The 68445-nt window shown below is 61.7% G+C and overlaps 1 protein-coding gene across 2 annotated transcripts; it reads left to right on the top strand.

The window, feature by feature from the left end:
• Positions 1-29960: 29960 nt before the first annotated feature.
• Positions 29961-49822, top strand: LOC142484984 (uncharacterized). Of its 2 annotated transcripts, none has more exons than XM_075584223.1 (2): positions 29961-30729; positions 48071-49822. In XM_075584223.1, exon 2 carries the CDS (start codon positions 48170-48172, stop codon positions 49754-49756), a length of 1587 nt encoding a protein of 528 aa, XP_075440338.1. In that variant the 5' UTR covers positions 29961-30729; positions 48071-48169; the 3' UTR covers positions 49757-49822. The 2 variants fall into 2 exon arrangements, with proteins under 2 accessions (XP_075440338.1, XP_075440339.1); XM_075584224.1 differs by lacking the exon at positions 29961-30729 and adding an exon at positions 46491-46509.
• The last annotated feature ends 18623 nt before the right edge of the window (positions 49823-68445 follow it).

The following is a 68445-nucleotide window of genomic DNA, read 5'->3' as shown; positions in this document are numbered from 1 at the left end:
GTGTCTGTCACTCAGTCTCTGCCTCCCAGTCTCTGCGTGTGACTGAGATTCAGGTGACAGGGACGTCACAGTCACAGGACGGGGCGGGGTCTGTGGTCTGTCTGTCACTCAGTCTCTGCCTCCCAGTCTCTGCGTGTGACTGAGATTCAGGTGACAGGGACGTCACAGTCACAGGACGGGGCGGGGTCTGCGTGTCTGTCACTCAGTCTCTGCCTCCCAGTCTCTGCGTGTGACTGAGATTCAGGTGACAGGGACGTCACAGTCACAGGACGGGGCGGGGTCTGCGTGTCTGTCACTCAGTCTCTGCCTCCCAGTCTCTGCGTGTGACTGAGATTCAGGTGACAGGGACGTCACAGTCACAGGACGGGGCGGGGTCTGCGTGTCTGTCACTCAGTCTCTGCCTCCCAGTCTCTGCGTGTGACTGAGATTCAGGTGACAGGGACGTCACAGTCACAGGACGGGGCGGGGTCTGCGTGTCTGTCACTCAGTCTCTGCCTCCCAGTCTCTGCGTGTGACTGAGATTCAGGTGACAGGGACGTCACAGTCACAGGACGGGGCGGGGTCTGCGTGTCTGTCACTCAGTCTCTGCCTCCCAGTCTCTGCGTGTGACTGAGATTCAGGTGACAGGGACGTCACAGTCACAGGACGGGGCGGGGTCTGCGTGTCTGTCACTCAGTCTCTGCCTCCCAGTCTCTGCGTGTGACTGAGATTCAGGTGACAGGGACGTCACAGTCACAGGACGGGGCGGGGTCTGCGTGTCTGTCACTCAGTCTCTGCCTCCCAGTCTCTGCGTGTGACTGAGATTCAGGTGACAGGGACGTCACAGTCACAGGACGGGGCGGGGTCTGCGTGTCTGTCACTCAGTCTCTGCCTCCCAGTCTCTGCGTGTGACTGAGATTCAGGTGACAGGGACGTCACAGTCACAGGACGGGGCGGGGTCTGTGTGTCTGTCACTCAGTCTCTGCCTCCCAGTCTCTGCGTGTGACTGAGATTCAGGTGACAGGGACGTCACAGTCACAGGACGGGGCGGGGTCTGTGTGTCTGTCACTCAGTCTCTGCCTCCCAGTCTCTGCGTGTGACTGAGATTCAGGTGACAGGGACGTCACAGTCACAGGACGGGGCGGGGTCTGCGTGTCTGTCACTCAGTCTCTGCCTCCAGTCTCTGCGTGTGACTGAGATTCAGGTGACAGGGACGTCACAGTCACAGGACGGGGCGGGGTCTGCGTGTCTGTCACTCAGTCTCTGCCTCCCAGTCTCTGCGTGTGACTGAGATTCAGGTGACAGGGACGTCACAGTCACAGGACGGGGCGGGGTCTGCGTGTCTGTCACTCAGTCTCTGCCTCCCAGTCTCTGCGTGTGACTGAGATTCAGGTGACAGGACGTCACAGTCACAGGACGGGGCGGGGTCTGCGTGTCTGTCACTCAGTCTCTGCCTCCCAGTCTCTGCGTGTGACTGAGATTCAGGTGACAGGGACGTCACAGTCACAGGACGGGGCGGGGTCTGCGTGTCTGTCACTCAGTCTCTGCCTCCCAGTCTCTGCGTGTGACTGAGATTCAGGTGACAGGGACGTCACAGTCACAGGACGGGGCGGGGTCTGTGTGTCTGTCACTCAGTCTCTGCCTCCCAGTCTCTGCGTGTGACTGAGATTCAGGTGACAGGGACGTCACAGGACGGGGCGGGGTCTGCGTGTCTGTCACTCAGTCTCTGCCTCCCAGTCTCTGCGTGTGACTGAGATTCAGGTGACAGGGACGTCACAGTCACAGGACGGGGCGGGGTCTGTGTGTCTGTCACTCAGTCTCTGCCTCCCAGTCTCTGCGTGTGACTGAGTTCAGGTGACAGGGACGTCACAGTCACAGGACGGGGCGGGGTCTGCGTGTCTGTCACTCAGTCTCTGCCTCCCAGTCTCTGCGTGTGACTGAGATTCAGGTGACAGGGACGTCACAGTCACAGGACGGGGCGGGGTCTGCGTGTCTGTCACTCAGTCTCTGCCTCCCAGTCTCTGCGTGTGACTGAGATTCAGGTGACAGGGACGTCACAGTCACAGGACGGGGCGGGGTCTGTGTGTCTGTCACTCAGTCTCTGCCTCCCAGTCTCTGCGTGTGACTGAGATTCAGGTGACAGGGACGTCACAGTCACAGGACGGGGCGGGGTCTGCGTGTCTGTCACTCAGTCTCTGCCTCCCAGTCTCTGCGTGTGACTGAGATTCAGGTGACAGGGACGTCACAGTCACAGGACGGGGCGGGGTCTGCGTGTCTGTCACTCAGTCTCTGCCTCCCAGTCTCTGCGTGTGACTGAGATTCAGGTGACAGGGACGTCACAGTCACAGGACGGGGCGGGGTCTGTGTGTCTGTCACTCAGTCTCTGCCTCCCAGTCTCTGCGTGTGACTGAGATTCAGGTGACAGGGACGTCACAGTCACAGGACGGGGCGGGGTCTGCGTGTCTGTCACTCAGTCTCTGCCTCCAGTCTCTGCGTGTGACTGAGATTCAGGTGACAGGGACGTCACAGTCACAGGACGGGGCGGGGTCTGCGTGTCTGTCACTCAGTCTCTGCCTCCCAGTCTCTGCGTGTGACTGAGATTCAGGTGACAGGGACGTCACAGTCACAGGACGGGGCGGGGTCTGTGTGTCTGTCACTCAGTCTCTGCCTCCCAGTCTCTGCGTGTGACTGAGATTCAGGTGACAGGGACGTCACAGTCACAGGACGGGGCGGGGTCTGCGTGTCTGTCACTCAGTCTCTGCCTCCCAGTCTCTGCGTGTGACTGAGATTCAGGTGACAGGGACGTCACAGTCACAGGACGGGGCGGGGTCTGCGTGTCTGTCACTCAGTCTCTGCCTCCCAGTCTCTGCGTGTGACTGAGATTCAGGTGACAGGGACGTCACAGTCACAGGACGGGGCGGGGTCTGCGTGTCTGTCACTCAGTCTCTGCCTCCCAGTCTCTGCGTGTGACTGAGATTCAGGTGACAGGGACGTCACAGTCACAGGACGGGGCGGGGTCTGCGTGTCTGTCACTCAGTCTCTGCCTCCCAGTCTCTGCGTGTGACTGAGATTCAGGTGACAGGGACGTCACAGTCACAGGACGGGGCGGGGTCTGCGTGTCTGTCACTCAGTCTCTGCCTCCCAGTCTCTGCGTGTGACTGAGATTCAGGTGACAGGGACGTCACAGTCACAGGACGGGGCGGGGTCTGCGTGTCTGTCACTCAGTCTCTGCCTCCCAGTCTCTGCGTGTGACTGAGATTCAGGTGACAGGGACGTCACAGTCACAGGACGGGGCGGGGTCTGTGTGTCTGTCACTCAGTCTCTGCCTCCCAGTCTCTGCGTGTGACTGAGATTCAGGTGACAGGGACGTCACAGTCACAGGACGGGGCGGGGTCTGCGTGTCTGTCACTCAGTCTCTGCCTCCCAGTCTCTGCGTGTGACTGAGATTCAGGTGACAGGGACGTCACAGTCACAGGACGGGGCGGGGTCTGCGTGTCTGTCACTCAGTCTCTGCCTCCCAGTCTCTGCGTGTGACTGAGATTCAGGTGACAGGGACGTCACAGTCACAGGACGGGGCGGGGTCTGTGTGTCTGTCACTCAGTCTCTGCCTCCCAGTCTCTGCGTGTGACTGAGATTCAGGTGACAGGGACGTCACAGTCACAGGACGGGGCGGGGTCTGCGTGTCTGTCACTCAGTCTCTGCCTCCCAGTCTCTGCGTGTGACTGAGATTCAGGTGACAGGGACGTCACAGGACGGGGCGGGGTCTGCGTGTCTGTCACTCAGTCTCTGCCTCCAGTCTCTGCGTGTGACTGAGATTCAGGTGACAGGGACGTCACAGTCACAGGACGGGGCGGGGTCTGTGTGTCTGTCACTCAGTCTCTGCCTCCCAGTCTCTGCGTGTGACTGAGATTCAGGTGACAGGGACGTCACAGTCACAGGACGGGGCGGGGTCTGCGTGTCTGTCACTCCAGTCTCTGCCTCCCAGTCTCTGCGTGTGACTGAGATTCAGGTGACAGGGACGTCACAGTCACAGGACGGGGCGGGGTCTGTGTGTCTGTCACTCAGTCTCTGCCTCCCAGTCTCTGCGTGTGACTGAGATTCAGGTGACAGGGACGTCACAGTCACAGGACGGGGCGGGGTCTGCGTGTCTGTCACTCAGTCTCTGCCTCCCAGTCTCTGCGTGTGACTGAGATTCAGGTGACAGGGACGTCACAGTCACAGGACGGGGCGGGGTCTGCGTGTCTGTCACTCAGTCTCTGCCTCCCAGTCTCTGCGTGTGACTGAGATTCAGGTGACAGGGACGTCACAGTCACAGGACGGGGCGGGGTCTGCGTGTCTGTCACTCAGTCTCTGCCTCCCAGTCTCTGCGTGTGACTGAGATTCAGGTGACAGGGACGTCACAGTCACAGGACGGGGCGGGGTCTGTGTGTCTGTCACTCAGTCTCTGCCTCCCAGTCTCTGCGTGTGACTGAGATTCAGGTGACAGGGACGTCACAGGACGGGGCGGGGTCTGCGTGTCTGTCACTCAGTCTCTGCCTCCCAGTCTCTGCGTGTGACTGAGATTCAGGTGACAGGGGACGTCACAGTCACAGGACGGGGCGGGGTCTGTGTGTCTGTCACTCAGTCTCTGCCTCCCAGTCTCTGCGTGTGACTGAGATTCAGGTGACAGGGACGTCACAGTCACAGGACGGGGCGGGGTCTGCGTGTCTGTCACTCAGTCTCTGCTCCCAGTCTCTGCGTGTGACTGAGATTCAGGTGACAGGGACGTCACAGTCACAGGACGGGGCGGGGTCTGCGTGTCTGTCACTCAGTCTCTGCCTCCCAGTCTCTGCGTGTGACTGAGATTCAGGTGACAGGGACGTCACAGTCACAGGACGGGGCGGGGTCTGTGTGTCTGTCACTCAGTCTCTGCCTCCCAGTCTCTGCGTGTGACTGAGATTCAGGTGACAGGGACGTCACAGTCACAGGACGGGGCGGGGTCTGTGTGTCTGTCACTCAGTCTCTGCCTCCCAGTCTCTGCGTGTGACTGAGATTCAGGTGACAGGGACGTCACAGTCACAGGACGGGGCGGGGTCTGCGTGTCTGTCACTCAGTCTCTGCCTCCCAGTCTCTGCGTGTGACTGAGATTCAGGTGACAGGGACGTCACAGTCACAGGACGGGGCGGGGTCTGTGTGTCTGTCACTCAGTCTCTGCCTCCCAGTCTCTGCGTGTGACTGAGATTCAGGTGACAGGGACGTCACAGTCACAGGACGGGGCGGGGTCTGCGTGTCTGTCACTCAGTCTCTGCCTCCCAGTCTCTGCGTGTGACTGAGATTCAGGTGACAGGACGTCACAGTCACAGGACGGGGCGGGGTCTGCGTGTCTGTCACTCAGTCTCTGCCTCCCAGTCTCTGCGTGTGACTGAGATTCAGGTGACAGGGACGTCACAGTCACAGGACGGGGCGGGGTCTGTGTGTCTGTCACTCAGTCTCTGCCTCCCAGTCTCTGCGTGTGACTGAGATTCAGGTGACAGGGACGTCACAGTCACAGGACGGGGCGGGGTCTGCGTGTCTGTCACTCAGTCTCTGCCTCCCAGTCTCTGCGTGTGACTGAGATTCAGGTGACAGGGACGTCACAGTCACAGGACGGGGCGGGGTCTGTGTGTCTGTCACTCAGTCTCTGCCCTCCCAGTCTCTGCGTGTGACTGAGATTCAGGTGACAGGGACGTCACAGTCACAGGACGGGGCGGGGTCTGCGTGTCTGTCACTCAGTCTCTGCCTCCCAGTCTCTGCGTGTGACTGAGATTCAGGTGACAGGGACGTCACAGTCACAGGACGGGGCGGGGTCTGCGTGTCTGTCACTCAGTCTCTGCCTCCCAGTCTCTGCGTGTGACTGAGATTCAGGTGACAGGGACGTCACAGGACGGGGCGGGGTCTGCGTGTCTGTCACCCAGTCTCTGCCTCCCAGTCTCTGCGTGTGACTGAGATTCAGGTGACAGGGACGTCACAGTCACAGGACGGGGCGGGGTCTGCGTGTCTGTCACTCAGTCTCTGCCTCCCAGTCTCTGCGTGTGACTGAGATTCAGGTGACAGGGACGTCACAGTCACAGGACGGGGCGGGGTCTGCGTGTCTGTCACTCAGTCTCTGCCTCCCAGTCTCTGCGTGTGACTGAGATTCAGGTGACAGGGACGTCACAGTCACAGGACGGGGCGGGGTCTGTGTGTCTGTCACTCAGTCTCTGCCTCCCAGTCTCTGCGTGTGACTGAGATTCAGGTGACAGGGACGTCACAGTCACAGGACGGGGCGGGGTCTGCGTGTCTGTCACTCAGTCTCTGCCTCCCAGTCTCTGCGTGTGACTGAGATTCAGGTGACAGGGACGTCACAGTCACAGGACGGGGCGGGGTCTGCGTGTCTGTCACTCAGTCTCTGCCTCCCAGTCTCTGCGTGTGACTGAGATTCAGGTGACAGGGACGTCACAGTCACAGGACGGGGCGGGGTCTGTGTGTCTGTCACTCAGTCTCTGCCTCCCAGTCTCTGCGTGTGACTGAGATTCAGGTGACAGGGACGTCACAGTCACAGGACGGGGCGGGGTCTGCGTGTCTGTCACCCAGTCTCTGCCTCCCAGTCTCTGCGTGTGACTGAGATTCAGGTGACAGGGACGTCACAGTCACAGGACGGGGCGGGGTCTGTGTGTCTGTCACTCAGTCTCTGCCTCCCAGTCTCTGCGTGTGACTGAGATTCAGGTGACAGGGACGTCACAGTCACAGGACGGGGCGGGGTCTGCGTGTCTGTCTCTCACTCAGTCTCTGCCTCCCAGTCTCTGCGTGTGACTGAGATTCAGGTGACAGGGACGTCACAGTCACAGGACGGGGCGGGGTCTGCGTGTCTCTCACCCAGTCTCTGCCTCCCAGTCTCTGCGTGTGACTGAGATTCAGGTGACAGGGACGTCACAGTCACAGGACGGGGCGGGGTCTGCGTGTCTGTCACTCAGTCTCTGCCTCCCAGTCTCTGCGTGTGACTGAGATTCAGGTGACAGGGACGTCACAGTCACAGGACCGGGCGGGGTCTGTGTGTCTGTCACTCAGTCTCTGCCTCCCAGTCTCTGCGTGTGACTGAGATTCAGGTGACAGGGACGTCACAGGACGGGGCGGGGTCTGCGTGTCTGTCACTCAGTCTCTGCCTCCCAGTCTCTGCGTGTGACTGAGATTCAGGTGACAGGGACGTCACAGTCACAGGACGGGGCGGGGTCTGTGTGTCTGTCACTCAGTCTCTGCCTCCCAGTCTCTGCGTGTGACTGAGATTCAGGTGACAGGGACGTCACAGTCACAGGACGGGGCGGGGTCTGCGTGTCTGTCACTCAGTCTCTGCCTCCCAGTCTCTGCGTGTGACTGAGATTCAGGTGACAGGGACGTCACAGTCACAGGACGGGGCGGGGTCTGCGTGTCTGTCACTCAGTCTCTGCCTCCCAGTCTCTGCGTGTGACTGAGATTCAGGTGACAGGGACGTCACAGTCACAGGACGGGGCGGGGTCTGTGTGTCTGTCACTCAGTCTCTGCCTCCCAGTCTCTGCGTGTGACTGAGATTCAGGTGACAGGGACGTCACAGTCACAGGACGGGGCGGGGTCTGTGTGTCTGTCACTCAGTCTCTGCCTCCCAGTCTCTGCGTGTGACTGAGATTCAGGTGACAGGGACGTCACAGTCACAGGACGGGGCGGGGTCTGCGTGTCTGTCACTCAGTCTCTGCCTCCCAGTCTCTGCGTGTGACTGAGATTCAGGTGACAGGGACGTCACAGTCACAGGACGGGGCGGGGTCTGTGTGTCTGTCACTCAGTCTCTGCCTCCCAGTCTCTGCGTGTGACTGAGATTCAGGTGACAGGGACGTCACAGTCACAGGACGGGGCGGGGTCTGCGTGTCTGTCACTCAGTCTCTGCCTCCCAGTCTCTGCGTGTGACTGAGATTCAGGTGACAGGGACGTCACAGTCACAGGACGGGGCGGGGTCTGCGTGTCTGTCACTCAGTCTCTGCCTCCCAGTCTCTGCGTGTGACTGAGATTCAGGTGACAGGGACGTCACAGTCACAGGACGGGGCGGGGTCTGTGTGTCTGTCACTCAGTCTCTGCCTCCCAGTCTCTGCGTGTGACTGAGATTCAGGTGACAGGGACGTCACAGTCACAGGACGGGGCGGGGTCTGTGTGTCTGTCACTCAGTCTCTGCCTCCCAGTCTCTGCGTGTGACTGAGATTCAGGTGACAGGGACGTCACAGTCGCAGGACGGGGCGGGGTCTGCGTGTCTGTCACTCAGTCTCTGCCTCCCAGTCTCTGCGTGTGACTGAGATTCAGGTGACAGGGACGTCACAGTCACAGGACGGGGCGGGGTCTGCGTGTCTGTCACTCAGTCTCTGCCTCCCAGTCTCTGCGTGTGACTGAGATTCAGGTGACAGGGACGTCACAGTCACAGGACGGGGCGGGGTCTGTGTGTTTGTCACTCAGTCTCTGCCTCCCAGTCTCTGCGTGTGACTGAGATTCAGGTGACAGGGACGTCACAGTCACAGGACGGGGCGGGGTCTGCGTGTCTGTCACTCAGTCTCTGCCTCCAGTCTCTGCGTGTGACTGAGATTCAGGTGACAGGGACGTCACAGTCACAGGACGGGGCGGGGTCTGCGTGTCTGTCTCTCAGTCTCTGCCTCCAGTCTCTGCGTGTGACTGAGATTCAGGTGACAGGGACGTCACAGTCACAGGACGGGGCGGGGTCTGCGTGTCTGTCACTCAGTCTCTGCCTCCCAGTCTCTGCGTGTGACTGAGATTCAGGTGACAGGGACGTCACAGTCACAGGACGGGGCGGGGTCTGCGTGTCTGTCACTCAGTCTCTGCCTCCCAGTCTCTGCGTGTGACTGAGATTCAGGTGACAGGGACGTCACAGTCACAGGACGGGGCGGGGTCTGCGTGTCTGTCACTCAGTCTCTGCCTCCCAGTCTCTGCGTGTGACTGAGATTCAGGTGACAGGGACGTCACAGTCACAGGACGGGGCGGGGTCTGTGTCTGTCTGTCACTCAGTCTCTGCCTCCCAGTCTCTGCGTGTGACTGAGATTCAGGTGACAGGGACGTCACAGTCACAGGACGGGGCGGGGTCTGCGTGTCTGTCACTCAGTCTCTGCCTCCCAGTCTCTGCGTGTGACTGAGATTCAGGTGACAGGGACGTCACAGTCACAGGACGGGGCGGGGTCTGCGTGTCTGTCACTCAGTCTCTGCCTCCCAGTCTCTGCGTGTGACTGAGATTCAGGTGACAGGGACGTCACAGTCACAGGACGGGGCGGGGTCTGTGTGTCTGTCACTCAGTCTCTGCCTCCCAGTCTCTGCGTGTGACTGAGATTCAGGTGACAGGGACGTCACAGTCACAGGACGGGGCGGGGTCTGTGTGTCTGTCACTCAGTCTCTGCCTCCCAGTCTCTGCGTGTGACTGAGATTCAGGTGACAGGGACGTCACAGTCACAGGACGGGGCGGGGTCTGCGTGTCTGTCACCCAGTCTCTGCCTCCCAGTCTCTGCGTGTGACTGAGATTCAGGTGACAGGGACGTCACAGGACGGGGCGGGGTCTGTGTGTCTGTCACTCAGTCTCTGCCTCCCAGTCTCTGCGTGTGACTGAGATTCAGGTGACAGGGACGTCACAGTCACAGGACGGGGCGGGGTCTGCGTGTCTGTCTCTCACTCAGTCTCTGCCTCCCAGTCTCTGCGTGTGACTGAGATTCAGGTGACAGGGACGTCACAGTCACAGGACCGGGCGGGGTCTGTGTGTCTGTCACTCAGTCTCTGCCTCCCAGTCTCTGCGTGTGACTGAGATTCAGGTGACAGGGACGTCACAGGACGGGGCGGGGTCTGCGTGTCTGTCACTCAGTCTCTGCCTCCCAGTCTCTGCGTGTGACTGAGATTCAGGTGACAGGGACGTCACAGTCACAGGACGGGGCGGGGTCTGTGTGTCTGTCACTCAGTCTCTGCCTCCCAGTCTCTGCGTGTGACTGAGATTCAGGTGACAGGGACGTCACAGTCACAGGACGGGGCGGGGTCTGCGTGTCTGTCACTCAGTCTCTGCCTCCCAGTCTCTGCGTGTGACTGAGATTCAGGTGACAGGGACGTCACAGTCACAGGACGGGGCGGGGTCTGCGTGTCTGTCACTCAGTCTCTGCCTCCCAGTCTCTGCGTGTGACTGAGATTCAGGTGACAGGGACGTCACAGTCACAGGACGGGGCGGGGTCTGTGTGTCTGTCACTCAGTCTCTGCCTCCCAGTCTCTGCGTGTGACTGAGATTCAGGTGACAGGGACGTCACAGTCACAGGACGGGGCGGGGTCTGTGTGTCTGTCACTCAGTCTCTGCCTCCCAGTCTCTGCGTGTGACTGAGATTCAGGTGACAGGGACGTCACAGTCACAGGACGGGGCGGGGTCTGCGTGTCTGTCACTCAGTCTCTGCCTCCCAGTCTCTGCGTGTGACTGAGATTCAGGTGACAGGGACGTCACAGTCACAGGACGGGGCGGGGTCTGTGTGTCTGTCACTCAGTCTCTGCCTCCCAGTCTCTGCGTGTGACTGAGATTCAGGTGACAGGGACGTCACAGTCACAGGACGGGGCGGGGTCTGCGTGTCTGTCACTCAGTCTCTGCCTCCCAGTCTCTGCGTGTGACTGAGATTCAGGTGACAGGGACGTCACAGTCACAGGACGGGGCGGGGTCTGCGTGTCTGTCACTCAGTCTCTGCCTCCCAGTCTCTGCGTGTGACTGAGATTCAGGTGACAGGGACGTCACAGTCACAGGACGGGGCGGGGTCTGTGTGTCTGTCACTCAGTCTCTGCCTCCCAGTCTCTGCGTGTGACTGAGATTCAGGTGACAGGGACGTCACAGTCACAGGACGGGGCGGGGTCTGTGTGTCTGTCACTCAGTCTCTGCCTCCCAGTCTCTGCGTGTGACTGAGATTCAGGTGACAGGGACGTCACAGTCGCAGGACGGGGCGGGGTCTGCGTGTCTGTCACTCAGTCTCTGCCTCCCAGTCTCTGCGTGTGACTGAGATTCAGGTGACAGGGACGTCACAGTCACAGGACGGGGCGGGGTCTGCGTGTCTGTCACTCAGTCTCTGCCTCCCAGTCTCTGCGTGTGACTGAGATTCAGGTGACAGGGACGTCACAGTCACAGGACGGGGCGGGGTCTGTGTGTTTGTCACTCAGTCTCTGCCTCCCAGTCTCTGCGTGTGACTGAGATTCAGGTGACAGGGACGTCACAGTCACAGGACGGGGCGGGGTCTGCGTGTCTGTCACTCAGTCTCTGCCTCCCAGTCTCTGCGTGTGACTGAGATTCAGGTGACAGGGACGTCACAGTCACAGGACGGGGCGGGGTCTGCGTGTCTGTCTCTCAGTCTCTGCCTCCCAGTCTCTGCGTGTGACTGAGATTCAGGTGACAGGGACGTCACAGTCACAGGACGGGGCGGGGTCTGCGTGTCTGTCACTCAGTCTCTGCCTCCCAGTCTCTGCGTGTGACTGAGATTCAGGTGACAGGGACGTCACAGTCACAGGACGGGGCGGGGTCTGCGTGTCTGTCACTCAGTCTCTGCCTCCCAGTCTCTGCGTGTGACTGAGATTCAGGTGACAGGGACGTCACAGTCACAGGACGGGGCGGGGTCTGCGTGTCTGTCACTCAGTCTCTGCCTCCCAGTCTCTGCGTGTGACTGAGATTCAGGTGACAGGGACGTCACAGTCACAGGACGGGGCGGGGTCTGTGTGTCTGTCTGTCACTCAGTCTCTGCCTCCCAGTCTCTGCGTGTGACTGAGATTCAGGTGACAGGGACGTCACAGTCACAGGACGGGGCGGGGTCTGCGTGTCTGTCACTCAGTCTCTCCCTCCCAGTCTCTGCGTGTGACTGAGATTCAGGTGACAGGGACGTCACAGTCACAGGACGGGGCGGGGTCTGCGTGTCTGTCACTCAGTCTCTGCCTCCCAGTCTCTGCGTGTGACTGAGATTCAGGTGACAGGGACGTCACAGTCACAGGACGGGGCGGGGTCTGTGTGTCTGTCACTCAGTCTCTGCCTCCCAGTCTCTGCGTGTGACTGAGATTCAGGTGACAGGGACGTCACAGTCACAGGACGGGGCGGGGTCTGTGTGTCTGTCACTCAGTCTCTGCCTCCCAGTCTCTGCGTGTGACTGAGATTCAGGTGACAGGGACGTCACAGTCACAGGACGGGGCGGGGTCTGCGTGTCTGTCACCCAGTCTCTGCCTCCCAGTCTCTGCGTGTGACTGAGATTCAGGTGACAGGGACGTCACAGTCACAGGACGGGGCGGGGTCTGTGTGTCTGTCACTCAGTCTCTGCCTCCCAGTCTCTGCGTGTGACTGAGATTCAGGTGACAGGGACGTCACAGTCACAGGACGGGGCGGGGTCTGCGTGTCTGTCTCTCACTCAGTCTCTGCCTCCCAGTCTCTGCGTGTGACTGAGATTCAGGTGACAGGGACGTCACAGTCACAGGACGGGGCGGGGTCTGCGTGTCTCTCACCCAGTCTCTGCCTCCCAGTCTCTGCGTGTGACTGAGATTCAGGTGACAGGGACGTCACAGTCACAGGACGGGGCGGGGTCTGCGTGTCTGTCACTCAGTCTCTGCCTCCCAGTCTCTGCGTGTGACTGAGATTCAGGTGACAGGGACGTCACAGTCACAGGACCGGGCGGGGTCTGTGTGTCTGTCACTCAGTCTCTGCCTCCCAGTCTCTGCGTGTGACTGAGATTCAGGTGACAGGGACGTCACAGTCACAGGACGGGGCGGGGTCTGTGTGTCTGTCACTCAGTCTCTGCCTCCCAGTCTCTGCGTGTGACTGAGATTCAGGTGACAGGGACGTCACAGTCACAGGACGGGGCGGGGTCTGTGTGTCTGTCACTCAGTCTCTGCCTCCCAGTCTCTGCGTGTGACTGAGATTCAGGTGACAGGGACGTCACAGTCACAGGACGGGGCGGGGTCTGCGTGTCTGTCACTCAGTCTCTGCCTCCCAGTCTCTGCGTGTGACTGAGATTCAGGTGACAGGGACGTCACAGTCACAGGACGGGGCGGGGTCTGCGTGTCTGTCACTCAGTCTCTGCCTCCCAGTCTCTGCGTGTGACTGAGATTCAGGTGACAGGGACGTCACAGTCACAGGACGGGGCGGGGTCTGTGTGTCTGTCACTCAGTCTCTGCCTCCCAGTCTCTGCGTGTGACTGAGATTCAGGTGACAGGGACGTCACAGTCACAGGACGGGGCGGGGTCTGTGTGTCTGTCACTCAGTCTCTGCCTCCCAGTCTCTGCGTGTGACTGAGATTCAGGTGACAGGGACGTCACAGTCACAGGACGGGGCGGGGTCTGCGTGTCTGTCACTCAGTCTCTGCCTCCCAGTCTCTGCGTGTGACTGAGATTCAGGTGACAGGGACGTCACAGTCACAGGACGGGGCGGGGTCTGTGTGTCTGTCACTCAGTCTCTGCCTCCCAGTCTCTGCGTGTGACTGAGATTCAGGTGACAGGGACGTCACAGTCACAGGACGGGGCGGGGTCTGCGTGTCTGTCACTCAGTCTCTGCCTCCCAGTCTCTGCGTGTGACTGAGATTCAGGTGACAGGGACGTCACAGTCACAGGACGGGGCGGGGTCTGCGTGTCTGTCACTCAGTCTCTGCCTCCCAGTCTCTGCGTGTGACTGAGATTCAGGTGACAGGGACGTCACAGTCACAGGACGGGGCGGGGTCTGTGTGTCTGTCACTCAGTCTCTGCCTCCCAGTCTCTGCGTGTGACTGAGATTCAGGTGACAGGGACGTCACAGTCACAGGACGGGGCGGGGTCTGTGTGTCTGTCACTCAGTCTCTGCCTCCCAGTCTCTGCGTGTGACTGAGATTCAGGTGACAGGGACGTCACAGTCACAGGACGGGGCGGGGTCTGTCTGTCTGTCACTCAGTCTCTGCCCCCCAGTCTCTGCGTGTGACTGAGGTTCAGGTGACAGGGACGTCACAGTCACAGGACGGGGCGGGGTCTGCGTGTCTGTCTCTCAGTCTCTGCCTCCCAGTCTCTGCGTGTGACTGAGATTCAGGTGACAGGGACGTCACAGTCACAGGACGGGGCGGGGTCTGCGTGTCTGTCACTCAGTCTCTGCCTCCCAGTCTCTGCGTGTGACTGAGATTCAGGTGACAGGGACGTCACAGGACGGGGCGGGGTCTGCGTGTCTGTCACCCAGTCTCTGCCTCCCAGTCTCTGCGTGTGACTGAGGTTCAGGTGACAGGGACGTCACAGTCACAGGACGGGGCGGGGTCTGCGTGTCTGTCACTCAGTCTCTGCCTCCCAGTCTCTGCGTGTGACTGAGATTCAGGTGACAGGGACGTCACAGTCACAGGACGGGGCGGGGTCTGCGTGTCTGTCACTCAGTCTCTGCCTCCCAGTCTCTGCGTGTGACTGAGATTCAGGTGACAGGGACGTCACAGTCACAGGACGGGGCGGGGTCTGTGTGTCTGTCACTCAGTCTCTGCCTCCCAGTCTCTGCGTGTGACTGAGATTCAGGTGACAGGGACGTCACAGTCACAGGACGGGGCGGGGTCTGCGTGTCTGTCACTCAGTCTCTGCCTCCCAGTCTCTGCGTGTGACTGAGATTCAGGTGACAGGGACGTCACAGTCACAGGACGGGGCGGGGTCTGCGTGTCTGTCACTCAGTCTCTGCCTCCCAGTCTCTGCGTGTGACTGAGATTCAGGTGACAGGGACGTCACAGTCACAGGACGGGGCGGGGTCTGTGTGTCTGTCACTCAGTCTCTGCCTCCCAGTCTCTGCGTGTGACTGAGATTCAGGTGACAGGGACGTCACAGTCACAGGACGGGGCGGGGTCTGCGTGTCTGTCTCTCACTCAGTCTCTGCCTCCCAGTCTCTGCGTGTGACTGAGATTCAGGTGACAGGGACGTCACAGTCACAGGACGGGGCGGGGTCTGCGTGTCTGTCTCTCAGTCTCTGCCTCCCAGTCTCTGCGTGTGACTGAGATTCAGGTGACAGGGACGTCACAGTCACAGGACGGGGCGGGGTCTGTGTGTCTGTCACCCAGTCTCTGCCTCCCAGTCTCTGCGTGTGACTGAGATTCAGGTGACAGAGACGTCACAGTCACAGGACGGGGCGGGGTCTGTGTGTCTGTCACTCAGTCTCTGCCTCCCAGTCTCTGCGTGTGACTGAGATTCAGGTGACAGGGACGTCACAGTCACAGGACGGGGCGGGGTCTGTGTGTCTGTCACTCAGTCTCTGCCTCCCAGTCTCTGCCTCCCAGTCTCTGCGCTCTGCCTCCCAGTCTCTGCGCTCTGCCTCCCAGTCTCTGCCTCCCAGTCTCTGCGCTCTGCCTCCCAGTCTCTGCCTCCCAGTCTCTGCGCTCTGCCTCCCAGTCTCTGTGCTCTGCCTCCCAGTCTCTGCCTCCCAGTCTCTGCCTCCCAGTCTCTGCGCTCTGCCTCCCAGTCTCTGCCTCCCAGTCTCTGCGCTCTGCCTCCCAGTCTCTGCGCTCTGCCTCCCAGTCTCTGCGCTCTGCCTCCCAGTCTCTGCGCTCTGCCTCCCAGTCTCTGCGCTCTGCCTCCCAGTCTCTGCGCTCTGCCTCCCAGTCTCTGCGCTCTGCCTCCCAGTCTCTGCCTCCCAGTCTCTGCCTCCCAGTCTCTGCGCTCTGCCTCCCAGTCTCTGCGCTCTGCCTCCCAGTCTCTGCCTCCCAGTCTCTGCCTCCCAGTCTCTGCCTCCCAGTCTCTGTCTCCCAGTCTCTGTCTCCCAGTCTCTACGCTCTGCCTCCCAGTCTCTGCCTCCCAGTCTCTGCGCTCTGCCTCCCAGTCTCTGCCTCCCAGTCTCTGCGCTCTGCCTCCCAGTCTCTGCGCTCTGCCTCCCAGTCTCTGCGCTCTGCCTCCCAGTCTCTGCCTCCCAGTCTCTGCCTCCCAGTCTCTGCCTCCCAGTCTCTGCCTCCCAGTCTCTGCCTCCCAGTCTCTGCGCTCTGCCTCCCAGTCTCTGCCTCCCAGTCTCTGCCTCCCAGTCTCTGCGCTCTGCCTCCCAGTCTCTGCCTCCCAGTCTCTGCGCTCTGCCTCCCAGTCTCTGCGCTCTGCCTCCCAGTCTCTGTGCTCTGCCTCCCAGTCTCTGCCTCCCAGTCTCTGCGCTCTGCCTCCCAGTCTCTGCGCTCTGCCTCCCAGTCTCTGCCTCCCAGTCTCTGTGCTCTGCCTCCCAGTCTCTGCCTCCCAGTCTCTGCGCTCTGCCTCCCAGTCTCTGCCTCCCAGTCTCTGCCTCCCAGTCTCTGCGCTCTGCCTCCCAGTCTCTGCCTCCCAGTCTCTGCGCTCTGCCTCCCAGTCTCTGCGCTCTGCCTCCCAGTCTCTGTGCTCTGCCTCCCAGTCTCTGCGCTCTGCCTCCCAGTCTCTGTGCTCTGCCTCCCAGTCTCTGCCTCCCAGTCTCTGCGCTCTGCCTCCCAGTCTCTGCCTCCCAGTCTCTGCCTCCCAGTCTCTGCCTCCCAGTCTCTGCCTCCCAGTCTCTGCCTCCCAGTCTCTGCCTCCCAGTCTCTGCGCTCTGCCTCCCAGTCTCTGCGCTCTGTCTCCCAGTCTCTGCGCTCTGCCTCCCAGTCTCTGCGCTCTGCCTCCCAGTCTCTGCGCTCTGCCTCCCAGTCTCTGCGCTCTGCCTCCCAGTCTCTGCCTCCCAGTCTCTGCACTCTGCCTCCCAGTCTCTGCCTCCCAGTCTCTGCCTCCCAGTCTCTGCCTCCCAGTCTCTGCGCTCTGCCTCCCAGTCTCTGCCTCCCAGTCTCTGCCTCCCAGTCTCTGCCTCCCAGTCTCTGCCTCCCAGTCTCTGCGCTCTGCCTCCCAGTCTCTGCCTCCCAGTCTCTGCGCTCTGCCTCCCAGTCTCTGGGCTCTGCCTCCCAGTCTCTGGGCTCTGCCTCCCAGTCTCTGCGCTCTGCCTCCCAGTCTCTGCGCTCTGCCTCCCAGTCTCTGCGCTCTGCCTCCCAGTCTCTGCGCTCTGCCTCCCAGTCTCTGCGCTCTGCCTCCCAGTCTCTGCGCTCTGCCTCCCAGTCTCTGCGCTCTGCCTCTCAGTCTCTGCCTCCCAGTCTCTGCCTCCCAGTCTCTGCCTCCCAGTCTCTGCCTCCCAGTCTCTGCCTCCCAGTCTCTGCGCTCTGCCTCCCAGTCTCTGCGCTCTGCCTCCCAGTCTCTGCGCTCTGCCTCCCAGTCTCTGGGCTCTGCCTCCCAGTCTCTGGGCTCTGCCTCCCAGTCTCTGGGCTCTGCCTCCCAGTCTCTGGGCTCTGCCTCCCAGTCTCTGGGCTCTGCCTCCCAGTCTCTGCGCTCTGCCTCCCAGTCTCTGCCTCCCAGTCTCTGCGCTCTGCCTCCCAGTCTCTGCCTCCCAGTCTCTGGGCTCTGCCTCCCAGTCTCTGGGCTCTGCCTCCCAGTCTCTGCGCTCTGCCTCCCAGTCTCTGCCTCCCAGTCTCTGCGCTCTGCCTCCCAGTCTCTGCCTCCCAGTCTCTGTGCTCTGCCTCCCAGTCTCTGCCTCCCAGTCTCTGCCTCCCAGTCTCTGCGCTCTGCCTCCCAGTCTCTGCGCTCTGCCTCCCAGTCTCTGGGCTCTGCCTCCCAGTCTCTGGGCTCTGCCTCCCAGTCTCTGGGCTCTGCCTCCCAGTCTCTGGGCTCTGCCTCCCAGTCTCTGGGCTCTGCCTCCCAGTCTCTGGGCTCTGCCTCCCAGTCTCTGCGCTCTGCCTCCCAGTCTCTGCGCTCTGCCTCCCAGTCTCTGCCTCCCAGTCTCTGCACTCTGCCTCCCAGTCTCTGCGCTCTGCCTCCCAGTCTCTGCCTCCCAGTCTCTGCCTCCCAGTCTCTGCGCTCTGCCTCCCAGTCTCTGCGCTCTGCCTCCCAGTCTCTGGGCTCTGCCTCCCAGTCTCTGGGCTCTGCCTCCCAGTCTCTGGGCTCTGCCTCCCAGTCTCTGGGCTCTGCCTCCCAGTCTCTGGGCTCTGCCTCCCAGTCTCTGCCTCCCAGTCTCTGCCTCCCAGTCTCTGCGCTCTGCCTCCCAGTCTCTGCGCTCTGCCTCCCAGTCTCTGGGCTCTGCCTCTCAGTCTCTGCCTCCCAGTCTCTGCGCTCTGCCTCCCAGTCTCTGCCTCCCAGTCTCTGCGCTCTGCCTCCCAGTCTCTGCGCTCTGCCTCCCAGTCTCTGCGCTCTGCCTCTCAGTCTCTGCCTCCCAGTCTCTGCCTCCCAGTCTCTGCCTCCCAGTCTCTGCCTCCCAGTCTCTGCCTCCCAGTCTCTGCCTCCCAGTCTCTGCCTCCCAGTCTCTGCCTCCCAGTCTCTGCCTCCCAGTCTCTGCCTCTCAGTCTCTGCCTTCCAGTCTCTGCCTCCCAGTCTCTGCCTCCCAGTCTCTGCGCTCTGCCTTCCAGTCTCTGCCTCCCAGTCTCTGCCTCCCAGTCTCTGCCTCCCAGTCTCTGCCTCCCAGTCTCTGCCTCCCAGTCTCTGCGCTCTGCCTCCCAGTCTCTGCGCTCTGCCTCCCAGTCTCTGCCTCCCAGTCTCTGCGCTCTGCCTCCCAGTCTCTGCGCTCTGCCTCCCAGTCTCTGCGCTCTGCCTCCCAGTCTCTGCGCTCTGCCTCCCAGTCTCTGCGCTCTGCCTCCCAGTCTCTGCGCTCTGCCTCCCAGTCTCTGCGCTCTGCCTCCCAGTCTCTGCGCTCTGCCTCCCAGTCTCTGCTCTCTGCCTCCCAGTCTCTGCCTCCCAGTCTCTGCGCTCTGCCTCCCAGTCTCTGCGCTCTGCCTCCCAGTCTCTGCGCTCTGCCTCCCAGTCTCTGCGCTCTGCCTCCCAGTCTCTGCGCTCTGCCTCCCAGTCTCTGCTCTCTGCCTCCCAGTCTCTGCGCTCTGCCTCCCAGTCTCTGCCTCCCAGTCTCTGCCTCCCAGTCTCTGCGCTCTGCCTCCCAGTCTCTGCGCTCTGCCTCCCAGTCTCTGCGCTCTGCCTCCCAGTCTCTGCGCTCTGCCTCCCAGTCTCTGGGCTCTGCCTCCCAGTCTCTGGGCTCTGCCTCCCAGTCTCTGGGCTCTGCCTCCCAGTCTCTGGGCTCTGCCTCCCAGTCTCTGGGCTCTGCCTCCCAGTCTCTGCCTCCCAGTCTCTGCCTCCCAGTCTCTGCGCTCTGCCTCCCAGTCTCTGCGCTCTGCCTCCCAGTCTCTGCGCTCTGCCTCTCAGTCTCTGCCTCCCAGTCTCTGCGCTCTGCCTCCCAGTCTCTGCCTCCCAGTCTCTGCGCTCTGCCTCCCAGTCTCTGCGCTCTGCCTCCCAGTCTCTGCGCTCTGCCTCTCAGTCTCTGCCTCCCAGTCTCTGCCTCCCAGTCTCTGCCTCCCAGTCTCTGCCTCCCAGTCTCTGCCTCCCAGTCTCTGCCTCCCAGTCTCTGCCTCCCAGTCTCTGCCTCCCAGTCTCTGCCTCCCAGTCTCTGCCTCCCAGTCTCTGCCTCCCAGTCTCTGCCTCCCAGTCTCTGCCTTCCAGTCTCTGCCTCCCAGTCTCTGCCTCCCAGTCTCTGCGCTCTGCCTTCCAGTCTCTGCCTCCCAGTCTCTGCCTCCCAGTCTCTGCCTCCCAGTCTCTGCCTCCCAGTCTCTGCCTCCCAGTCTCTGCGCTCTGCCTCCCAGGCAGAGCGCTCTGCCTCCCAGTCTCTGCGCTCTGCCTCCCAGTCTCTGCCTCCCAGTCTCTGCGCTCTGCCTCCCAGTCTCTGCGCTCTGCCTCCCAGTCTCTGCGTTCTGCCTCCCAGTCTCTGCGCTCTGCCTCCCAGTCTCTGCCTCCCAGTCTCTGCGCTCTGCCTCCCAGTCTCTGCGCTCTGCCTCCCAGTCTCTGCGCTCTGCCTCCCAGTCTCTGCGCTCTGCCTCCCAGTCTCTGCGCTCTGCCTCCCAGTCTCTGCGCTCTGCCTCCCAGTCTCTGCCTCCCAGTCTCTGCGCTCTGCCTCCCAGTCTCTGCCTCCCAGTCTCTGCGCTCTGCCTCCCAGTCTCTGCCTCCCAGTCTCTGCGCTCTGCCTCCCAGTCTCTGGGCTCTGCCTCCCAGTCTCTGGGCTCTGCCTCCCAGTTTCTGCGCTCTGCCTCCCAGTCTCTGGGCTCTGCCTCCCAGTCTCTGGGCTCTGCCTCCCAGTCTCTGGGCTCTGCCTCCCAGTCTCTGCGCTCTGCCTCCCAGTCTCTGCCTCCCAGTCTCTGCCTCCCAGTCTCTGCCTCCCAGTCTCTGCCTCCCAGTCTCTGCCTCCCAGTCTCTGCGCTCTGCCTCCCAGTCTCTGGGCTCTGCCTCCCAGTCTCTGGGCTCTGCCTCCCAGTCTCTGGGCTCTGCCTCCCAGTCTCTGGGCTCTGCCTCCCAGTCTCTGGGCTCTGCCTCCCAGTCTCTGGGCTCTGCCTCCCAGTCTCTGGGCTCTGCCTCCCAGTCTCTGGGCTCTGCCTCCCAGCCTCTGCGCTCTGCCTCCCAGTCTCTGCCTCCCAGTCTCTGCCTCCCAGTCTCTGCCTCCCAGTCTCTGCGCTCTGCCTCCCAGTCTCTGCGCTCTGCCTCCCAGTCTCTGCCTCCCAGTCTCTGCGCTCTGCCTCCCAGTCTCTGCGCTCTGCCTCCCAGTCTCTGCCTCCCAGTCTCTGCGCTCTGCCTCCCAGTCTCTGCCTCCCAGTCTCTGCGCTCTGCCTCCCAGTCTCTGCGCTCTGCCTCCCAGTCTCTGCCTCCCAGTCTCTGGGCTCTGCCTCCCAGTCTCTGGGCTCTGCCTCCCAGTCTCTGGGCTCTGCCTCCCAGTCTCTGGGCTCTGCCTCCCAGTCTCTGCGCTCTGCCTCCCAGTCTCTGCGCTCTGCCTCCCAGTCTCTGCGCTCTGCCTCCCAGTCTCTGCCTCCCAGTCTCTGCCTTCCAGTCTCTGCCTTCCAGTCTCTGCCTCCCAGTCTCTGCCTCCCAGTCTCTGCCTCCCAGTCTCTGCGCTCTGCCTCCCAGTCTCTGCCTCCCAGTCTCTGCGCTCTGCCTCCCAGTCTCTGCCTCCCAGTCTCTGCGCTCTGCCTCCCAGTCTCTGCGCTCTGCCTCCCAGTCTCTGCCTCCCAGTCTCTGCGCTCTGCCTCTCAGTCTCTGCGCTCTGCCTCCCAGTCTCTGCCTCCCAGTCTCTGCGCTCTGCCTCCCAGTCTCTGCCTCCCAGTCTCTGCGCTCTGCCTCCCAGTCTCTGCCTCCCAGTCTCTGCGCTCTGCCTCCCAGTCTCTGCGCTCTGCCTCCCAGTCTCTGCGCTCTGCCTCCCAGTCTCTGCGCTCTGCCTCCCAGTCTCTGCGCTCTGCCTCCCAGTCTCTGCGCTCTGCCTCCCAGTCTCTGCGCTCTGCCTCCCAGTCTCTGCCTCCCAGTCTCTGCCTCCCAGTCTCTGCGCTCTGCCTCCCAGTCTCTGCCTCCCAGTCTCTGCGCTCTGCCTCCCAGTCTCTGCTCTCTGCCTCCCAGTCTCTGCCTCCCAGTCTCTGCGCTCTGCCTCCCAGTCTCTGCCTCCCAGTCTCTGCGCTCTGCCTCCCAGTCTCTGCGCTCTGCCTCCCAGTCTCTGCGCTCTGCCTCCCAGTCTGTGCGCTCTGCCTCCCAGTCTCTGCGCTCTGCCTCCCAGTCTCTGCTCTCTGCCTCCCAGTCTCTGCGCTCTGCCTCCCAGTCTCTGCCTCCCAGTCTCTGCGCTCTGCCTCCCAGTCTCTGCCTCCCAGTCTCTGCGCTCTGCCTCCCAGTCTCTGCCTCCCAGTCTCTGCGCTCTGCCTCCCAGTCTCTGCGCTCTGCCTCCCAGTCTCTGCGCTCTGCCTCCCAGTCTCTGCGCTCTGCCTCCCAGTCTCTGCGCTCTGCCTCCCAGTCTCTGCGCTCTGCCTCCCAGTCTCTGCGCTCTGCCTCCCAGTCTCTGCGCTCTGCCTCCCAGTCTCTGCCTCCCAGTCTCTGCCTCCCAGTCTCTGCGCTCTGCCTCCCAGTCTCTGCCTCCCAGTCTCTGGGCTCTGCCTCCCAGTCTCTGCCTCCCAGTCTCTGGGCTCTGCCTCCCAGTCTCTGGGCTCTGCCTCCCAGTCTCTGCCTCCCAGTCTCTGGGCTCTGCCTCCCAGTCTCTGCGCTCTGCCTCCCAGTCTCTGCCTCCCAGTCTCTGCGCTCTGCCTCCCAGTCTCTGCGCTCTGCATCCCAGGCTCTGCGCTCTGCCTCCCAGTCTCTGCGCTCTGCCTCCCAGTCTCTGCCTCCCAGTCTCTGCCTCCCAGTCTCTGCGCTCTGCCTCCCAGTCTCTGCCTCCCAGTCTCTGCGCTCTGCCTCCCAGTCTCTGGGCTCTGCCTCCCAGTCTCTGGGCTCTGCCTCCCAGTTTCTGCGCTCTGCCTCCCAGTCTCTGGGCTCTGCCTCCCAGTCTCTGGGCTCTGCCTCCCAGTCTCTGGGCTCTGCCTCCCAGTCTCTGCGCTCTGCCTCCCAGTCTCTGCCTCCCAGTCTCTGCCTCCCAGTCTCTGCCTCCCAGTCTCTGCCTCCCAGTCTCTGCCTCCCAGTCTCTGCGCTCTGCCTCCCAGTCTCTGGGCTCTGCCTCCCAGTCTCTGGGCTCTGCCTCCCAGTCTCTGGGCTCTGCCTCCCAGTCTCTGGGCTCTGCCTCCCAGTCTCTGGGCTCTGCCTCCCAGTCTCTGGGCTCTGCCTCCCAGTCTCTGGGCTCTGCCTCCCAGCCTCTGCGCTCTGCCTCCCAGTCTCTGCCTCCCAGTCTCTGCCTCCCAGTCTCTGCCTCCCAGTCTCTGCGCTCTGCCTCCCAGTCTCTGCGCTCTGCCTCCCAGTCTCTGCCTCCCAGTCTCTGCGCTCTGCCTCCCAGTCTCTGCGCTCTGCCTCCCAGTCTCTGCCTCCCAGTCTCTGCGCTCTGCCTCCCAGTCTCTGCGCTCTGCCTCCCAGGCTCTGCGCTCTGCCTCCCAGTCTCTGCGCTCTGCCTCCCAGTCTCTGCCTCCCAGTCTCTGCCTCCCAGTCTCTGCGCTCTGCCTCCCAGTCTCTGCCTCCCAGTCTCTGCGCTCTGCCTCCCAGTCTCTGGGCTCTGCCTCCCAGTCTCTGGGCTCTGCCTCCCAGTTTCTGCGCTCTGCCTCCCAGTCTCTGGGCTCTGCCTCCCAGTCTCTGGGCTCTGCCTCCCAGTCTCTGGGCTCTGCCTCCCAGTCTCTGCGCTCTGCCTCCCAGTCTCTGCCTCCCAGTCTCTGCCTCCCAGTCTCTGCCTCCCAGTCTCTGCCTCCCAGTCTCTGCCTCCCAGTCTCTGCCTCCCAGTCTCTGCGCTCTGCCTCCCAGTCTCTGGGCTCTGCCTCCCAGTCTCTGGGCTCTGCCTCCCAGTCTCTGGGCTCTGCCTCCCAGTCTCTGGGCTCTGCCTCCCAGTCTCTGGGCTCTGCCTCCCAGTCTCTGGGCTCTGCCTCCCAGTCTCTGGGCTCTGCCTCCCAGCCTCTGCGCTCTGCCTCCCAGTCTCTGCCTCCCAGTCTCTGCCTCCCAGTCTCTGCCTCCCAGTCTCTGCGCTCTGCCTCCCAGTCTCTGCGCTCTGCCTCCCAGTCTCTGCCTCCCAGTCTCTGCGCTCTGCCTCCCAGTCTCTGCGCTCTGCCTCCCAGTCTCTGCCTCCCAGTCTCTGCGCTCTGCCTCCCAGTCTCTGCCTCCCAGTCTCTGCGCTCTGCCTCCCAGTCTCTGCGCTCTGCCTCCCAGTCTCTGCCTCCCAGTCTCTGGGCTCTGCCTCCCAGTCTCTGGGCTCTGCCTCCCAGTCTCTGGGCTCTGCCTCCCAGTCTCTGGGCTCTGCCTCCCAGTCTCTGCGCTCTGCCTCCCAGTCTCTGCGCTCTGCCTCCCAGTCTCTGCGCTCTGCCTCCCAGTCTCTGCCTCCCAGTCTCTGCCTTCCAGTCTCTGCCTTCCAGTCTCTGCCTCCCAGTCTCTGCCTCCCAGTCTCTGCCTCCCAGTCTCTGCGCTCTGCCTCCCAGTCTCTGCCTCCCAGTCTCTGCGCTCTGCCTCCCAGTCTCTGCCTCCCAGTCTCTGCGCTCTGCCTCCCAGTCTCTGCGCTCTGCCTCCCAGTCTCTGCCTCCCAGTCTCTGCGCTCTGCCTCTCAGTCTCTGCGCTCTGCCTCCCAGTCTCTGCCTCCCAGTCTCTGCGCTCTGCCTCCCAGTCTCTGCCTCCCAGTCTCTGCGCTCTGCCTCCCAGTCTCTGCCTCCCAGTCTCTGCGCTCTGCCTCCCAGTCTCTGCGCTCTGCCTCCCAGTCTCTGCGCTCTGCCTCCCAGTCTCTGCGCTCTGCCTCCCAGTCTCTGCGCTCTGCCTCCCAGTCTCTGCGCTCTGCCTCCCAGTCTCTGCGCTCTGCCTCCCAGTCTCTGCCTCCCAGTCTCTGCCTCCCAGTCTCTGCGCTCTGCCTCCCAGTCTCTGCCTCCCAGTCTCTGCGCTCTGCCTCCCAGTCTCTGCTCTCTGCCTCCCAGTCTCTGCCTCCCAGTCTCTGCGCTCTGCCTCCCAGTCTCTGCCTCCCAGTCTCTGCGCTCTGCCTCCCAGTCTCTGCGCTCTGCCTCCCAGTCTCTGCGCTCTGCCTCCCAGTCTGTGCGCTCTGCCTCCCAGTCTCTGCGCTCTGCCTCCCAGTCTCTGCTCTCTGCCTCCCAGTCTCTGCTCTCTGCCTCCCAGTCTCTGCGCTCTGCCTCCCAGTCTCTGCCTCCCAGTCTCTGCGCTCTGCCTCCCAGTCTCTGCCTCCCAGTCTCTGCGCTCTGCCTCCCAGTCTCTGCCTCCCAGTCTCTGCGCTCTGCCTCCCAGTCTCTGCGCTCTGCCTCCCAGTCTCTGCGCTCTGCCTCCCAGTCTCTGCGCTCTGCCTCCCAGTCTCTGCGCTCTGCCTCCCAGTCTCTGCGCTCTGCCTCCCAGTCTCTGCGCTCTGCCTCCCAGTCTCTGCGCTCTGCCTCCCAGTCTCTGCGCTCTGCCTCCCAGTCTCTGCCTCCCAGTCTCTGCCTCCCAGTCTCTGCGCTCTGCCTCCCAGTCTCTGCCTCCCAGTCTCTGGGCTCTGCCTCCCAGTCTCTGCCTCCCAGTCTCTGGGCTCTGCCTCCCTGTCTCTGGGCTCTGCCTCCCAGTCTCTGCCTCCCAGTCTCTGGGCTCTGCCTCCCAGTCTCTGCGCTCTGCCTCCCAGTCTCTGCCTCCCAGTCTCTGCGCTCTGCCTCCCAGTCTCTGCGCTCTGCCTCCCAGTCTCTGCGCTCTGCCTCCCAGTCTCTGCGCTCTGCCTCCCAGTCTCTGCCTCCCAGTCTCTGCCTCCCAGTCTCTGCGCTCTGCCTCCCAGTCTCTGCCTCCCAGTCTCTGCCTCCCAGTCTCTGCGCTCTGCCTCCCAGTCTCTGCCTCCCAGTCTCTGCGCTCTGCCTCCCAGTCTCTGCCTCCCAGTCTCTGCGCTCTGCCTCCCAGTCTCTGCGCTCTGCCTCCCAGTCTCTGCGCTCTGCCTCCCAGTCTCTGCGCTCTGCCTCCCAGTCTCTGCGCTCTGCCTCCCAGTCTCTGCGCTCTGCCTCCCAGTCTCTGCGCTCTGCCTCCCAGTCTCTGCCTCCCAGTCTCTGCGCTCTGCCTCCCAGTCTCTGCGCTCTGCCTCCCAGTCTCTGCGCTCTGCCTCCCAGTCTCTGCCTCCCAGTCTCTGCCTTCCAGTCTCTGCCTTCCAGTCTCTGCCTCCCAGTCTCTGCCTCCCAGTCTCTGCCTCCCAGTCTCTGCGCTCTGCCTCCCAGTCTCTGCCTCCCAGTCTCTGCGCTCTGCCTCCCAGTCTCTGCGCTCTGCCTCCCAGTCTCTGCGCTCTGCCTCCCAGTCTCTGCCTCCAAGTCTCTGCCTTCCAGTCTCTGCCTTCCAGTCTCTGCCTCCCAGTCTCTGCCTCCCAGTCTCTGCGCTCTGCCTCCCAGTCTCTGCCTCCCAGTCTCTGGGCTCTGCCTCCCAGTCTCTGGGCTCTGCCTCCCAGTCTCTGCCTCCCAGTCTCTGGGCTCTGCCTCCCAGTCTCTGCGCTCTGCCTCCCAGTCTCTGCCTCCCAGTCTCTGCGCTCTGCCTCCCAGTCTCTGCGCTCTGCCTCCCAGTCTCTGCGCTCTGCCTCCCAGTCTCTGCGCTCTGCCTCCCAGTCTCTGCGCTCTGCCTCCCAGTCTCTGCCTCCCAGTCTCTGCGCTCTGCCTCCCAGTCTCTGCCTCCCAGTCTCTGCCTCCCAGTCTCTGCGCTCTGCCTCCCAGTCTCTGCGCTCTGCCTCTCAGTCTCTGCGCTCTGCCTCCCAGTCTCTGCGCTCTGCCTCTCAGTCTCTGCGCTCTGCCTCCCAGTCTCTGCGCTCTGCCTCCCAGTCTCTGCGCTCTGCCTCCCAGTCTCTGCGCACTGCCTCCCAGTCTCTGCGCTCTGCCTCCCAGTCTCTGCCTCCCAGTCTCTGCCTCCCAATCTCTGCGCTCTGCCTCCCAGTCTCTGCGCTCTGCCTCCCAGTCTCTGCCTCCCAGTCTCTGCGCTCTGCCTCCCAGTCTCTGCCTCCCAGTCTCTGCGCTCTGCCTCCCAGTCTCTGCCTCCCAGTCTCTGCGCTCTGCCTCCCAGTCTCTGCCTCCCAGTCTCTGCGCTCTGCCTCCCAGTCTCTGCCTCCCAGTCTCTGCCTCCCAGTCTCTGCCTCCCAGTCTCTGCCTCCCAGTCTCTGCCTCCCAGTCTCTGCCTCCCAATCTCTGCGCTCTGCCTCCCAGTCTCTGCGCTCTGCCTCCCAGTCTCTGCGCTCTGCCTCCCAGTCTCTGCCTCCCAGTCTCTGCCTCCCAGTCTCTGCGCTCTGCCTCCCAGTCTCTGCGCTCTGCCTCCCAGTCTCTGCCTCCCAGTCTCTGCCTCCCAGTCTCTGCGCTCTGCCTCCCAGTCTCTGCCTCCCAGTCTCTGCGCTCTGCCTCCCAGTCTCTGCGCTCTGCCTCCCAGTCTCTGCGCTCTGCCTCCCAGTCTCTGCCTCCCAGTCTCTGCGCTCTGCCTCCCAGTCTCTGTGCTCTGCCTCCCAGTCGCTGCCTCCCAGTCTCTGCCTCCCAGTCTCTGCGCTCTGCCTCCCAGTCTCTGCGCTCTGCCTCCCAGTCTCTGCCTCCCAGTCTCTGCGCTCTGCCTCCCAGTCTCTGCCTCCCAGTCTCTGCGCTCTGCCTCCCAGTCTCTGCCTCCCAGTCTCTGGGCTCTGCCTCCCAGTCTCTGCCTCCCAGTCTCTGCGCTCTGCCTCCCAGTCGCTGCCTCCCAGTCTCTGCGCTCTGCCTCCCAGTCTCTGCCTCCCAGTCTCTGCGCTCTGCCTCCCAGTCTCTGCGCTCTGCCTCCCAGTCTCTGCCTCCCAGTCTCTGGGCTCTGCCTCCCAGTCTCTGCCTCCCAGTCTCTGCGCTCTGCCTCCCAGTCTCTGCCTCCCAGTCTCTGCGCTCTGCCTCCCAGTCTCTGCCTCCCAGTCTCTGCGCTCTGCCTCCCAGTCTCTGCGCTCTGCCTCACAGTCTCTGCCTCCCAGTCTCTGGGCTCTGCCTCCCAGTCTCTGCCTCCCAGTCTCTGCGCTCTGCCTCCCATTCTCTGCGCTCTGCCTCCCAGTCTCTGCGCTCTGCCTCCCAGTCTCTGCCTCCCAGTCTCTGCGCTCTGCCTCCCAGTCTCTGCGCTCTGCCTCCCAGTCTCTGCCTCCCAGTCTCTGCCTCCCAGTCTCTGCGCTCTGCCTCCCAGTCTCTGGGCTCTGCCTCCCAGTCTCTGCGCTCTGCCTCCCAGTCTCTGCCTCCCAGTCTCTGGGCTCTGCCTCCCAGTCTCTGCGCTCTGCCTCCCAGTCTCTGCCTCCCAGTCTCTGCGCTCTGCCTCCCAGTCTCTGCCTCCCAGTCTCTGCGCTCTGCCTCCCAGTCTCTGCGCTCTGCCTCCCAGTCTCTGCCTCCCAGTCTCTGCGCTCTGCCTCCCAGTCTCTGCCTCCCAGTCTCTGCGCTCTGCCTCCCAGTCTCTGCCTCCCAGTCTCTGCGCTCTGCCTCCCAGTCTCTGCCTCCCAGTCTCTGCCTCCCAGTCTCTGCGCTCTGCCTCCCAGTCTCTGCGCTCTGCCTCCCAGTCTCTGCTTCCCAATCTCTGCGCTCTGCCTCCCAGTCTCTGCGCTCTGCCTCCCAGTCTCTGCCTCTCAGTCTCTGCGCTCTGCCTCCCAGTCTCTGCGCTCTGCCTCCCAGTCTCTGCGCTCTGCCTCCCAGTCTCTGCGCACTGCCTCCCAGTCTCTGCGCTCTGCCTCCCAGTCTCTGCCTCCCAGTCTCTGCCTCCCAATCTCTGCGCTCTGCCTCCCAGTCTCTGCGCTCTGCCTCCCAGTCTCTGCCTCCCAGTCTCTGCGCTCTGCCTCCCAGTCTCTGCCTCCCAGTCTCTGCGCTCTGCCTCCCAGTCTCTGCCTCCCAGTCTCTGCCTCCCAGTCTCTGCCTCCCAGTCTCTGCCTCCCAGTCTCTGCCTCCCAGTCTCTGCGCTCTGCCTCCCAGTCTCTGCGCTCTGCCTCCCAGTCTCTGCGCTCTGCCTCCCAGTCTCTGCGCTCTGCCTCCCAGTCTCTGCCTCCCAGTCTCTGCCTCCCAGTCTCTGCGCTCTGCCTCCCAGTCTCTGCGCTCTGCCTCCCAGTCTCTGCGCTCTGCCTCCCAGTCTCTGCGCTCTGCCTCCCAGTCTCTGCGCTCTGCCTCCCAGTCTCTGCCTCCCAGTCTCTGCGCTCTGCCTCCCAGTCTCTGTGCTCTGCCTCCCAGTCTCTGCCTCCCAGTCTCTGCCTCCCAGTCTCTGCGCTCTGCCTCCCAGTCTCTGCCTCCCAGTCTCTGCGCTCTGCCTCCCAGTCTCTGCGCTCTGCCTCCCAGTCTCTGCCTCCCAGTCTCTGCGCTCTGCCTCCCAGTCTCTGCCTCCCAGTTTCTGCGCTCTGCCTCCCAGTCTCTGCCTCCCAGTCTCTGCGCTCTGCCTCCCAGTCTCTGCGCTCTGCCTCCCAGTCTCTGCCTCCCAGTCTCTGCGCTCTGCCTCCCAGTCTCTGCCTCCCAGTCTCTGCGCTCTGCCTCCCAGTCTCTGCTTCCCAATCTCTGCCTCCTAGTCTCTGCCTCCCAGTCTCTGCCTCCCAGTCTCTGCGCTCTGCCTCCCAGTCTCTGCGCTCTGCCTCCCAGTCTCTGCCTCCCAGTCTCTGCGCTCTGCCTCCCAGTCTCTGCGCTCTGCCTCCCAGTCTCTGCGCTCTGCCTCCCAGTCTCTGCCTCCCAGTCTCTGCCTCCCAGTCTCTGGGCTCTGCCTCCCAGTCTCTGCCTCCCAGTCTCTGCGCTCTGCCTCCCAGTCTCTGCGCTCTGCCTCCCAGTCTCTGCCTCCCAGTCTCTGCCTCCCAGTCTCTGGGCTCTGCCTCCCAGTCTCTGCCTCCCAGTCTCTGCCTCCCAGTCTCTGCGCTCTGCCTCTCAGTCTCTGCCTCCCAGTCTCTGCCTCCCAGTCTCTGCCCCCCAGTCTCTGCCTCCCAGTCTCTGCGCTCTGCCTCCCAGTCTCTGCGCTCTGCCTCCCAGTCTCTGCGCTCTGCCTCCCAGTCTCTGCGCTCTGCCTCCCAGTCTCTGCGCTCTGCCTCCCAGTCTCTGCGCTCTGCCTCCCAGTCTCTGCCTCCCAGTCTCTGCCTCCCAGTCTCTGGGCTCTGCCTCCCAGTCTCTGCCTCCCAGTCTCTGGGCTCTGCCTCCCAGTCTCTGCCTCCCAGTCTCTGCCTCCCAGTCTCTGCCTCCCAGTCTCTGCCTCCCAGTCTCTGCGCTCTGCCTCCCAGTCTCTGCCTCCCAGTCTCTGCGCTCTGCCTCCCAGTCTCTGCGCTCTGCCTCCCAGTCTCTGCCTCCCAGTCTCTGCGCTCTGCCTCCCAGTCTCTGCGCTCTGCCTCCCAGTCTCTGGGCTCTGCCTCCCAGTCTCTGCCTCCCAGTCTCTGCGCTCTGCCTCCCAGTCTCTGCGCTCTGCCTCCCAGTCTCTGCGCTCTGCCTCCCAGTCTCTGCGCTCTGTTCCCAGTCTCTGCGCTCTGCCTCCCAGTCTCTGCCTCCCAGTCTCTGCCTCCCAGTCTCTGCCTCCCAGTCTCTGCCTCCCAGTCTCTGCCTCCCAATCTCTGCGCTCTGCCTCCCAGTCTCTGCGCTCTGCCTCCCAGTCTCTGCGCTCTGCCTCCCAGTCTCTGCGCTCTGCCTCCCAGTCTCTGCGCTCTGCCTCCCAGTCTCTGCGCTCTGCCTCCCAGTCTCTGCGCTCTGCCTCCCAGTCTCTGCGCTCTGCCTCTCAGTCTCTGCCTCCCAGTCTCTGCCTCCCAGTCTCTGCCTCCCAGTCTCTGCCTCCCAGTCTCTGCCTCCCAGTCTCGCCGTCTCGGGCTCTCTGTGTCCGCCTGTCTCGGGCTCTCTGTGTCCGCCTGTCTCGGGCTCTCTGTGTCCGCCTGTCTCGGGCTCTCTGTGTCCGCCTGTCTCGGGCTCTCTGTGTCCGCCTGTCTCGGGCTCTCTGTGTCCGCCTGTCTCGGGCTCCCTGTGTCCGCCTGTCTCGGGCTCCCTGTGTCCGCCTGTCTCGGGCTCTCTGTGTCCGCCTGTCTCGGGCTCTCTGTGTCCGCCTGTCTCGGGCTCCCTGTGTCCGCCTGTCTCGGGCTCTCTGTGTCCGCCTGTCTCGGGCTCCCTGTGTCCGCCTGTCTCGGGCTCTCTGTGTCCGCCTGTCTCGGGCTCTCTCTGTCCGCCTGTCTCGGGCTCCCTGTGTCCGCCTGTCTTTGTGTCGGTCTCGCTTAGTGTCTGTGTCTGTCTCTCAGCCTGCAGGGAGCGCTCCAGTTGAGATGTGACTTTGAGAGTGTCCGTGGGTTGCTGCGCTCTCCTGACGCGGGGCTGCCTCTCGAGCTGGTTCGGACGGCGCTGTCTCTCCCTGTGTTCCAGCAGTCGGACAATGCGGCCACCTGTCTTCTGCAGCAGCCGTCTCGCACGCCCTGCCGAGCATGCCCCCTCCTGCCCTGCTGTGAGTGTCCCCTCCTGCCCTGCTGTGAGTGTCCCCTCCTGCCCTGCTGTGACTGCCCCCTCCTGCCCTGCTGTGAGTGCCCCCTCCTGCCCTGCTGTGAGTGTCCCCTCCTGCCCTGCTGTGAGTGTCCCCTCCTGCCCTGCTGTGAGTGTCCCCTCCTGCCCTGCTGTGAGTGTCCCCTCCTGCCCTGCTGTGAGTGTCCCCTCCTGCCCTGCTGTGAGTGTCCCCTCCTGCCCTGCTGTGAGTGACTGCCCCCTCCTGCCCTGCTGTGACTGCCCCCTCCTGCCCTGCTGTGAGTGTCCCCTCCTGCCCTGCTGTGAGTGACTGCCCCTCCTGCCCTGCTGTGAGTGACTGCCCCTCCTGCCCTGCTGTGAGTGACTGCCCCCTCCTGCCCTGCTGTGACTGCCCCCTCCTGCCCTGCTGTGAGTGTCCCCTCCTGCCCTGCTGTGAGTGACTGCCCCTCCTGCCCTGCTGTGAGTGTCCCCTCCTGCCCTGCTGTGAGTGACTGCCCCCTCCTGCCCTGCTGTGAGTGTCCCCTCCTGCCCTGCTGTGAGTGTCCCCTCCTGCCCTGCTGTGAGTGTCCCCTCCTGCCCTGCTGTGAGTGTCCCCTCCTGCCCTGCTGTGAGTGACTGCCCCCTCCTGCCCTGCTGTGAGTGACTGCCCCCTCCTGCCCTGCTGTGAGTGTCCCCTCCTGCCCTGCTGTGAGTGACTGCCCCTCCTGCCCTGCTGTGAGTGTCCCCTCCTGCCCTGCTGTGAGTGACTGCCCCCTCCTGCCCTGCTGTGACTGCCCCCTCCTGCCCTGCTGTGAGTGACTGCCCCTCCTGCCCTGCTGTGAGTGACTGCCCCTCCTGCCCTGCTGTGAGTGTCCCCTCCTGCCCTGCTGTGAGTGACTGCCCCCTCCTGCCCTGCTGTGACTGCCCCCTCCTGCCCTGCTGTGAGTGTCCCCTCCTGCCCTGCTGTGAGTGACTGTCCCCTCCTGCCCTGCTGTGAGTGTCCCCTCCTGCCCTGCTGTGAGTGACTGTCCCTCCTGCCCTGCTGTGAGTGACTGCCCCCTCCTGCCCTGCTGTGACTGCCCCCTCCTGCCCTGCTGTGAGTGTCCCCTCCTGCCCTGCTGTGAGTGACTGTCCCCTCCTGCCCTGCTGTGAGTGTCCCCTCCTGCCCTGCTGTGAGTGTCCCCTCCTGCCCTGCGGTGAGTGACTGTCCCCTCCTGCCCTGCTGTGAGTGTCCCCTCCTGCCCTGCTGTGAGTGTCCCCTCCTGCCCTGCTGTGAGTGACTGCCCCCTCCTGCCCTGCTGTGAGTGTCCCCTCCTGCCCTGCTGTGAGTGACTGTCCCCTCCTGCCGTGCTGTGAGTGACTGTCCCCTCCTGCCCTGCTGTGAGTGACTGCCCCCTCCTGCCCTGCTGTGAGTGTCCCCTCCTGCCCTGCTGTGAGTGTCCCCTCCTGCCCTGCTGTGAGTGTCCCCTCCTGCCCTGCTGTGAGTGTCCCCTCCTGCCCTGCTGTGAGTGACTGCCCCCTCCTGCCCTGCTGTGACTGCCCCCTCCTGCCCTGCTGTGAGTGTCCCCTCCTGCCCTGCTGTGAGTGACTGCCCCTCCTGCCCTGCTGTGAGTGTCCCCTCCTGCCCTGCTGTGAGTGACTGCCCCCTCCTGCCCTGCTGTGACTGCCCCCTCCTGCCCTGCTGTGAGTGTCCCCTCCTGCCCTGCTGTGAGTGACTGTCCCCTCCTGCCCTGCTGTGAGTGTCCCCTCCTGCCCTGCTGTGAGTGACTGTCCCTCCTGCCCTGCTGTGAGTGACTGCCCCCTCCTGCCCTGCTGTGACAGCCCCCTCCTGCCCTGCTGTGAGTGTCCCCTCCTGCCCTGCTGTGAGTGACTGTCCCCTCCTGCCCTGCTGTGAGTGTCCCCTCCTGCCCTGCTGTGAGTGTCCCCTCCTGCCCTGCTGTGAGTGACTGTCCCCTCCTGCCCTGCTGTGAGTGTCCCCTCCTGCCCTGCTGTGAGTGTCCCCTCCTGCCCTGCTGTGAGTGACTGCCCCCTCCTGCCCTGCTGTGAGTGTCCCCTCCTGCCCTGCTGTGAGTGACTGTCCCCTCCTGCCCTGCTGTGAGTGACTGTCCCCTCCTGCCGTGCTGTGAGTGACTGTCCCCTCCTGCCCTGCTGTGAGTGACTGCCCCCTCCTGCCCTGCTGTGAGTGTCCCCTCCTATCCTGCTGTGAGTGCCCCCTCCTGACCTGCTGTGAGTGACTGCCCCCTCCTGCCCTGCTGTGAGTGACTGTCCCTCCTGCCCTGCTGTGAGTGCCCCCTCCTGCCCTGCTGTGAGTGACTCCCCTCCTGCCCTGCTGTGAGTGACTGCCCCTCCTGCCCTGCTGTGAGTGACTGCCCCCTCCTGCCCTGCTGTGAGTGACTGCCCCCTCCTGCCCTGCTGTGAGTGACTGTCACCTCCTGCCCTGCTGTGAGTGACTGTCCCCTCCTGCCGTGCTGTGAGTGACTGTCCCTCCTGCCCTGCTGTGAGTGACTGCCCCCTCCTGCCCTGCTGTGAGTGACTGCCCCTCCTGCCCTGCTGTGAGTGACTGCCCCCTCCTGCCCTGCTGTGAGTGACTGTCCCTCCTGCTTTGCTGTGAGTGACTGTCCCTCCTGCCCTGCTGTGAGTGACTGTCCCCTCCTGCCCTGCTGTGACTGCCCCCTCCTGCCCTGCTGTGAGTGACTGTCCCCTCCTGCCCTGCTGTGAGTGACTGCTCCCCCTGCCCTGCTGTGAGTGCCCCCTCCTGTTCTGCTGTGAGTGAGTGCCCCCTCCTGTCCTGCTGTGAGTGACTGCCCCCTCCTGCCCTGCTGTGAGTGACTGCCCCCTCCTGCCCTGCTGTGAGTGACTGTCCCTCCTGCCCTGCTGTGAGTGACTGTCCCTCCTGCCCTGCTGTGAGTGACTGCTCCCTCCTGCCCTGCTGTGAGTGACTGTCCCCTCCTGCCGTGCTGTGAGTGACTGTCCCCTCCTGCCCTGCTGTGAGTGACTGCCCCCTCCTGCCCTGCTGTGAGTGTCCCCTCCTATCCTGCTGTGACTGCCCCCTCCTGCCCTGCTGTGAGTGTCCCCTCCTATCCTGCTGTGAGTGTCCCCTCCTGCCCTGCTGTGAGTGTCCCCTCCTGTCCTGCTGTGAGTGACTGCCCCCTCCTGCCCTGCTGTGAGTGACTGTCCCCTCCTGCCCTGCTGTGAGTAACTGCCCCTCCTGCCCTGCTGTGAGTGACTGTCCCTCCTGCCCTGCTGTGAGTGAGTGTCCCCTCCTGCCCTGCTGTGAGTGACTGTCCCCTCCTGCCCTGCTGTGAGTGACTGCCCCCTCCTGCCCTGCTGTGAGTGACTGCCCCCTCCTGCCCTGCTGTGAGTGACTGCCCCCTCCTGCCCTGCTGTGAGTGACTGTCCCCTCCTGCCCTGCTGTGAGTGACTGTCCCCTCCTGCCCTGCTGTGAGTGTCCCCTCCTACCCTGCTGTGAGTGACTGCCCCCTCCTGCCCTGCTGTGAGTGACTGTCCCTCCTGCCCTGCTGTGAGTGACTGTCCCTCCTGCCCTGCTGTGACTGCCCCCTCCTGCCCTGCTGTGAGTGACTGCCCCCTCCTGCCCTGCTGTGAGTGACTGTCACCTCCTGCCCTGCTGTGAGTGACTGTCCCCTCCTGCCGTGCTGTGAGTGACTGTCCCTCCTGCCCTGCTGTGAGTGACTGCCCCCTCCTGCCCTGCTGTGAGTGACTGCCCCCTCCTGCCCTGCTGTGAGTGACTGTCCCCTCCTGCCCTGCTGTGACTGTCCCCTCCTGCCCTGCTGTGAGTGACTGTCCCTCCTGCCCTGCTGTGAGTGACTGTCCCCTCCTGCCCTGCTGTGAGTGACTGCCCCCTCCTGCCCTGCTGTGAGGGACTGTCCCCTCCTGCTGTGAGTGACTGCCCCCTCCAGCCCTGCTGTGAGTGACTGCCCCCTCCTGCCCTGCTGTGAGTGACTGCCCCTCCTGCCCTGCTGTGAGTGACTGCCCCTCCTGCCCTGCTGTGAGTGACTGTCCCCTCCTGCCCTGCTGTGAGTGACTGCCCCCTCCTGCCCTGCTGTGAGTGACTGCCCCCTCCTGCCCTGCTGTGAGTGCCCCCTCCTGCCCTGCTGTGAGTGACTGCCCCCTCCTGCCCTGCTGTGAGTGACTGCCCCTCCTGCCCTGCTGTGAGTGACTGTCCCCTCCTGCCCTGCTGTGAGTGACTGTCCCCTCCTGCCCTGCTGTGAGTGACTGCCCCCTCCTGCCCTGCTGTGAGTGACTGCCCCTCCTGTCCTGCTGTGAGTGACTGCCCCCTCCTGCCCTGCTGTGAGTGACTGCCCCTCCTGCCCTGCTGTGACTGCCCCCTCCTGCCCTGCTGTGAGTGACTGCCCCCTCCTGCCCTGCTGTGAGTGACTGTCCCCTCTTGCCCTGCTGTGAGTGCCCCCTCCTGCCCTGCTGTGAGTGACTGTCCCCTCCTGCCCTGCTGTGACTGCCCCCTCCTGCCCTGCTGTGACTGCCCCCTCCTGCCCTGCTGTGAGTGACTGTCCCCTCCTGTCCTGCTGTGAGTGACTGCCCCCTCCTGCCCTGCTGTGAGTGACTGCCCCCTCCTGCCCTGCTGTGAGTGCCTGTCCCCTCCTGCCCTGCTGTGAGTGACTGCCCCTCCTGCCCTGCTGTGACTGCCCCCTCCTGCCCTGCTGTGAGTGACTGCCCCTCCTGCCCTGCTGTGAGTGACTGCCCCCTCCTGCCCTGCTGTGAGTGACTGCCCCCTCCTGCCCTGCTGTGAGTGACTGCCCCTCCTTCCCTGCTGTGAGTGACTGCCCCTCCTGCCCTGCTGTGTGTGACTGTCCCCTCCTGCCCTGCTGTGAGTGACTTCCCCCTCCTGCCCTGCTGTGAGTGACTGTCCCTCCTGCCCTGCTGTGCATGTCCCCTCCTGCCCTGCTGTGAGTGACTGCCCCCTCCTGCCCTGCTGTGAGTGACTGTCCCCTCCTGCCCTGCTGTGAGTGACTGTCCCTCCTGCCCTGCTGTGAGTGACTGCCCCCTCCTGCCCTGCTGTGAGTGACTGCCCCCTCCTGCCCTGCTGTGACTGTCCCCTCCTGCCCTGCTGTGAGTGACTGCCCCCTCCTGCCCTGCTGTGAGTGACTGCCCCCTCCTGCCCTGCTGTGAGTGACTGTCCCTCCTGCCCTGCTGTGAGTGCCCCCTCCTGCCCTGCTGTGAGTGACTCCCCTCCTGCCCTGCTGTGAGTGACTGCCCCTCCTGCCCTGCTGTGAGTGACTGTCCCCTCCTGCCCTGCTGTGAGTGACTGTCCCTCCTGCCCTGCTGTGACTGCCCCCTCCTGCCCTGCTGTGAGTGACTGTCCCCTCCTGCCCTGCTGTGACTGCCCCCTCCTGCCCTGCTTTGAGTGACTCCCCTCCTGCCCTGCTGTGAGTGACTGCCCCTCCTGCCCTGCTGTGAGTGACTGCCCCCTCCTGCCCTGCTGTGAGTGACTGTCCTCTCCTGCCCTGCTGTGAGTGCCCCCTCCTGCCCTGCTGTGAGTGACTGTCCCCTCCTGCCCTGCTGTGAGTGACTGCCCCCTCCTGCCCTGCTGTGAGTGACTGCCCCCTCCTGCCTTGCTGTGAGTGACTGTCCCCTCTTGTCCTGCTGTGAGTGACTGCCCCCTCCTGCCCTGCTGTGAGTGCCTGTCCCCTCCTGCCCTGCTGTGAGAGACTGCTCCTCCTGCCCTGCTGTGACTGCCCCCTCCTGCCCTGCTGTGAGTGACTGCCCCCTCCTGCCCTGCTGTGAGTGACTGCCCCTCCTGCCCTGCTGTGAGTGCCCCCTCCTGTCCTGCTGTGAGTGACTGCCCCCTCCTGCCCTGCTGTGAGTGACTGCCCCTCCTGCCCTGCTGTGACTGCCCCCTCCTGCCCTGCTGTGAGTGACTGCCCCCTCCTGCCCTGCTGTGAGTGACTGTCCCCTCTTGCCCTGCTGTGAGTGCCCCCTCCTGCCCTGCTGTGAGTGCCCCCTCCTGCCCAGCTGTGAGTGACTGCCCCCTCCTGCCCTGCTGTGAGTGACTGCCCCCTCCTGCCCTGCTGTGAGTGACTGCCCCCTCCTGCCCTGCTGTGAGTGACTGCCCCCTCCTGCCCTGCTGTGAGTGACTGCCCCCTCCTGCCCTGCTGTGAGTGACTGCCCCCTCCTGCCCTGCTGTGAGTGACTGTCCCTCCTGCCCTGCTGTGAGTGCCCCCTCCTGCCCTGCTGTGAGTGACTCCCCTCCTGCCCTGCTGTGAGTGACTGCCCCTCCTGCCCTGCTGTGAGTGACTGCCCCCTCCTGCCCTGCTGTGAGTGACTGTCCCTCCTGCCCTGCTGTGAGTGTCCCCTCCTGCCCTGCTGTGATTGACTGCCCCCTCCTGCCCTGCTGTGAGTGACTGTCCCTCCTGCCCTGCTGTGAGTGCCCCCTCCTGCCCTGCTGTGAGTGACTCCCCTCCTGCCCTGCTGTGAGTGATTGCCCCTCCTGCCCTGCTGTGAGTGACTGCCCCCTCCTGCCCTGCTGTGAGTGACTGTCCCTCCTGCTTTGCTGTGAGTGACTGTCCCTCCTGCCCTGCTGTGAGTGACTGTCCCCTCCTGCCCTGCTGTGACTGCCCCCTCCCGCCCTGCTGTGAGTGACTGTCCCCTCCTGCCCTGCTGTGAGTGACTGTCCCCTCCTGCCCTGCTGTGAGTGACTGTCCCCTCCTGCCCTGCTGTGAGTGTCCCCTCCTGCCCTGCTGTGATTGACTGCCCCCTCCTGCCCTGCTGTGAGTGACTGCCCCTCCTGCCCTGCTGTGAGTGACTGCCCCTCCTGCCCTGCTGTGTGTGACTGTCCCCTCCTGCCCTGCTGTGAGTGACTGCCCCTCCTGCCCTGCTGTGAGTGACTTCCCCCTCCTGCCCTGCTGTGAGTGACTGTCCCTCCTGCCCTGCTGTGCATGTCCCCTCCTGCCCTGCTGTGAGTGACTGCCCCCTCCTGCCCTGCTGTGAGTGACTGTCCCCTCCTGCCCTGCTGTGAGTGACTGTCCCTCCTGCCCTGCTGTGAGTGACTGCCCCCTCCTGCCCTGCTGTGAGTGACTGCCCCCTCCTGCCCTGCTGTGAGTGACTGTCCCCTCCTGCCCTGCTGTGAGTGACTGCCCCCTCCTGACCTGCTGTGAGTGACTGCCCCCTCCTGCCCTGCTGTGAGTGACTGTCCCTCCTGCCCTGCTGTGAGTGCCCCCTCCTGCCCTGCTGTGAGTGACTCCCCTCCTGCCCTGCTGTGAGTGACTGCCCCTCCTGCCCTGCTGTGAGTGACTGCCCCCTCCTGCCCTGCTGTGAGTGACTGTCCCTCCTGCTTTGCTGTGAGTGACTGTCCCTCCTGCCCTGCTGTGAGTGACTGTCCCCTCCTGCCCTGCTGTGACTGCCCCCTCCCGCCCTGCTGTGAGTGACTGTCCCCTCCTGCCCTGCTGTGAGTGACTGCTCCTCCTGCCCTGCTGTGAGTGCCCCCTCCTGTTCTGCTGTGAGTGAGTGCCCCCTCCTGTCCTGCTGTGAGTGACTGCCCCCTCCTGCCCTGCTGTGAGTGACTGCCCCCTCCTGCCCTGCTGTGAGTGACTGTCCCTCCTGCCCTGCTGTGAGTGACTGTCCCTCCTGCCCTGCTGTGAGTGACTGCTCCCTCCTGCCCTGCTGTGAGTGACTGTCCCCTCCTGCCCTGCTGTGAGTGACTGCCCCCTCCTGCCCTGCTGTGAGTGACTGCCCCCTCCTGCCCTGCTGTGACTGCCCCCTCCTGCCCTGCTGTGAGTGACTGTCCCTCCTGCCCTGCTGTGACTGCCCCCTCCTGCCCTGCTGTGAGTGACTGCCCCTCCTGCCCTGCTGTGAGTGACTGCCCCCTCCTGCCCTGCTGTGAGTGACTGTCCCCTCCTGCCCTGCTGTGAGTGACTGCCCCCTCCTGCCCTGCTGTGACTGCCCCTCCTGCCCTGCTGTGAGTGACTGTCCCTCCTGCCCTGCTGTGACTGCCCCCTCCTGCCCTGCTGTGAGTGACTGCCCCTCCTGCCCTGCTGTGAGTGACTGCCCCCTCCTGCCCTGCTGTGAGTGACTGTCCCCTCCTGCCCTTCTGTGAGTGACTGCCCCCTCCTGCCCTGCTGTGACTGCCCCTCCTGCCCTGCTGTGAGTGACTGTCCCTCCTGCCCTGCTGTGAGTGACTGCCCCTCCTGCCCTGCTGTGAGTGACTGCACCTCCTGCCCTGCTGTGAGTGACTGCCCCTTCTGCCCTGCTGTGTGTGACTGCCCCCTCCTGCGCTGCTGTGAGTGACTGCCCCTCCTGCCCTGCTGTGAGTGACTGCCCCCTCCTGCCCTGCTGTGAGTGACTGCCCCCTCCTGCCCTGCTGTGAGTGACTGCCCCCTCCTGCCCTGCTGTGACTGTCCCCTCCTGCCCTGCTGTGAGTGACTGTCCCCTCCTGCCCTGCTGTGAGTGACTGTCCCCTCCTGCCCTGCTGTGAGTGACTGCCCCCTCCTGCCCTGCTGTGAGTGACTGTCCCCTCCTGCCCTGCTGTGAGTGACTGCCCCTCCTGCCCTGCTGTGAGTGACTGTCCCCTCCTGCCCTGCTGTGAGTGACTGCCCCCTCCTGCCCTGCTGTGAGTGACTGTCCCTCCTGCCCTGCTGTGACTGCCCCCTCCTGCCCTGCTGTGAGTGACTGCCCCCTCCTGCCCTGCTGTGAGTGACTGTCCCTACTGCCCTGCTGTGAGTGACTGTCCCCTCCTGCCCTGCTGTGAGTGACTGTCCCCTCCTGCCCTGCTGTGAGTGACTGTCCCCTCCTGCCCTGCTGTGAGTGACTGCCCCCTCCTGCCCTGCTGTGAGTGACTGTCCCCTCCTGCCCTGCTGTGAGTGACTGTCCCCTCCTGCCCTGCTGTGAGTGACTGTCCCCTCCGGCCCTGCTGTGAGTGACTGCCCCCTCCTGCCCTGCTGTGAGTGACTGCCCCCTCCTGCCCTGCTGTGAGTGACTGCCCCCTCCTGCCCTGCTGTGAGTGCCCCCTCCTGCCCTGCTGTGAGTGCCCCCTCCTGCCCTGCTGTGAGTGACTGCCCCTCCTGCCCTGCTGTGAGTGACTGCCCCCTCCTGCCCTGCTGTGAGTGACTGCCCCCTCCTGCCTTGCTGTGAGTGACTGTCCCCTCTTGTCCTGCTGTGAGTGACTGCCCCCTCCTGCCCTGCTGTGAGTGCCTGTCCCCTCCTGCCCTGCTGTGAGAGACTGCCCCTCCTGCCCTGCTGTGAGTGACTGCCCCCTCCTGCCCTGCTGTGAGTGACTGCCCCCTCCTGCCCTGCTGTGAGTGACTGCCCCTCCTGCCCTGCTGTGAGTGACTGCCCCTCCTGCCCTGCTGTGTGTGACTGTCCCCTCCTGCCCTGCTGTAAGTGACTGCCCCTCCTGCCCTGCTGTGAGTGACTTCCCCCTCCTGCCCTGCTGTGAGTGACTGTCCCTCCTGCCCTGCTGTGCATGTCCCCTCCTGCCCTGCTGTGAGTGACTGCCCCCTCCTGCCCTGCTGTGAGTGACTGTCCCCTCCTGCCCTGCTGTGAGTGACTGTCCCTCCTGCCCTACTGTGAGTGAGTGCCCCCTCCTGCCCTGCTGTGAGTGACTGTCCCCTCCTGCCCTGCTGTGACTGCCCCCTCCTGCCCTGCTGTGAGTGACTGCCCCCTCCTGCCCTGCTGTGAGTGACTGCCCCCTCCTGCCCTGCTGTGAGTGACTGCCCCCTCCTGCCCTGCTGTGAGTGACTGTCCCCTCCTGCCCTGCTGTGAGTGACTGCCCCCTCCTGCCCTGCTGTGAGTGACTGCCCCTCCTGCCCTGCTGTGAGTGCCCCCTCCTGTCCTGCTGTGAGTGACTGCCCCCTCCTGCCCTGCTGTGAGTGACTGCCCCTCCTGCCCTGCTGTGACTGCCCCCTCCTGCCCTGCTGTGAGTGACTGCCCCCTCCTGCCCTGCTGTGAGTGACTGTCCCCTCTTGCCCTGCTGTGAGTGCCCCCTCCTGCCCTGCTGTGAGTGCCCCCTCCTGCCCTGCTGTGAGTGACTGTCCCTCCTTCCCTGCTGTGAGTGACTGCCCCCTCCTGCCCTGCTGTGACTGCCCCCTCCTGCCCTGCAGTGACTGCCCCTCCTGCCCTGCTGTGCATGTCCCCTCCTGCCCTGCTGTGAGTGACTGCCCCCTCCTGCCCTGCTGTGAGTGACTGTCCCCTCCTGCCCTGCTGTGAGTGACTGTCCCTCCTTCCCTGCTGTGAGTGACTGCCCCCTCCTGCCCTGCTGTGAGTGACTGCCCCCTCCTGCCCTGCTGTGACTGTCCCCTCCTGCCCTGCTGTGAGTGACTGCCCCCTCCTGCCCTGCTGTGAGTGACTGCCCCCTCCTGCCCTGCTGTGAGTGACTGCCCCTCCTGCCCTGCTGTGAGTGACTGTCCCCTCCTGCCCTGCTGTGAGTGACTGTCCCTCCTGCCCTGCTGTGACTGCCCCCTCCTGCCCTGCTGTGAGTGACTGTCCCCTCCTGCCCTGCTGTGACTGCCCCCTCCTGCCCTGCTGTGAGTGACTCCCCTCCTGCCCTGCTGTGAGTGACTGCCCCTCCTGCCCTGCTGTGAGTGACTGCCCCCTCCTGCCCTGCTGTGAGTGACTGTCCTCTCCTGCCCTGCTGTGAGTGTCCCCTCCTGCCCTGCTGTGAGTGACTGTCCCCTCCTGCCCTGCTGTGACTGCCCCCTCCTGCCCTGCTGTGAGTGACTGCCCCCTCCTGCCTTGCTGTGAGTGACTGTCCCCTCTTGTCCTGCTGTGAGTGACTGCCCCCTCCTGCCCTGCTGTGAGTGCCTGTCCCCTCCTGCCCTGCTGTGAGAGACTGCCCCTCCTGCCCTGCTGTGACTGCCCCCTCCTGCCCTGCTGTGAGTGACTGCCCCTCCTGCCCTGCTGTGAGTGACTGCCCCCTCCTGCCCTGCTGTGAGTGACTGCCCCCTCCTGCCCTGCTGTGAGTGACTGCCCCTCCTGCCCTGCTGTGAGTGACTGCCCCTCCTGCCCTGCTGTGTGTGACTGTCCCCTCCTGCCCTGCTGTGAGTGACTGCCCCTCCTGCCCTGCTGTGAGTGTCTTCCCCCTCCTGCCCTGCTGTGAGTGACTGTCCCTCCTGCCCTGCTGTGCATGTCCCCTCCTGCCCTGCTGTGAGTGACTGCCCCCTCCTGCCCTGCTGTGAGTGACTGTCCCCTCCTGCCCTGCTGTGAGTGACTGTCCCTCCTGCCCTGCTGTGAGTGAGTGCCCCCTCCTGCCCTGCTGTGAGTGACTGTCCCCTCCTGCCCTGCTGTGACTGCCCCCTCCTGCCCAGCTGTGAGTGACTGCCCCCTCCTGCCCTGCTGTGAGTGACTGCCCCCTCCTGCCCTGCTGTGAGTGACTGCCCCCTCCTGCCCTGCTGTGAGTGACTGCCCCCTCCTGCCCTGCTGTGAGTGACTGCCCCCTCCTGCCCTGCTGTGAGTGACTGCCCCCTCCTGCCCTGCTGTGAGTGACTGTCCCTCCTGCCCTGCTGTGAGTGCCCCCTCCTGCCCTGCTGTGAGTGACTCCCCTCCTGCCCTGCTGTGAGTGACTGCCCCTCCTGCCCTGCTGTGAGTGACTGCCCCCTCCTGCCCTGCTGTGAGTGACTGTCCCTCCTGCCCTGCTGTGAGTGTCCCCTCCTGCCCTGCTGTGATTGACTGCCCCCTCCTGCCCTGCTGTGAGTGACTGTCCCTCCTGCCCTGCTGTGAGTGCCCCCTCCTGCCCTGCTGTGAGTGACTCCCCTCCTGCCCTGCTGTGAGTGATTGCCCCTCCTGCCCTGCTGTGAGTGACTGCCCCCTCCTGCCCTGCTGTGAGTGACTGTCCCTCCTGCTTTGCTGTGAGTGACTGTCCCTCCTGCCCTGCTGTGAGTGACTGTCCCCTCCTGCCCTGCTGTGACTGCCCCCTCCCGCCCTGCTGTGAGTGACTGTCCCCTCCTGCCCTGCTGTGAGTGACTGTCCCCTCCTGCCCTGCTGTGAGTGACTGTCCCCTCCTGCCCTGCTGTGAGTGTCCCCTCCTGCCCTGCTGTGATTGACTGCCCCCTCCTGCCCTGCTGTGAGTGACTGCCCCTCCTGCCCTGCTGTGAGTGACTGCCCCTCCTGCCCTGCTGTGTGTGACTGTCCCCTCCTGCCCTGCTGTGAGTGACTGCCCCTCCTGCCCTGCTGTGAGTGACTTCCCCCTCCTGCCCTGCTGTGAGTGACTGTCCCTCCTGCCCTGCTGTGCATGTCCCCTCCTGCCCTGCTGTGAGTGACTGCCCCCTCCTGCCCTGCTGTGAGTGACTGTCCCCTCCTGCCCTGCTGTGAGTGACTGTCCCTCCTGCCCTGCTGTGAGTGACTGCCCCCTCCTGCCCTGCTGTGAGTGACTGCCCCCTCCTGCCCTGCTGTGAGTGACTGTCCCCTCCTGCCCTGCTGTGAGTGACTGCCCCCTCCTGACCTGCTGTGAGTGACTGCCCCCTCCTGCCCTGCTGTGAGTGACTGTCCCTCCTGCCCTGCTGTGAGTGCCCCCTCCTGCCCTGCTGTGAGTGACTCCCCTCCTGCCCTGCTGTGACTGCCCCCTCCTGCCCTGCTGTGAGTGACTGTCCCCTCCTGCCCTGCTGTGAGTGACTGCCCCTCCTGCCCTGCTGTGAGTGACTGCCCCCTCCTGCCCTGCTGTGAGTGACTGTCCCTCCTGCTTTGCTGTGAGTGACTGTCCCTCCTGCCCTGCTGTGAGTGACTGTCCCCTCCTGCCCTGCTGTGACTGCCCCCTCCCGCCCTGCTGTGAGTGACTGTCCCCTCCTGCCCTGCTGTGAGTGACTGCTCCTCCTGCCCTGCTGTGAGTGCCCCCTCCTGTTCTGCTGTGAGTGAGTGCCCCCTCCTGTCCTGCTGTGAGTGACTGCCCCCTCCTGCCCTGCTGTGAGTGACTGCCCCCTCCTGCCCTGCTGTGAGTGACTGTCCCTCCTGCCCTGCTGTGAGTGACTGTCCCTCCTGCCCTGCTGTGAGTGACTGCTCCCTCCTGCCCTGCTGTGAGTGACTGTCCCCTCCTGCCCTGCTGTGAGTGACTGCACCCTCCTGCCCTGCTGTGAGTGACTGCCCCCTCCTGCCCTGCTGTGACTGCCCCCTCCTGCCCTGCTGTGAGTGACTGTCCCTCCTGCCCTGCTGTGACTGCCCCCTCCTGCCCTGCTGTGAGTGACTGCCCCTCCTGCCCTGCTGTGAGTGACTGCCCCCTCCTGCCCTGCTGTGAGTGACTGTCCCCTCCTGCCCTGCTGTGAGTGACTGCCCCCTCCTGCCCTGCTGTGACTGCCCCTCCTGCCCTGCTGTGAGTGACTGTCCCTCCTGCCCTGCTGTGACTGCCCCCTCCTGCCCTGCTGTGAGTGACTGCCCCTCCTGCCCTGCTGTGAGTGACTGCCCCCTCCTGCCCTGCTGTGAGTGACTGTCCCCTCCTGCCCTTCTGTGAGTGACTGCCCCCTCCTGCCCTGCTGTGACTGCCCCTCCTGCCCTGCTGTGAGTGACTGTCCCTCCTGCCCTGCTGTGAGTGACTGCCCCTCCTGCCCTGCTGTGAGTGACTGCCCCTCCTGCCCTGCTGTGAGTGACTGCCCCTTCTGCCCTGCTGTGTGTGACTGCCCCCTCCTGCGCTGCTGTGAGTGACTGCCCCTCCTGCCCTGCTGTGAGTGACTGCCCCCTCCTGCCCTGCTGTGAGTGACTGCCCCCTCCTGCCCTGCTGTGAGTGACTGCCCCCTCCTGCCCTGCTGTGACTGTCCCCTCCTGTTCTGCTGTGAGTGACTGTCCCCTCCTGCCCTGCTGTGAGTGACTGTCCCCTCCTGCCCTGCTGTGAGTGACTGCCCCCTCCTGCCCTGCTGTGAGTGACTGTCCCCTCCTGCCCTGCTGTGAGTGACTGCCCCTCCTGCCCTGCTGTGAGTGACTGTCCCCTCCTGCCCTGCTGTGAGTGATTGCCCCCTCCTGCCCTGCTGTGAGTGACTGTCCCTCCTGCCCTGCTGTGACTGCCCCCTCCTGCCCTGCTGTGAGTGACTGCCCCCTCCTGCCCTGCTGTGAGTGACTGTCCCTACTGCCCTGCTGTGAGTGACTGTCCCCTCCTGCCCTGCTGTGAGTGACTGTCCCCTCCTGCCCTGCTGTGAGTGACTGTCCCCTCCTGCCCTGCTGTGAGTGACTGCCCCCTCCTGCCCTGCTGTGAGTGACTGTCCCCTCCTGCCCTGCTGTGAGTGACTGTCCCCTCCTGCCCTGCTGTGAGTGACTGTCCCCTCCGGCCCTGCTGTGAGTGACTGCCCCCTCCGGCCCTGCTGTGAGTGACTGCCCCCTCCTGCCCTGCTGTGAGTGACTGCCCCCTCCTGCCCTGCTGTGAGTGACTGCCCCCTCCTGCCCTGCTGTGAGTGCCCCCTCCTGCCCTGCTGTGAGTGCCCCCTCCTGCCCTGCTGTGAGTGACTGCCCCTCCTGCCCTGCTGTGAGTGACTGCCCCCTCCTGCCCTGCTGTGAGTGACTGTCCCCTCCTGCCCTGCTGTGAGTGACTGCCCCTCCTGCCCTGCTGTGAGTGACTGTCCCTCCTGCCCTGCTGTGAGTGACTGCCCCCTCCTGCCCTACTGTGAGTGACTGCCCCCTCCTGCCCTGCTGTGAGTGACTGCCCTGCTGTGAGTGACTGCCCCCTCCTGCCCTGCTGTGAGTGACTGCCCCCTCCTGCCCTGCTGTGAGTGACTGCCCCTCCTGCCCTGCTGTGCATGTCCCCTCCTGCCCTGCTGTGAGTGACTGCCCCCTCCTGCCCTGCTGTGACTGCCCCCTCCTGCCCTGCTGTGACTGCCCCCTCCTGCCCTGCTGTGAGTGACTGTCCCCTCCTGCCCTGCCGTGCATGTCCCCTCCTGCCCTGCTGTGAGTGACTGCCCCCTCCTGCCCTGCTGTGAGTGACTGCCCCCTCCTGCCCTGCTGTGAGTGACTGCCCCCTCCTGCTCTGCTGTGAGTGACTGCCCCCTCCTGCCCTGCTGTGAGTGACTGTCACCTCCTGCCCTGCTGTGAGTGACTGTCCCCTCCTGCCCTGCTGTGAGTGACTGTCCCTCCTGCCCTGCTGTGAGTGACTGTCCCCTCCTGCCCTGCTGTGAGTGACTGTCCCCTCCTGCCCTGCTGTGACTGCCCCCTCCTGCCCTGCTGTGAGTGACTGTCCCCTCCTGCCCTGCTGTGACTGCCCCCTCCTGCCCTGCTGTGAGTGACTGTCCCCTCCTGCCCTGCTGTGAGTGACTGTCCCTCCTGCCCTGCTGTGAGTGACTGCCCCCTCCTGCCCTGCTGTGAGTGACTGTCCCCTCCTGCCCTGCTGTGAGTGACTGTCCCCTCCTGCCCTGCTGTGAGTGACTGCCCCCTCCTGCCCTGCTGTGAGTGACTGCCCCCTCCTGCCCTGCTGTGAGTGACTGCCCCCTCCTGCCCTGCTGTGAGTGACTGCCCCCTCCTGCCCTGCTGTGAGTGCCCCCTCCTGCCCTGCTGTGAGTGACTGTCCCCTCCTGCCCTGCTGTGAGTGACTGTCCCCTCCTGCCCTGCTGTGAGTGACTGTCCCTCCTGCCCTGCTGTGAGTGACTGCCCCCTCCTGCCCTGCTGTGAGTGACTGTCCCCTCCTGCCCTGCTGTGAGTGACTGTCCCCTCCTGCCCTGCTGTGAGTGACTGTCCCCTCCTGCCCTGCTGTGAGTGACTGCCCCCTCCTGCCCTGCTGTGAGTGACTGCCCCCTCCTGCCCTGCTGTGAGTGACTGCCCCCTCCTGCCCTGCTGTGAGTGCCCCCTCCTGCCCTGCTGTGAGTGACTACCCCCTCCTGCCCTGCTGTGAGTGACTGCCCCCTCCTGCCCTGCTGTCAGTGACTGCCCCCTCCTGCCCTGCTGTGAGTGACTGCCCCCTCCTGCCCTGCTGTGAGTGACTGTCCCCTCCGGCCCTGCTGTGACTGTCCCCTCCTGCCCTGCTGTGAGCTACCTGCTCCCCCCCCTGTGAGCTACCTGCTCCCCCCCCCTGTGAGCTAGCTGCTTCCCCCCCCCCCTGTGAGTTACCTGCTACCCCCCCTGTGAGCTACCTGCTCCCCCCCCTGTGAGCTACCTGCTCCCCCCCCTGTGAGCTACCTGCTCCCCCCCCATGTGAGCTACCTGCTCCCCCCTGTGAGCTACCTCCTCCCCCCTGTGAGCTACCTGCTCCCACCCAAGAGCTACCTGCTCCCCCCCCCGTGAGCTACCTGCTCCCCCCCCTGTGAGCTACCTGCTCCCCCCCTGTGAGCTACCTGCTCTCCCCCCTGTGAGCTACCTGCTCCCCCCCCTGTGAGCTACCTGCTCCTCCCCCCTGTGAGCTACCTGCTCCTCCCCCCTGTGAGCTACCTGCTCCCCCCTCCCTGTGAGCTACCTGCTCCCCCCCCTGTGAGCTACCTGCTCCCCCCGCCTGTGAGCTACCTGCTCCCCCCCTCCCTGTGAGAGACCTGCTCCCCCCCCTCCCTGTGAGCGACCTGCTCCCCACCCTCCCTGTGAGCGACCTGCTCCCCCCCCTCCCTGTGAGCTACCTGCTCCCCCCCCTGTGAGCTACCTGCTCCCCCCCCCTGTGAGCAACCTGCTCCCCCCCCCCTGTGAGCTACCTGCTCCCCCCCCCTGTGAGCTACCTGCTCCCCCCCCCCCGTGAGCTACCTGCTCCCCCCCCCCTGTGAGCTACCTGCTCCCCCCCCTGTGAGCTACCTGCTCCCTCCCTGTGAGCTACCTGCTCCCCCCCCAGTGAGCTACCTGCTTCCCCCCCTGTGAGCTACCTGCTTCCCCCCCCTGTGAGCTACCTACTCCCCCCCCGTGAGCTACCTGCTCCCCCCCCCCATGAGCTAACTGCTCCCCCCCTGTGAGCTACCTGCTCCCCCCCTGTGAGCTACCTGCTCCCCCCCCTTTGAGCTACCTGCTCCCCCCCTGTGAGCTACCTGCTTTCCCCCCCCTGTGAGCTACCTGCTTTCCCCCCCCTGTGAGCTACCTGCTTTCCCCCCCCTGTGAGCTACCTGCTCCCCCCCTGTGAGCTACCTGCTCCCCCCCTGGGAGCTACCTGCTCCCCCCCCTATGAGCCACCTGCTCCCCCCCTGTGAGCTACCTGCTCCCCCCCCCCCTGAGCTACTTGCTCCCCCCCCCCCCTGTGAGCTACCTGCTCCCCCCCCCTGTGAGCTACCTGCTCCCCCCCTGTGAGCTACCTGCTCCCCCCCCCTGTGAGCTACCTGCTCCCCCCCCTGTGAGCTACCTGCTCCCCCCCCTGTGAGCTACCTGCTCCCCCCCTGTGAGCTACCTGCTCCCCCCCCCCCTATGAGCTACCTGCCCCTCACTCCCTCTCACGGTGGGGAAGTTGGTTACCCTTGTTCTCTCTTTTGTCAGTATTTATTTGCCCTTGTTGCCCCTCTCTCCTGCCCCAGGTCCCCCTGTGTGTGGCGTTGCGGTGGAGAGTGTGTCTGACAGCCTGCAGAGCCTGGACAGCTTAGAGCACAGAGGGTGGAGGGGATCGCAACCCCCCGATGTGCCTCAACAAACCCGGGACTCGTACCTCCCCCACAGCCATCGTCAGTGGCTCTCCCTGCGCCTGCACCGAGGCTGGGGGCGGCTACCCTGGGAGAGGCAGGAGAACCTGGAGGAGTGACCCCCCCTCCATCCCAGAGCAGCGACACCCCCTCATCCCCCCCATCCCAGAGCAGCGACACCCCCCATCCCAGAGCAGCGACACCCCCTCATTCCCCCCATCCCAGAGCAGCGACACCCCCTCATCCCCCCCCATCTCAGAGCAGCGATACCCCCTCATCCCCCCCCATCCCAGAGCAGCGACACCCCCTCATCCCCCCACCCCATCTCAGAGCAGCGATACCCCCTCATCCCCCCCATCCCAGAGCAGCGACAGCCCCTCATCCCCCATCCCAGAGCAGCGACAGCCCCTCATCCCCCATCCCAGAGCAGCGACACCCCTCATCCCCCCCGTCCCAGGGCAGCGACACCCCCTCATCCCCCCCGTCCTAGGGCAGCGCCACCCCCTCATCCCCCCGTCCCAGGGCAGCGACACCCCCTCATCCCCCCCATCCCAGAGCAGCGACACCCCCTCATCCCCCCCCATCCCAGAGCAGCAACATCCCCTCATCCCCCCCATCCCAGAGCAGCGACACCCCCTCATCCCCCCCATCCCAGAGCAGCGACACCCCCTCATCCCCCCATCCCAGAGCAGCGACACCCACTCATCCCCCCACCCCAGAGCAGCGACACCCCCCAATCCCAGAGCAGCGACACCCCCTCATCCCCTCCGTCCCAGATCAGCGACACCCTGTCATCCCCCCCGTCCCAGGGCAGCGACACCCCCTCATCCCCCCCGTCCCAGGGCAGCGACACCCCCTCATCCCCCCCATCCCAGAGCAGTGACACCCCCTCATCCCCCCATCCCAGAGCAGCGACACCCCCTCATCCCCCCCATCCCAGAGCAGCGACACCCCCTCATACCCCCCATCCCAGAGCAGCGACACACCCTCATCCCTCCCATCCCAGAGCAGCGACACCCCCCTCATCCCCCCATCCCAGAGCAGCGACACCCCCTCATCCCTCCCATCCCAGAGCAGCGACACCCCCCTCATCCCCCCATCCCAGAGCAGCGACACCCCCTCAACCCCCCCATCCCAGAGCAGCGACACCCCCCTCATCCCCCCATCCCAGAGCAGCGACACCCTCTCATCCCCCCCATCCCAGAGCAGCGACACCCCTCATCCCCCCCATCCCAGAGCAGCGACACCCCCTCATCCCCCCCATCCCAGAGCAGCGATACCCCCTCATCCCCCCATCCCGGAGCAGCGATACCCCCTCATCCCCCCCAGAGCAGCGACACCCCCTCATCCCCCCCATTCCAAGCAGCGATACCCCCTCATCCCCCCCAGAGCAGCGACACCCCCTCATCCCCCCACCCCAGAGCAGCGACACCCCCCAATCCCAGAGCAGCGACACCCCATAACACTGCTCCATCCCCCCATCCAAGAGCAGCGACACCCTCCCATCCCAGCGCAGGGATACCCCCTAACCCTGCCCCCCCCCCGTACCCCAGAATACGCCTGTTATGGGAAGCCCCAGCGTAGTTTCCACGTTTCTCACTCGGTATAAGACCCAAACAGCTCTATTTTTATAATATATATATTTTCTATTTGTGCAGTTTGTTTTCTGAGTGTTTCTGCCCCGTAATAACTTGGGGAGTCAGTAAAACCCGTTCAGGCCCCGCACCCCTCCCCCACCCCAGCACCCCAGCACCCCAGCACCCCAGGGGAGAGAGTTGAAGAAACCCCGATACCTGACCCCAGTCTCTGTAAATCTGGTGCATGTTTAACCCGATTTCCACCCATCCACCCGTGCGGAACCCTGCAGGCGCGTCACCCGAGAGCGTCCGCGCAGCCAGAGGCGCGTCACCCGAGAGCGTCCGCGCAGCCAGAGGCACGTCACCCCGAGAGCGTCCGCGCAGCCAGAGGCGCGTCACCCCGAGAGCGTCCGCGCAGCCAGAGGCGCGTCACCCCGAGAGCGTCCGCGCAGCCAGAGGCGCGTCACCCCGAGAGCCTCCGCGCAGCCAGAGAGCCTCCCCCCGCGTCACCCCGAGAGCCTCCCCGAGAGCCTCCGCGCAGCCAGAGAGCCTCCCCCCGCGTCACCCCGAGAGCCTCCCCGAGAGCCTCCGCGCAGCCAGAGGCACGTCACCCCGAGAGCGTGTGAAAAAGAAAGTGCTCCCTCTGAGTTCTGTGGTTTTACAAATCAGGAAATAACAACAATCATCTGCTCCTTAGCAGGTCTAAAATGAGGTAAATACAACCTCAGATGAACAACAACTCATGACATATTACACCGTGTGTGTACGTGTGTGTGTGTGTGCGTGTGTGCGTGTGTGCGTGTGTGCGTGTGTGCGTGTGTGCGTGTGTGCGTGTGTGCGTGTGTGCGTGTGTGTGTGTGTGTGTGTGTGTGTGTGTATGACATATTACACCGTGTCATGATTTATTTAACAAAAATAAAGCCAAAATGGAGAAGCCATTTGTGAAAAACTAAGTACACCCTTACTGCTTCCATAGGAATTAAGATGCTAAGTAGCAGACAGGTGCTGCTAATCAAATGCCCTTAATTAATTGATCATCAGCAAGTGTGAGCACCTCTATAAATGCCGACGTTTTAGCAGTTTGCTGGTCTGGAGCATTCAGGTGTTAACACAATGCCAAGGAGGAAAGACATCAGCAATGATCTTAGAGAAGCAATTGTTGCTGCCCATCAATCTGGGAAGGGTTATAAGGCCATTTCCAAACAATTTAAAGTCCATCATTCTACAGTGAGAAAGATTATTCAAAAGTGGAAAACATTCAAGACAGTTGCCAATCTTCCCAGGAGTGGACGTCCCAGCAAATTCACCCCAAGGTCAGACCGTGCAATGCTCAGAGAAATTGCAAAATACCCAAGAGTTACATCTCAGACTCTACAGGCCTCAGTTAGCATGTTAAATGTTAAAGTTCATGACAGTACAATGAGAAAAAGACTGAACAAGTATGGTTTGTTTGGAAGGGTTGCCACGAGAAAGCCTCTTCTCTCTAAAAAGAACATGGCACGGCTATGGTTTGCAAAGTTGCATCTGAACAAACCACAAGACTTCTGGAACAATGTCCTTTGGACAGACGAGACCAAAGTAGAGATGTTTGGCCATAATGCACAGCGCCACGTTTGGCGAAAACCAAACAGCATATCGGCACAAACACCTCATACCAACTTTCAAGCACGGTGGTGGAGGGGTGATGATTTGGGCTTGTTTTTGCAGCCATAGGACCTGGGAACCTTGCAGTCATTGAGTCGACCATGAACTACTCTGTATAACAAAGTATTTTAGAGTCAAATGTGAGACCATCTGTCCGACAGCTAAAGCTTGGCTTAAATTGGGCCATACAACAGGACAATGATCCCGAGAACACCGGCAAATCTACAACAGAATGGCTGAAAAGGAAAAGAATCAAGGTGTTGCAATGGCCCAGTCAGAGTCCAGACCTCAACCCGATTGAAATGCTGTGGCTGGACCTTAAGAGAGCTGTGCATAAACAAATGCCCGCAAACCTCAATGAACTGAAGCAACATTGTAACGAAGAGTGGGCCAAAATTCCTCCACAACGATGTGAGAGACTGATAAAGTCATACAGCAAACGATTACTTCAAGTTATTGCTGCTAAAGGTGGTTCTACAAGCTGTTGAATCATAAGGTGTACTTAGTTTATCACACATGGCTTCTCCATTTTGGCTTTATTTTTGTTAAATAAATCATGACACAATGTAATATGTCATGTGTACACACACACACACACACACACACACACACACAGTGTAATATGTCATGTGCACGCACGCACGCACGCACGGTGTAATATGTCATGTGTTGTTGTTCATCTGAGGTTGTATTGACCTAATTTTAAGCCCTGCTAAGGAACAGATGATTGTTATTATCCCTGATATGTAAAGCCGGGGAACTCAGAGGGTGCACTTTCTTTTTCACACCACTGTACACTGTGTGTATATATTCGTCATTTCAACTGCTAACACGTGGGTATGAGAGCTGTCTGATGTCACATCGCGTGTCTTCTGCGCCTCTCGCGCTAATGGAGCTGTGTCTGGGCAGAACTTAAATGAGTCAGGTGACTTCTTAGAGCTGTATAGCCAGGGGGCAGGCTGCATGTAAAGGTGCCCATCTTTCACGTGGCATACCGGAAGTGAAATAAGTGGTCAACTGCACATTTACTGGCTCCTGGGGGGGACTGCGCTGGGACGGAGGAGCGTCTCGCAAAGACAGGAAGACGCGGCTCCCTTCCCTCGAGAGATCCTCCATTCATATATCGTATTTCTCACATCTTCCACTCTATCCTTATCCTAACGTAACTATCACTGCCCGGTCCTCACTCACCTCGCAGCACTAATCACTGCCCGGTCCTCACTCACCTCGCAGCACTAATCACTGCCCGGTCCTCACTCACCTCGCAGCACTAATCACTGCCCGGTCCTCACTCACCTCGCAGCACTAATCACTGCCCAGTCCTCACCTCGCAGCACTAATCACTGCCCAGTCCTCACCTCGCAGCACTAATCACTGCCCAGTCCTCACCTCACAGCACTAATCACTGCCCAGTCCTCACTCACCTCGCAGCACTAATCACTGCCCAGTCCTCACCTCGCAGCACTAATCACTGCCCAGTCCTCACCTCACAGCACTAATCACTGCCCAGTCCTCACTCACCTCGCAGCACTAATCACTGCCCAGTCCTCACTCACCTCGCAGCACTAATCACTGCCCAGTCCTCACCTCGCAGCACTAATCACTGCCCAGTCCTCACCTCGCAGCACTAATCACTGCCCAGTCCTCACTCACCTCGCAGCACTAATCACTGCCCGGTCCTCACTCACCTCGCAGCACTAATCACTGCCCGGTCCTCACTCACCTCGCAGCACTAATCACTGCCCAGTCCTCACTCACCTCGCAGCACTAATCACTGCCCAGTCCTCACTCACCTCGCAGCACTAATCACTGCCCAGTCCTCACTCACCTCGCAGCACTAATCACTGCCCAGTCCTCACTCACCTCGCAGCACTAATCACTGCCCAGTCCTCACTCACCTCGCAGCACTAATCACTGCCCAGTCCTCACTCACCTCGCAGCACTAATCACTGCCCAGTCCTCACTCACCTCGCAGCACTAATCACTGCCCAGTCCTCACTCACCTCGCAGCACTAATCACTGCCCAGTCCTCACTCACCTCGCAGCACTAATCACTGCCCAGTCCTCACCTCACAGCACTAATCACTGCCCGGTCCTCACTCACCTCGCAGCACTAATCACTGCCCAGTCCTCACTCACCTCGCAGCACTAATCACTGCCCAGTCCTCACACCTCGCAGCACTAATCACTGCCAAGTCCTCACTCACCTCGCAGCACTAATCACTGCCCAGTCCTCACTCACCTCGCAGCACTAATCACTGCCCAGTCCTCACTCACCTCGCAGCACTAATCACTGCCCAGTCCTCACCTCGCAGCACTAATCACTGCCCAGTCCTCACTCACCTCGCAGCACTAATCACTGCCCAGTCCTCACTCACCTCGCAGCACTAATCACTGCCCAGTCCTCACCTCGCAGCACTAATCACTGCCCAGTCCTCACCTCGCAGCACTAATCACTGCCCAGTCCTCACCTCACAGCACTAATCACTGCCCAGTCCTCACTCACCTCGCAGCACTAATCACTGCCCAGTCCTCACTCACCTCGCAGCACTAATCACTGCCCAGTCCTCACCTCGCAGCACTAATCACTGCCCAGTCCTCACTCACCTCGCAGCACTAATCACTGCCCAGTCCTCACCTCGCAGCACTAATCACTGCCCAGTCCTCACTCACCTCGCAGCACTAATCACTGCCCAGTCCTCACCTTGCAGCACTAATCACTGCCCAGTCCTCACCTCACAGCACTAATCACTGCCCAGTCCTCACTCACCTCGCAGCACTAATCACTGCCCAGTCCTCACTCACCTCGCAGCACTAATCACTGCCCAGTCCTCACCTCGCAGCACTAATCACTGCCCAGTCCTCACTCACCTCGCAGCACTAATCACTGCCCAGTCCTCACTCACCTCGCAGCACTAATCACTGCCCAGTCCTCACTCACCTCGCAGCACTAATCACTGCCCAGTCCTCACTCACCTCGCAGCACTAATCACTGCCCAGTCCTCACTCACCTTGCAGCACTAATCACTGCCCAGTCCTCACTCACCTCGCAGCACTAATCACTGCCCAGTCCTCACTCACCTCGCAGCACTAATCACTGCCCAGTCCTCACTCACCTCGCAGCACTAATCACTGCCCAGTCCTCACCTCGCAGCACTAATCACTGCCCAGTCCTCACCTCGCAGCACTAATCACTGCCCAGTCCTCACTCACCTCGCAGCACTAATCACTGCCCAGTCCTCACTCACCTCGCAGCACTAATCACTGCCCAGTCCTCACTCACCTCGCAGCACTAATCACTGCCCAGTCCTCACCTCGCAGCACTAATCACTGCCCAGTCCTCACTCACCTCGCAGCACTAATCACTGCCCAGTCCTCACTCACCTCGCAGCACTAATCACTGCCCAGTCCTCACCTCGCAGCACTAATCACTGCCCAGTCCTCACCTCGCAGCACTAATCACTGCCCAGTCCTCACCTCACAGCACTAATCACTGCCCAGTCCTCACTCACCTCGCAGCACTAATCACTGCCCAGTCCTCACCTCGCAGCACTAATCACTGCCCAGTCCTCACCTCACAGCACTAATCACTGCCCAGTCCTCACTCACCTCGCAGCACTAATCACTGCCCAGTCCTCACTCACCTCGCAGCACTAATCACTGCCCAGTCCTCACCTCGCAGCACTAATCACTGCCCAGTCCTCACCTCGCAGCACTAATCACTGCCCAGTCCTCACTCACCTCGCAGCACTAATCACTGCCCAGTCCTCACTCACCTCGCAGCACTAATCACTGCCCAGTCCTCACTCACCTCGCAGCACTAATCACTGCCCAGTCCTCACTCACTTTGCAGCACTAATCACTGCCCAGTCCTCACTCACCTCGCAGCACTAATCACTGCCCAGTCCTCACTCACCTCGCAGCACTAATCACTGCCCAGTCCTCACTCACCTCGCAGCACTAATCACTGCCCAGTCCTCACCTCGCAGCACTAATCACTGCCCAGTCCTCACCTCGCAGCACTAATCACTGCCCAGTCCTCACCTCGCAGCACTAATCACTGCCCAGTCCTCACTCACCTCGCAGCACTAATCACTGCCCAGTCCTCACTCACCTCGCAGCACTAATCACTGCCCAGTCCTCACTCACCTCGCAGCACTAATCACTGCCCAGTCCTCACTCACCTCGCAGCACTAATCACTGCCCAGTCCTCACTCACCTCGCAGCACTAATCACTGCCCAGTCCTCACTCACCTCGCAGCACTAATCCCTGCCCAGTCCTCACTCACCTCGCAGCACTAATCACTGCCCAGTCCTCACTCACCTCACAGCACTAATCACTGCGCAGTCCTCACTCACCTCAGCACTAATCACTGCCCAGTCCTCACTCACCTCGCAGCACTAATCACTGCCCAGTCCTCACTCACCTCGCAGCACTAATCACTGCCCAGTCCTCACTCACCTCACAGCACTAATCACTGCCCAGTCCTCACTCACCTCGCAGCACTAATCACTGCCCAGTCCTCACCTCGCAGCACTAATCACTGCCCAGTCCTCACTCACCTCGCAGCACTAATCACTGCCCAGTCCTCACTCACCTCGCAGCACTAATCACTGCCCAGTCCTCACTCACCTCGCAGCACTAATCACTGCCCAGTCCTCACCTCGCAGCACTAATCACTGCCCAGTCCTCACCTCGCAGCACTAATCACTGCCCAGTCCTCACCTCGCAGCACTAATCACTGCCCAGTCCTCACTCACCTCGCAGCACTAATCACTGCCCAGTCCTCACTCACCTCGCAGCACTAATCACTGCCCAGTCCTCACTCACCTCGCAGCACTAATCACTGCCCAGTCCTCACTCACCTCGCAGCACTAATCACTGCCCAGTCCTCACTCACCTCGCAGCACTAATCACTGCCCAGTCCTCACTCACCTCGCAGCACTAATCCCTGCCCAGTCCTCACTCACCTCGCAGCACTAATCACTGCCCAGTCCTCACTCACCTCACAGCACTAATCACTGCGCAGTCCTCACTCACCTCAGCACTAATCACTGCCCAGTCCTCACTCACCTCGCAGCACTAATCACTGCCCAGTCCTCACTCACCTCGCAGCACTAATCACTGCCCAGTCCTCACTCACCTCACAGCACTAATCACTGCCCAGTCCTCACTCACCTCGCAGCACTAATCACTGCCCAGTCCTCACCTCGCAGCACTAATCACTGCCCAGTCCTCACTCACCTCGCAGCACTAATCACTGCCCAGTCCTCACTCACCTCGCAGCACTAATCACTGCCCAGTCCTCACTCACCTCGCAGCACTAATCACTGCCCAGTCCTCACTCACCTCGCAGCACTAATCACTGCCCAGTCCTCACCTCGCAGCACTAATCACTGCGCAGTCCTCACTCAACTCGCAGCACTAATCACTGCGCAGTCCTCACTCACCTCGCAGCACTAATCACTGCGCAGTCCTCACTCACCTCGCAGCACTAATCACTGCCCAGTCCTCACTCACCTCGCAGCACTAATCACTGCCCAGTCCTCACTCACCTCGCAGCACTAATCACTGCCCAGTCCTCACTCACCTCGCAGCACTAATCACTGCCCAGTACTCACTCACCTCGCAGCACTAATCACTGCGCAGTCCTCACTCACCTCGCAGCACCAATCACTGCCCAGTCCTCACTCACCTCGCAGCACTAATCACTGCGCAGTCCTCACTCACCTCAGCACTAATCACTGCCCAGTCCTCACTCACCTCGCAGCACTAATCACTGCCCAGTCCTCACTCACCTCGCAGCACTAATCACTGCCCAGTCCTCACCTCGCAGCACTAATCACTGCCCAGTCCTCACTCACCTCGCAGCACTAATCACTGCCCAGTCCTCACTCACCTCGCAGCACTAATCACTGCCCAGTCCTCACTCACCTCGCAGCACTAATCACTGCCCAGTCCTCACTCACCTCGCAGCACTAATCACTGCCCAGTCCTCACTCACCTCGCAGCACTAATCACTGCGCAGTCCTCACCTCGCAGCACTAATCACTGCCCAGTCCTCACTCACCTCGCAGCACTAATCACTACGCAGTCCTCACTCACCTCGCAGCACTAATCACTGCCTAGTCCTCACTCACCTCGCAGCACTAATCACTGCCCAGTCCTCACTCACCTCGCAGCACTAATCACTGCCCAGTCCTATCTCACCTCGCAGCACTAATCACTGCGCAGTCCTCACTCACCTCAGCACTAATCACTGCCCAGTCCTCACTCACCTCGCAGCACTAATCACTGTGCAGTCCTCACTCACCTCGCAGCACCAATCACTGCCCAGTCCTCACTCACCTCGCAGCACTAATCACTGACCAGTCCTCACTCACCTCAGCACTAATCACTGCCCAGTCCTCACTCACCTAGCAGCACTAATCACTGACCAGTCCTCACTCACCTCGCAGCACTAATCACTGCCCAGTCCTCACTCACCTCAGCACTAATCACTGCCCAGTCCTCACTCACCTCGCAGCACTAATCACTGCCCAGTCCTCACTCACCTCCCAGCACTAATCACTGCCCAGTCCTCACTCACCTCGCAGCACTAATCACTGCCCAGTCCTCACTCACCTCGCAGCACTAATCACTGCCCAGTCCTCACTCACCTCGCAGCACTAATCACTGCCCAGTCCTCACTCACCTCGCAGCACTAATCACTGCCCAGTCCTCACTCACCTCGCAGCACTAATCACTGCCTAGTCCTCACTCACCTCGCAGCACTAATCACTGCCCAGTCCTCACTCACCTCGCAGCACTAATCACTGCCCAGTCCTCACCTCGCAGCACTAATCACTGCCCAGTCCTCACCTCGCAGCACTAATCACTGCCCAGTCCTCACCTCGCAGCACTAATCACTGCCCAGTCCTCACTCACCTCGCAGCACTAATCACTGCCAAGTCCTCACTGACCTCGCAGCACTAATCACTGCGCAGTCCTCACTCACCTCAGCACTAATCACTGCCCAGTCCTCACTCACCTCGCAGCACTAATCACTGCCCAGTCCTCACTCACCTTGCAGCACTAATCACTGCCCAGTCCTCACTCACCTCGCAGCACTAATCACTGCCCAGTCCTCACCTCGCAGCACTAATCACTGCCCAGTCCTCACTCACCTCGCAGCACTAATCACTGCCAAGTCCTCACTGACCTCGCAGCACTAATCACTGCGCAGTCCTCACTCACCTCAGCACTAATCACTGCCCAGTCCTCACTCACCTCGCAGCACTAATCACTGCCCAGTCCTCACTCACCTTGCAGCACTAATCACTGCCCAGTCCTCACTCACCTCGCAGCACTAATCACTGCCCAGTCCTCACTCACCTCGCAGCACTAATCACTGCCCAGTCCTCACTCACCTCGCAGCACTAATCACTGCCCAGTCCTCACTCACCTCGCAGCACTAATCACTGCCCAGTCCTCACTCACCTCGCAGCACTAATCACTGCGCAGTCCTCACTCAACTCGCAGCACTAATCACTGCGCAGTCCTCACTCACCTCGCAGCACTAATCACTGCGCAGTCCTCACTCACCTCGCAGCACTAATCACTGCCCAGTCCTCACTCACCTCGCAGCACTAATCACTGCCCAGTCCTCACTCACCTCGCAGCACTAATCACTGCCCAGTCCTCACTCACCTCGCAGCACTAATCACTGCCCAGTACTCACTCACCTCGCAGCACTAATCACTGCGCAGTCCTCACTCACCTCGCAGCACCAATCACTGCCCAGTCCTCACTCACCTCGCAGCACTAATCACTGCGCAGTCCTCACTCACCTCAGCACTAATCACTGCCCAGTCCTCACTCACCTCGCAGCACTAATCACTGCCCAGTCCTCACTCACCTCGCAGCACTAATCACTGCCCAGTCCTCACCTCGCAGCACTAATCACTGCCCAGTCCTCACTCACCTCGCAGCACTAATCACTGCCCAGTCCTCACTCACCTCGCAGCACTAATCACTGCCCAGTCCTCACTCACCTCGCAGCACTAATCACTGCCCAGTCCTCACTCACCTCGCAGCACTAATCACTGCCCAGTCCTCACTCACCTCGCAGCACTAATCACTGCGCAGTCCTCACCTCGCAGCACTAATCACTGCCCAGTCCTCACTCACCTCGCAGCACTAATCACTACGCAGTCCTCACTCACCTCGCAGCACTAATCACTGCCTAGTCCTCACTCACCTCGCAGCACTAATCACTGCCCAGTCCTCACTCACCTCGCAGCACTAATCACTGCCCAGTCCTATCTCACCTCGCAGCACTAATCACTGCGCAGTCCTCACTCACCTCAGCACTAATCACTGCCCAGTCCTCACTCACCTCGCAGCACTAATCACTGTGCAGTCCTCACTCACCTCGCAGCACCAATCACTGCCCAGTCCTCACTCACCTCGCAGCACTAATCACTGACCAGTCCTCACTCACCTCAGCACTAATCACTGCCCAGTCCTCACTCACCTAGCAGCACTAATCACTGACCAGTCCTCACTCACCTCGCAGCACTAATCACTGCCCAGTCCTCACTCACCTCAGCACTAATCACTGCCCAGTCCTCACTCACCTCGCAGCACTAATCACTGCCCAGTCCTCACTCACCTCCCAGCACTAATCACTGCCCAGTCCTCACTCACCTCGCAGCACTAATCACTGCCCAGTCCTCACTCACCTCGCAGCACTAATCACTGCCCAGTCCTCACTCACCTCGCAGCACTAATCACTGCCCAGTCCTCACTCACCTCGCAGCACTAATCACTGCCCAGTCCTCACTCACCTCGCAGCACTAATCACTGCCTAGTCCTCACTCACCTCGCAGCACTAATCACTGCCCAGTCCTCACTCACCTCGCAGCACTAATCACTGCCCAGTCCTCACCTCGCAGCACTAATCACTGCCCAGTCCTCACCTCGCAGCACTAATCACTGCCCAGTCCTCACCTCGCAGCACTAATCACTGCCCAGTCCTCACTCACCTCGCAGCACTAATCACTGCCAAGTCCTCACTGACCTCGCAGCACTAATCACTGCGCAGTCCTCACTCACCTCAGCACTAATCACTGCCCAGTCCTCACTCACCTCGCAGCACTAATCACTGCCCAGTCCTCACTCACCTTGCAGCACTAATCACTGCCCAGTCCTCACTCACCTCGCAGCACTAATCACTGCCCAGTCCTCACCTCGCAGCACTAATCACTGCCCAGTCCTCACTCACCTCGCAGCACTAATCACTGCCAAGTCCTCACTGACCTCGCAGCACTAATCACTGCGCAGTCCTCACTCACCTCAGCACTAATCACTGCCCAGTCCTCACTCACCTCGCAGCACTAATCACTGCCCAGTCCTCACTCACCTTGCAGCACTAATCACTGCCCAGTCCTCACTCACCTCGCAGCACTAATCACTGCCCAGTCCTCACTCACCTCGCAGCACTAATCACTGCACAGTCCTCACTCACCTCACAGCACTAATCACTGCCCAGTCCTCGCTCACCTCAGCACTAAACACTGCCCAGTCCTCACTCACCTCGCAGCACTAATCACTGCCCAGTCCTCACTCACCTCGCAGCACTAATCACTGCCCAGTCCTCACTCACCTTGCAGCACTAATCACTGCCCAGTCCTCACTCACCTCGCAGCACTAATCACTGCCCAGTCCTCACTCACCTCGCAGCACTAATCACTGCCCAGTCCTCACTCACCTCGCAGCACTAATCACTGCCCAGTCCTCACTCACCTCGCAGCACTAATCACTGCCCAGTCCTCACTCACCTCGCAGCACTAATCACTGCGCAGTCCTCACTCACCTCAGCACTAATCACTGCCCAGTCCTCACTCACCTCGCAGCACTAATCACTGCCCAGTCCTCACTCACCTCGCAGCACTAATCACTGCCCAGTCCTCACTCACCTCACAGCACTAATCACTGCCCAGTCCTCACTCACCTCGCAGCACTAATCACTGCCCAGTCCTCACCTCGCAGCACTAATCACTGCCCAGTCCTCACCTCGCAGCACTAATCACTGCCCAGTCCTCACTCACCTCGCTGCACTAATCACTGCCCAGTCCTCACTCACCTCGCAGCACTAATCACTGCCCAGTCCTCACTCACCTCGCAGCACTAATCACTGCCCAGTCCTCACTCACCTCGCAGCACTAATCACTGCCCAGTCCTCACCTCGCAGCACTAATCACTGCCCAGTCCTCACCTCGCAGCACTAATCACTGCCCAGTCCTCACTCACCTCGCAGCACTAATCACTGCGCAGTCCTCACTCACCTCGCAGCACTAATCACTGCCCAGTCCTCACTCACCTCGCAGCACTAATCACTGCCCAGTCCTCACTCACCTCGCAGCACTAATCACTGCCCAGTCCTCACTCACCTCGCAGCACTAATCACTGCCCAGTCCTCACTCACCTCGCAGCACTAATCACTGCCCAGTCCTCACTCACCTCGCAGCACTAATCACTGCCCAGTCCTCACTCACCTCGCAGCACTAATCACTGCCCAGTCCTCACCTCGCAGCACTAATCACTGCGCAGTCCTCACTCAACTCGCAGCACTAATCACTGCGCAGTCCTCACTCACCTCGCAGCACTAATCACTGCGCAGTCCTCACTCACCTCGCAGCACTAATCACTGCCCAGTCCTCACTCACCTCGCAGCACTAATCACTGCCCAGTCCTCACTCACCTCGCAGCACTAATCACTGCCCAGTCCTCACTCACCTCGCAGCACTAATCACTGCCCAGTACTCACTCACCTCGCAGCACTAATCACTGCGCAGTCCTCACTCACCTCGCAGCACCAATCACTGCCCAGTCCTCACTCACCTCGCAGCACTAATCACTGCGCAGTCCTCACTCACCTCAGCACTAATCACTGCCCAGTCCTCACTCACCTCGCAGCACTAATCACTGCCCAGTCCTCACTCACCTCGCAGCACTAATCACTGCCCAGTCCTCACCTCGCAGCACTAATCACTGCCCAGTCCTCACTCACCTCGCAGCACTAATCACTGCCCAGTCCTCACTCACCTCGCAGCACTAATCACTGCCCAGTCCTCACCTCGCAGCACTAATCACTGCGCAGTCCTCACTCACCTCGCAGCACTAATCCCTGCCCAGTCCTCACTCACCTCGCAGCACTAATCACTGCCCAGTCCTCACTCACCTCGCAGCACTAATCACTGCCCAGTCCTCACTCACCTCGCAGCACTAATCACTGCCCAGTCCTCACTCACCTCGCAGCACTAATCACTGCCCAGTCCTCACTCACCTCGCAGCACTAATCACTACGCAGTCCTCACTCACCTCGCAGCACTAATCACTGCCCAGTCCTCACTCACCTCGCAGCACTAATCACTGCCCAGTCCTCACTCACCTCGCAGCACTAATCACTGCCCAGTCCTATCTCACCTCGCAGCACTAATCACTGCGCAGTCCTCACTCACCTCAGCACTAATCACTGCCCAGTCCTCACTCACCTCGCAGCACTAATCACTGCGCAGTCCTCACTCACCTCGCAGCACCAATCACTGCCCAGTCCTCACTCACCTCGCAGCACTAATCACTGACCAGTCCTCACTCACCTCAGCACTAATCACTGCCCAGTCCTCACTCACCTAGCAGCACTAATCACTGACCAGTCCTCACTCACCTCGCAGCACTAATCACTGCCCAGTCCTCACTCACCTCAGCACTAATCACTGCCCAGTCCTCACTCACCTCGCAGCACTAATCACTGCCCAGTCCTCACTCACCTCCCAGCACTAATCACTGCCCAGTCCTCACTCACCTCGCAGCACTAATCACTGCCCAGTCCTCACTTACCTCGCAGCACTAATCACTGCCCAGTCCTCACTCACTTCGCAGCACTAATCACTGCCCAGTCCTCACTCACCTCGCAGCACTAATCACTGCCCAGTCCTCACTCACCTCGCAGCACTAATCACTGCCTAGTCCTCACTCACATCGCAGCACTAATCACTGCCCAGTCCTCACTCACCTCGCAGCACTAATCACTGCCCAGTCCTCACCTCGCAGCACTAATCACTGCCCAGTCCTCACCTCGCAGCACTAATCACTGCCCAGTCCTCACCTCGCAGCACTAATCACTGCCCAGTCCTCACTCACCTCGCAGCACTAATCACTGCCAAGTCCTCACTGACCTCGCAGCACTAATCACTGCGCAGTCCTCACTCACCTCAGCACTAATCACTGCCCAGTCCTCACTCACCTCGCAGCACTAATCACTGCCCAGTCCTCACTCACCTTGCAGCACTAATCACTGCCCAGTCCTCACTCACCTCGCAGCACTAATCACTGCCCAGTCCTCACTCACCTCGCAGCACTAATCACTGCCCAGTCCTCACTCACCTCGCAGCACTAATCACTGCCCAGTCCTCACTCACCTCGCAGCACTAATCCCTGCACAGTCCTCACTCACCTCGCAGCACTAATCACTGCCCAGTCCTCACTCACCTCACAGCACTAATCACTGCCCAGTCCTCGCTCACCTCAGCACTAAACACTGCCCAGTCCTCACTCACCTCGCAGCACTAATCATTGCCCAGTCCTCACTCACCTCGCAGCACTAATCACTGCCCAGTCCTCACTCACCTTGCAGCACTAATCACTGCCCAGTCCTCACTCACCTCGCAGCACTAATCACTGCCCAGTCCTCACTCACCTCGCAGCACTAATCACTGCCCAGTCCTCACTCACCTCGCAGCACTAATCACTGCCCAGTCCTCACTCACCTCGCAGCACTAATCACTGCGCAGTCCTCACTCACCTCAGCACTAATCACTGCCCAGTCCTCACTCACCTCGCAGCACTAATCACTGCCCAGTCCTCACTCACCTCGCAGCACTAATCACTGCCCAGTCCTCACTCACCTCACAGCACTAATCACTGCCCAGTCCTCACTCACCTCGCAGCACTAATCACTGCCCAGTCCTCACCTCGCAGCACTAATCACTGCCCAGTCCTCACCTCGCAGCACTAATCACTGCCCAGTCCTCACTCACCTCGCTGCACTAATCACTGCCCAGTCCTCACTCACCTCGCAGCACTAATCACTGCCCAGTCCTCACTCACCTCGCAGCACTAATCACTGCCCAGTCCTCACTCACCTCGCAGCACTAATCACTGCCCAGTCCTCACCTCGCAGCACTAATCACTGCCCAGTCCTCACTCACCTCGCAGCACTAATCACTGCCCAGTCCTCACTCACCTCGCAGCACTAATCACTGCGCAGTCCTCACTCACCTCGCAGCACTAATCACTGCCCAGTCCTCACTCACCTCGCAGCACTAATCACTGCCCAGTCCTCACTCACCTCGCAGCACTAATCACTGCCCAGTCCTCACTCACCTCGCAGCACTAATCACTGCCCAGTCCTCACTCACCTCGCAGCATTAATCACTGCCCAGTCCTCACTCACCTCGCAGCACTAATCACTGCCCAGTCCTCACTCACCTCGCAGCACTAATCACTGCCCAGTCCTCACTCACCTCGCAGCACTAATCACTGCCCAGTCCTCACTCACCTCGCAGCACTAATCACTGCCCAGTCCTCACTCACCTCGCAGCACTAATCACTGCCCAGTCCTCACTCACCTCGCAGCACTAATCACTGCCCAGTCCTCACCTCGCAGCACTAATCACTGCCCAGTCCTCACCTCGCAGCACTAATCACTGCCCAGTCCTCACTCACCTCGCAGCACTAATCACTGCCCAGTCCTCACCTCGCAGCACTAATCACTGCCCAGTCCTCACCTCGCAGCACTAATCACTGCCCAGTCCTCACCTCGCAGCACTAATCACTGCCCAGTCCTCACTCACCTCGCAGCACTAATCACTGCCCAGTCCTCACTCACCTCGCAGCACTAATCCCTGCCCCGTCCTCACTCACCTCGCAGCACTAATCACTGCCCCGTCCTCACCTCGCAGCACTAATCACTGCCCAGTCCTCACTCACCTCGCAGCACTAATCACTGCCCAGTCCTCACCTCGCAGCACTAATCACTGCCCAGTCCTCACCTCGCAGCACTAATCACTGCCCCGTCCTCACCTCGCAGCACTAATCACTGCCCAGTCCTCACTCACCTCGCAGCACTAATCACTGCCCAGTCCTCACTCACCTCGCAGCACTAATCACTGCCCAGTCCTCACTCACCTCGCAGCACTAATCACTGCCCAGTCCTCACCTCGCAGCACTAATCACTGCCCAGTCCTCACCTCGCAGCACTAATCACTGCCCAGTCCTCACTCACCTCGCAGCACTAATCACTGCGTAGTCCTCACTCACCTCACAGCACTAATCACTGCCCCGTCCTCACCTCGCAGCACTAATCACTGCCCCGTCCTCACTCACCTCGCAGCACTAATCACTGCCCCGTCCTCACTCACCTCGCAGCACTAATCACTGCCCCGTCCTCACCTCGCAGCACTAATCACTGCCCCGTCCTCACCTCGCAGCACTAATCACTGCCCCGTCCTCACCTCGCAGCACTAATCACTGCCCCGTCCTCACCTCGCAGCACTAATCACTGCCCCGTCCTCACCTCGCAGCACTAATCACTGCCCCGTCCTCACCTCGCAGCACTAATCACTGCCCAGTCCTCACCTCGCAGCACTAATCACTGCCCCGTCCTCACCTCGCAGCACTAATCACTGCCCAGTCATCATTCACCTCGCAGCACTAATCACTGCCCCGTCCTCACCTCGCAGCACTAATCACTGCCCCGTCCTCACCTCGCAGCACTAATCACTGCCCAGTCCTCACTCACCTCGCAGCACTAATCACTGCCCCGTCCTCACCTCGCAGCACTAATCACTGCCCCGTCCTCACCTCGCAGCACTAATCACTGCCCCGTCCTCACCTCGCAGCACTAATCACTGCCCAGTCCTCACCTCGCAGCACTAATCACTGCCCCGTCTTTAGTCTAAATTAAATTCAGCTCTGACACTTAAGCAGACAACATCCTGTGACAAACCATCTGTGTTAATATGCCGCACATGTGCTAATTACGGTGTTAATATGCTGCACATGGGCTAATTACGGTGTTAATATGCCTCACGCGTGCTAATTAAGGTGTTTGGGCTGAAATAAATTCTGCCAGGTGACTTATTGGGCCTTTATAAGGGCAGCCAGAGCAGCCCAAGCTTCAAAGTGGCCCCGTTCTAAGTGGCATGAAGTGTGGAGTTTAACATGGAGGGAAACGAGGGGAACACAGAGCACTTACTGGCCCTCAATCCTGGATGTGACTACGCTGGGAAGGGGGGCACGTTCTCTCCCAGACCACACATCTCAGGACTAAGCTACTGCTGCCATGCGGCTGCTACTATTTATATTTGCTCTGACCTCGCTTCTTTTCAAAATACACATTTCTTTCTATCAGCCCCATGTCTCCAACTCTATTCATATATCTCCCCCTCTCCTTTCTTCACCGCTTCTCAGTTCACATGAACTCCTTTGTTACCTGCGCCCTCTGACACCACACAGCTATATCCCCTACACTAAAAAACACCCCTACAAATCATCCTCACACATCCTCTTTCTATCTATGCTTCTCCTCCTTGCTTCTGGGGATATCTCTCCCAATCCGGGTCCCTGCCTTATTTCTACTTGCTCTCGCCCGTCAAATGCAACTTCTCCTTCTGGTGTCAACCCGTCCGACCTCATACCCATCCCCTGCCACCCTCCCTCCTCTCTCCCCTTTTCCTGTGCCCTTTGGAAAGCTCGCTCCCTCTCTAAAAAGTGCCTCTTACATAGTTACATATGCATAATGTAAGGCTCTCTTTCTCTCCTCAGACTCCCCTGGTCTTCTCCTTGGGGACTTCAATTGCCACATTGATGACCCCTCTCTCTCTTGGGCTTCTTGCTTTCTCTCTCTAACCTCTTCCTTTGGCCTTCAACAGTGGACTGCAACCAGCACCCACAAGGATGGCCACTACCTAGACCTGGTTTTCACAAAAAAAACTTCTCTCTCCGATTTCTCCATTTCCCCTTTTCCTCTCTCTGACCATCATCTCATCTCATTTTCTCTCTCTCACTTCTCCCCTTCCCCATCTCCATCTACCCCCCGGTTCTGCAGAAACCTGCGCTCTATTCACTTACCTGACTTTGAGTCCACGTTACGCTCCTCCCTCTCCTCTCTCAGCTCTGCTACAGACCCCGACAACCTGGTCAGGAACTACAACTCTGTCTTGTCCTCGTCTCTTGATCTACATGCCCCGCTTTCTCTCTGCCGCCCTCGCCCTTCTAGCCCTAGACTCTGGTTAAATTCCCACACGCGCATGCTGCGTTTCTCCACTCGTTCCTCTGAACGCCTCCGGAGGAAATCTCACACTCTCGCAGACTTCCTTCACTACAAATTCATGCTATCCTGTTTCAACTCTGCCCTCTCAGGCTAAACAAGCCTACTTTTCTGCACTAATCAACACACAGAAATCTAACCCACGCCGACTGTTCTGTCTTCCACTCTCTACTCAAACCACACCCAGCTGCCTCTTCTTCCTCCATCTCACCTCACGACTTTGCTGACTATTTCAAGTAAAAGGTGGATTTCATTAGTCAGAACATCCCCTCTGTTTCCTCCTGCCATCCCACAATGCTTCCTAACTCTCCTCCTGCCTTCCTTGACTCTTTTTCCGCTGTCTCAGAGGAGGATGTATCACTACTGATATCCTCTTCTCCCTCTACCACTTGCCCTCTTGACCCCATTCCCTCCCTTCTCCTAAAACATCTTGTTCCTACTATAATCCCTACGCTCACACACATATTTAACACCTCCCTATATTCTGGTACCTTTCCCTCCTTCAAACATGCAACCGTTATACCATTACTCAAAAACAGCAAGCTTGACCCTACCTGTCTTTCTAACTATCGACCTGTCTCCCTCCTTCCTTTTGCCTCTAAACTCCTTGAATATCTTGTATTCTCTCGCTTGCTCCATTTTCTCAACACCTATTCTCTCCTAGACCCTCTAAAAT

Source organism: Ascaphus truei, unplaced genomic scaffold (genome assembly GCF_040206685.1).
Source record: "Ascaphus truei isolate aAscTru1 unplaced genomic scaffold, aAscTru1.hap1 HAP1_SCAFFOLD_499, whole genome shotgun sequence".
Classification (NCBI taxonomy): Eukaryota; Metazoa; Chordata; class Amphibia; order Anura; family Ascaphidae; genus Ascaphus; species Ascaphus truei.
Note: the sequence above shows the minus strand (reverse complement) of the source record. Positions and strands in the feature narration are given on the sequence as shown.

What these genes read in the sequence shown, in the direction of transcription:
- LOC142484984 (XM_075584223.1), top strand. Translation starts at nt 48,170, where the DNA reads ATGTGCCTCAACAAACCCGGGACTCGTACCTCCCCCACAGCCATCGTC.